The following is a 72,089-nucleotide window of genomic DNA, read 5'->3' as shown; positions in this document are numbered from 1 at the left end:
GATTTATCATGTGTCAGACACTATGTGAGCACTATAGATATAATGTAATGCTCACATCTATAAATTATAATTTAGATATAATATAATGCTCACACCTATAAACTAGATACTATTAGATTATTACACTATTAGATGAGAAAACCTAAGTTCAAAGGGATTTATCTGCCAGACAGTGGAGATAAAGTGGAGAGGTGGTTTATCTGACTCCACAGGACCTTTATTAACCACTAAACTCAAGTAAGCAAGTGCCTGTGTGTTGAGATTAAAGGCAAAGAAAAGCTAATCAGTCCCAAAATACCTTCTTCATTGCTTGTCATAGTCTCCAAATTCCTGCTTTTAAAGGCTTCAAGACAGAACCTGAGAAAGACTGTGAAAATATCTGATGGAAGAAGTGAATCAAAAAGGACTAAACCAGAGAATGAGACACGGAGCAGCCAAGGGCCAATAAATTGAGATGGGAAGTACATAAACCTGAAAGGAGGTGTTAAAAGGAGGAGGCATGAAATGAAAAACACAAAATTCTAATAAATTAGCATTTTTAAGCACTCTCTATTGCCTACTTTACAGTTTTACCAAATTCATCTATGCCTCTTTGGCGACATAAGAAGATATTAGTAAGTATATACAGTACAAAGATAACATGGTAGGCAAGGAACTGCTCCCTCATCCTTCCTTCTAAAAAGACAACCTTCCACAGTACAAATGTGGAAAACAAGGAGAATGAAATCATGAACTATCAAGCAGCCTTTAAATATTATGTTTTACAAAGTATTTTTAATGACATGGACAATGCTTATTCCATAATGTTAAGTCCAAAAACGACTAAAGTTTAAAATTCTATAGACCATATTTTCTAAAATTTGTAAAATATGCATAGAAAAAAACCTTGAAAGAAATACTGAGGGGGCCGGCCCGTGGCTTAGCGGTTAAGTGCACGCGCTCCGCTACTGGCGGCCCGGGTTTGGATCCCGGGCGCACACCGACGCACCGCTTGTCGGGAATGCTGAGGCGGCGTCCCACATACAGAAACTAGAAGGCTGTGCAGCTATGACATACAACTATCTACTTGGGCTTTGGGGAGAAAAAGGGAAAAAAAGGAGGAGGATTGGCAATAGATGTTAGCTCAGTGCGGGTCTTCCTCAGCAAAAAGAGGAGGATTGGCATGGATGCTAGCTCAGGGCTGATCTTCCTCACAAAAAAAAAGAAATATTGAAGAAGGATAATTGTCAAAAACAAAAAAAATTCTTTCATTTTCATCTTTATATCAGGATTTGTAGGCCAAGCCCAGAAATTTGTCAAATGCAATTTTAGCAATAACACTAGAGGGCGCTCTATCAGGGCGTAACACGGTGGTTCTCCAAACTTGAAGGCAGGTCCTGCGTCAGACCACCTGGAGAGGGCTAGTTAAAACAGATTGCAGGACCCCACCCCTGGAGTTTCTAATTCAGTAGATACTGCATTTCTAACAAGTTCCCAGGTGATGCCAATGCTGCTGGTCTGGGAACCACACTTTGAGAACCACTGGTCTAAATAATTACACTTAATTATTATGTATATGTATGTATTCATATACATACATTTAATTAACATGTAACAATTTATTTCCATTTATTTATTTTATGTTATTTTATTTATTTTCAATTTAATTTACTACCTGTAATTATTAGTAATTACAGTTGTGTGCTAATTATAAGACTCCATAGTTACCTAGATTTATCAGGTCTACCTGTTGTTATGTATTTTATTCTACACTAAAAAATAAGACAAAATAAGCCTTCTGTATATTTGACTATAGAATGAAACAACAAATCTGGCTTAACCACTATCCATGGCTAACCAAAGCTAGCGAGAGTCTGCTCTCCAGAGAGAATGTTGCTTCCTCTGAAGCTTCCTTATTTCTAAATCTCACTTACGAAATAAAGAAAGAGCAATTAATAAGAAACACAGGAATTTGATGGCAATTTTAAAAATAGAGCGTTAGGGTAAAATGAAAAGATAAAAGCAGTCTCTGTCCTTTTTCCTACTCCCTTTTCTCACGAACTCCTAAAGGTACCAGAAATTATTCTCCATGAAATTCCACCCACTTGAAGCCCCGTTCAAAGGAGAATCTCCATCACAGAACGACAATGATGATCATTGTACAGCATGTGACAAATGGCAGCATAATGTGCTGGTGAAAAAAAGCAGAAACATTTACAGATCTATTAACTTATTTCTTAAATAAACCATTTCTTGATCAGATTTGCCTACTCTCTTGCCTGCATTTTCAAAGTTCTGTAGCAGTACATTTCCAAATATCCTAAAACAAAATAATAATGTTAATCTAATTATTTGAATACTGTGTTTGTTCTAATGTAATTGCTACATTGCTAGTTGAAAGAACATGATACACAGGAAGGACAGTAATATCCTTTTGTGATTTTCTGATAAGAAAACTATAAACTGTGTACAACATAATTTTGAATGAATTGAATGGTCAGAACATAATAATCTGGCTTATTTCCAGAGTAACTGACATATTAAGATCAAATTTTGAAGCCAAGGTACAAGTTTATGTTCTAAAAAAAGAATCAGTATCAACATTTAGCAATCCTTTTGGGGTGATAAAAATGTTCTAGAACTACACAGAGGCGGTAGTTGCACAACATTGTAAATGTGCTAAATGCTGCTGAATTGCTCACTTTAAAATGGTTCATTTCATGTTATGTCAATTAAAAAAATACAGAAAAGCAAAACACAAAATTGGCAAGACAACTTTCACAATTTTCGAGTCCTTTTAAGTTTCTTGCTCCTGACATTTTACAAGAGGAAAAAAATTTTAAAGGAAAATATTGTATTTCTTATGTATAAACCAAATGGGCAAATAATCTTGAATGCTAATCTCCCAAAAGCCTTTAATTTGATTGGTATCCCCCACCCACCAGGTTCTTCATTTACTCTCCTTTCTCTCTTGGAGGGATAGTCCCAGTCTGACTTCAGGAAGTCAGGAAAATCTCTAAAATTTCTGAGGAAAACTTTACACATATTAAAGTCAAAAAACAGAGCTATAAGCAGGCTACTTTTAACTAGCTCAGATTCAGATGGCTTGCATCTTTCAAAAATAAATACAAAGTTAAGCCCTCATCGGTCTTTTTCTTGGGAATTTTTTAAAAGAATGTTAAGACTTTTTGTTAAACTTCGATTAAACGTACAATTTTTTAACCAGCCACACTATCAAACATATGCAAGAATAAAGATATTTTCAGATGTGCAAAGTTGAAAAACATATTTTCCCTCTCGTTCACCCTTTCTGAGGAAGCTACTAGAGTACATGCTCCCCTAAACCGAGAAAGTAAACCATGAAAGAGGAAGATGTGATCCAGGAAACAACAGAATACATTACAGGAGAGAACGGAAGGGAGATCCCAGGATGACAGGTGAGCAGCAGGCTTAAGAGCACCTGGTCAGATTGCAGCAGAGGATAGAAGGCTCCAGAAGGGATACCTGGATGAAAGAAAGGAAGGAGGAAAGGAGGGAGACAGAGGGAAAGAAGGAAGGAAGGGAGGAAAAAGGGAGAGAGAGAGGGAGAGAAATCTAATAGAACACTTGATGTGTTTAAATATGAGAGATTTACAGTTCTGTCAGAATTTAGGGATGAATTAGTGATAATCATACAGAAAATTAAGCAAAGAAGAACAACATAATCATTAATGCCTGGGAAAACAACGGTTCCAGTAGAAGGGAAATTTAATCATAGCATAATATGTGGCTCAGCTATGAATAATAATTACTTAATCATAATAATATAAACACTGAATACTGTTTTAACCAAATATCATCATATAATTTGAAGGTAAGATATGGAAAAAGGAGGAATGTATAAAAAAAGCTGAAGGCTTATATTTTATAGTAAAAAGTCAAGAGATAAAATCTGAAACTAAAAATTCAAGAAACAGCAGTATAAGAATATTGCTTAGAAAGACGGAAGTAAATACCAGAATAAACAACTATAAGGGCCGGCTCCGTGGCTTGGCGGTTAAGTGCGCGCGCTCTGATGCTGGTGGCCCAGGTTCGGATCCCGGGTGTGCCCCAGGGCACCGCTTCTCTGTCCAACGCGGGGCCGGGTCCCACGTGCAGCAACTAGAAGGATGTGAACCTGTGACATACAGCTATCTACTGGGGCTTTGGGGGGAAAAAAATGAATAAATAAAATCTTTAAAAAAAAAAAACAACTATAAGAGTTAAAGGTGGTTATTGTATCTGGAGAGTGAGACACAAGAACAGGGAGCATGGGGTAGGGAATGCTGTTTTTTTCATTAAAAAAAGCACCAGTTAGCTTTTAACAAGTGTTTTTACCATTAGATAAAAAGTAAAGCTTAATTGACAAAACAATATTTATAGATTTCTGTAACACTAACTGTTGGGCTTGTGTTTTAAAAATCAAACAAAAGTATAATGCTACATAAAACAATTATTTAAATGTGCTTAAATTAAAAAATGTTTATGAGTAAATAGATATTGATTCACTTAAGTTAAAATCTTATTTGACCATCTCAATGGGATATAGTCTTAGGAAAAAAGTGTCATAAAAATCTCAAAAATTATAATTTTTACAACCATTGTTGACTTTATCTTCTTGATCATAAAAACCACATTACTAATTTCACCCAAGCTGGGAAGCCCCTTTTATATGTTCTAAGCACTTTTTATTATTGATATAACTTTCTATTTAAAAGTACACTCTGTTTAGGATTAAAAAATATAACTTTTCATTTCAGAGCTCATCAGTAATAGAATGGCCCTAAATCTTAATACATATTTACTTGAATAATGAGCCAATAACCCAAAAATGGGCAGCCGTTTTGTAATCAAGATATTCTTCTGAGTATGAACTTAGATAAAATTCTTCTAACTTTCTCTCTCACAACAAATTAGTTTCTCATTATTTTTTCATTTGTCCATGTAACTCTACAAGACCTGAGTATTAAAACTGTGCAATATAACTTATCAAGAAAATATTAAGAATTAGGTTAAAGACGACAAATTGAGCACACCCTTATCTTCTCTCCCTCTCAAGACTCCATTAAAATTGTAGAGTTGAGCAAACAAGTCGAGCTCTTAAATGATCAGAGAGCAAACACACCAAACCTGGAACAGTGTTTATGGGGGACGTGCACAGAGATGGGAACAATAGCAGGTTCACAGTCTCCTGCCCGTTACATAGCTAAAAATATAACTGGTTAGCTATGTAATATATATACTTCCCCTCCCTCCCCACAAAAAAAATCAAATAATGTGGAAGGAATTGTAATGAGTCACCCATGAACCTGTATTGTTAGTGCCATCCAGTGGATTCCAACTCCCAGCGACCCTGGGTAGAGCAGAGCGGAACCCTGCCCAGTCTTGTTGCACCATCTTCTCATCTTCCAGCACTGTATTAGACAATGTTCCACTACTATTCATAGAGTTTTCATGGCCAATTTCTTCTTTTTCTAAAGTGGGTGGCCAGGTACTTCTTCCTAGTCTGTCTAGTCTGGAAACTCCAATGAAACCTGTCTACCATGGGTAATTCTGCTGCTGTTTGAAATACTGGTGGCATAGCTTTCAGAATCACAGCAACAAGCAGCTGCCACAGTATAACTGACAGACGGGTGGTGTGGTTCCCTGACCAGGAAACAAACCCCGGGCAATGGTGGTGAGACCACTAGACCATCAACGTACTTGTATTACACAGGTTTACTTAAATTTTTAATTTAAAAAAATATTGAAGTTCAGTTTTGGTAAAGGTGAGATTATAAAACGAAACAGCCCACACAAATTTTCTTTGAAAAGTTGCCACTATACTTCCAGTTCATAAGATTTGATTGTTCCCAAAAGGGTACCAAGTCAAATCACAATAAATATGTTTGAATGTGTCAAAGGCATTTCAAATATAATACATGTACAATGGAATTCTGGATTCCTCAATCCTCGCCGTCTACCTACTCTTCCTTCCTGGATCATACTCATTCCTCACCTCGGTGCCTTTATTCAACATTTAGGGAAGGGGCTGCTCTCTGCTTGGAGAAGGGTGACAAGGAGGACTTCTGGTGGTATGCAGTCTCTTCTACTGCTCAAAATAATTCAGTTCTGCCTTAAACGTGTACTTGCCACTCAACAAAGTAAGAGCTGGACTCACCTTCCGTGGAAAGTATACAATTAGATACACCTTTCTCAGAAAATAATTTAGCAACACCTGTTGTTACTGGAGCATGTCCGCCACAAACACCCCATTACCGGCCCCTCCACCACTCCAAGTACCTTATTCCTTCCTACCATATTTACTTTCCTTCCTGAGACGCATTCTGGAAAACACAACTTTCTACATCCCACTATATTGCCATTAACGTTTTAGTAACACTTATAAGTAAACAATTCTGGGAAGCTCCCTGGTGGCCAGAACCTAAATTTGGCTCTGGCCTTAAGAGATTAAATAAAAGAAGCAGCCACAGCCCCTATCCTTCAGAACTTAGAGTTTTGCTTTCTAAGAAAAGCCAGCACCTGGACCATTCAGAGGGAGACAGATTTTCAGAAAACACTTATCCTCCACCAGGGAATTTATTCTAATGTCTCATAACAACCACACGGGGATTTTGTTACTATGTCTAGCCTAACCCCTTCCAGGTGTAGTTTCAGTTCCTCCCATCATCTATGCAATACCCACTTACAGACTTGACACCTTATTACATAACCTTTCCCTTTCTCTTCTTCTGGCCAATCAATTAAAATTCCCCTAAACTTCGTTCAAATATTAACTCTACATTTTAAATAATTCAAATTAATGGTCCTATTTTTCTTAATATGAAGTGATACTTGTACACCCATGTTGACAGCAGCATTATTCACAATAATCAAAAGATAGAAACAACCCAATTGTCCATCATTAGATGAATGGATAAACAAAATGTGGTGTGTATATATATATATATATATATATATATATATATATATATATATACACACACACAATGGAATATTATTCAGCCAAAAAAGAAATCAAATTCTGATACATGCTACAACATGGATAAACCTTGGAAACATTATGCTAAATGAAATAAGCCAGATACAAAGGGATAAATATTGTGTGATTCTACTTATATGAGGTACCTATAGAGACAGAAAGTAGAATAGAGATTACCAGGAGCCGAGGGGAGGGAGGAATGGGGAGTTATTGTATAACGGGTAGAGAGTTTCTGTTTGGGATGATGAAAAAGTTCTGGAAATGGATAGTAGTGATAGTTGTACAACATTGTAAACGTACTGAATGCCCTTGAATTGTACACTTGAAAATAGTTAAAGTGATAGGTTTTATGTTACATATACTGTATTACAATTTTTTAAAGGGAAGTAACAGTGAAATATTGTCAAAACACATATACACAAAAATAAAGAAATGAAGTAGTAATACATGCTATAACATGGATTAACCTGGAAAACATTATGCTACGTGAAGGAAACTGGACATGAAAATCCACATACCATATGATTCCATTTATATGAAACGTACAGAACACCCAAATTTATAGAGACAGAAAGCAGATTAGTGATTGCCAGGGATTGGGGGGAGTGGGGAGTGATTGCTTAATGGGTACAGGGTTTCCTTTTGGAATGATGAAAATGTTCTCTAATAGATAGTGGTGATGGCTGCACATCATGAATATTTTGGAAGCCCCTAAAGTGTACAGTTTAATGATTAAAATGGTGAATTTTATGTTATGTGATTTATCTCAATAAAACAAAAGCAGAAAAATTGTCACATACACAATTAAGACTATGTAAAAAAATATGTAAGTATAAGGGGAAAGACAAAGTAAATACCAAAAAAATGCCTTACGTGGGTTGAGTTGTTTTTTTTTATTTTTTCAAACTTTTCATTAACATTATTATATTGTTTCATAACAAAAAGAGAATTATCACGTATCAAGTACCTGGTATATATTAAGCACTGTGCTAGAAATTTTCATGAATCATGAGTACTTTCCCACATGCTAGATGAACAGGAAATATTTGATAGAAACATGGAAGTGAGCAAAGGAATCTGATTATGGGGGGAAAAAACTGAATGCATTAGTTCTGTATTTCTGTTTAACAAACTACTCCAAACCATGGGAGCTTTAAACAACAAATCTTTAGGAGACGTCTTTGTATATTTAAGGCACGAGCATAAAAGAGACCTCTAAGATCAAGACTTGATTTTCATATATAATTTAATAGCCGCAAAGAGAAATCAGAATTAGCAGGAGACAGCATTCTTTTGTAAAGAAGTAGGACAGTGTTAAAGTTATAATTTCTTAAAGTTATAAAAAGACTAGTCTCTGGATCTAGTTGTCTTCCAGTCAGTTATAGCCATAATACATTGGTCATAGCTGTATTTTGATGTAATCCTTAAAATTATTTTTATGATCTCTGTTCTTAATTTCAGTTGCCTTTGGAAATCCCACTACCATAATTCTATATAGAGAGCCAATCCAGAGAGTTTTATATGGCATCAATTCAATTCTTAAAAATAAGTTGGGTATAAAATTTCATTCTTTTTTTTTTTTTAAGTGTTGATTTTTTTTTTTTTTGTGAGGAAGATCAGCCCTGAGCTAACATCCACGCTAATCCTCCTCTTTTTGCTGAGGAAGACTGTCTCTCAGCTAACATCTATTGCCAATCCTCCTCCTTTTTTTTTCCCCCCCAAAGCCCCAGTAGATAGTCGTATGTCATAGTTGCACGTCCTTCTAGTTGCTGTATGTGGGACGCGGCCTCAGCATGGCCAGAGAAGCAGTGCCTCGGTGCGCGCCTGGGATCCGAACCCCGGCCGCCAGTAGCGGAGCACGCGCACTTAACCACTAAGCCACGGGGCCGGCCCTAAAATTTCATTCTTAATAAATTTATTCTGTCCTTTGATAATTAATTGGGCTTAAAAGTAGATTAAGATGTCAGTAGGTCCAGATCGCTGCTATTCCAAAGTTGACAGGTACTACTTTGAGAACCCAAGGTTGAATATCACACTGGCATCACATCCTTGAAGAAGAGAAGGTTCCATCCTTCTTGATTCTATTTCTTAATTCTTAATTGGTCATGGCATTAGGGGACCAATTAGGTAGGAAAATCCTATAAATATGTTACTCTAGTGCTGACTAGGAAATATCTCCAGTCCTCTTCAAATATATATGCATAAGTAATATAATGACTAAAAAGCAACCCGCAATTAATTGCTTAGGCTTCAAAGGTATCGTCATTTGCAATGCAGCAATTCCATGATAATTATTTCCATCACTTTTCACTATGCCCGTAACTTACCAACTAAATCTTCATGAGAGTTTTGCTGCCAATAACTTAGTAATTTTTTTTGGCCAACCTGAACTAAGTCCCCTTATATATATTGTCCAAAATGTACAGCTAGAGTTATTCTCCCATCAATATACAATTAAATTCAAGAATCTTGAATGGTGGCTAAGCCTCTAAAACTCTGTAGTTGTTGCCAACTCTATTCCTTTCAAATGAAGAACAAAAGCCCACAAGGCAGCTAAGTTAAAATTTCCAGACTCTGATCACCTCTCATTGGTTACTATGTGTGTGTTTTGTGTGGGATGCCCATAAAAATACAATTATGTAACGGAAAGAACAGGGATTTTGAGAGGGTCTGATTGGCCCAGCTTGAGCTGTGCGGTAAGCAAGATTCTAAGATTAACTCCCAAGATTCCTGCCCCTGCTGTACACATCATATATAGTTCCCCTCACTTGAGCAGGATTTGTCAATATGATACAATAGTCACTTCTGTGATTACATTATATTGTATAAAACTCCATTGTAGTAGACTAGAGAACAACTCTCCTGATGGCCTTAAAGAAGCCAACTACCATGCTGTAGAGAGGGCCACATGGCAAGGTACAGTGGGCAGCCCCTAGGAGCTAAGAATGGTCCTCCACTGACAGTCAACAAGTCATACAACCACAAGAGCTGAAATCGGCCAACAACTAGTGATCTTGGAAGAAAACACCAAGACTGAGATGAGACCGAAGTCCCAGTCACCGCCTTGACCTGTCACCATCTGGTGAGACCCTGAGGGGAGGACCCACAACCATACCCATGACCAAACTCCTGACCCACACAAACTGTGAGATAATAAATTCATGTTGTTTTAAGCCACTAAATTTGTGGTAACCTGTTACATGGCAACAGAAAACCAATGTAAGTCACATGCTCACCCTTGGCCAGAGGAGAGTGGGATACCTTGATTAACAGCTGAAGCAAGGTTGTATCCAACGGGGAAGGGAAGGTCTTCCTTAAGGGCAACTGAAGTGCCATTATCAGTTGGGAGGATGGATACTGGAATAAGGAAAAACAAAAATTATCCACCACAATATATTCAGTATCTGACATCTCATAGGCCTTCAACATTGAACTCACAACTCTCCTCTACCGTTGGCTCTAGCTTCTGCCATATACACACATCTTGATCTACATGCCACTGAGCCAGAGACTTACAGAGAATACATGAGGGCAACAAAATCTAGTAAGAACACTGGGCTAGTATAACAAATTATAGTCTTGCATCTGCCACTAATTAGCTATGTGACCTTAGGCAAGCCACACATGGACCACAGTTTCCTGTCTGTAAATATTGAGATTGGCCTAGCTTTAATGTGTTCCAGCATTAAAATTCTATGATTTTTTTAAATTCCAAAAAAAAATCCCCACCAAAATAATTCAAAATAAATTTTGATTTGCTATAAAAGAACAAAGAAACGCCATACTGCTCCCAAACACATCCCCCACCCCTCTCAGTATTCTGCCTCTGAAAGTGGCATCAAGAAAGGTTTTTAGAGAAAGCCACAAGATAGGTGCCTTCCAGACCCAATATTATCTTAATAAAATTACCACATAAAGGAACAGAATCTGGGGGTGGCATGGAGGAGGAGGCAATCAGAATCACCAGGTGACCGATACACAGTAAAATGTCCATGGTTACAAATCTATATTGTATTGTGTTATTGTCATGAATCATAATATGTTTACACAATAATTGTTTGGGAACATAAGTATTTTACTTCTTTCTCCCTTACCTGCCACTCACTGCATTAAATGGCAATGCTAAAGACCTAAGGTTGGATCTAAAAGAACTCATTTGGAAATTCACACTTTTTGAAAACATGTAATACTTTTGATCTCTTGGCTCATTTTAGCAGTATGATAAACTAGCAAAAAGACGATTCCATTTTTTGAAAAGCCTACATTAACTCAAGCTGAAAATTAAATATTAAATGTAGGTATTTCACTTTTGAAATGCTGCAAACAAATTTTAATCACAATTGTTCTCACCAAATACACATCCTAACTTTGTAATAGATTCTTTTCCTTTGCATTCTTCCTTTCCCCTCAAAAAAAAAAAAAAAACCTCATAGAATTTTTGGTTGAACTATTTTAACTATAATCATTTCCCATTATTGTCAAGCTTTTAAGCAAGTGATGACAATTCTCAAAAGGGGAAGGGGAGGTCAAAGAAGAGAAAGAGCTTTCAGTAAATATTACCACCATTCAATTGCACAGAAGAAAAGAATAAAAAAAGACTTCAAAATCAAGATACAACTAATAAAACAGTAAGATTAAACCATAGGTTATCTCAGAACACACGTAGAATCCAACAGAATAAAAAGACAAAAATTTACTTCTTCTTGGACAGTAACTATCGGAAAAGTGCAACTAAAGTTCATATACATGATAAAATTTATGCTTGGGAATTTGGGACTAACTTTCTTCCCCTATAGTATTCATAGAGAAATTGGGACCACTCCTGCAGCTTTATCAAATTAAAAGAGAGATAAAATTTCTAAAAGCAACAACCTCAAATTAGATAAAACTGATTCTAACAATTCCCAAGTATTTTGCTCCCCTTCCACAATTAAATCGGTTTAGACACTTGGCATCATAATTTAGTTAAGAAAAATGGTACTGAAAGCTCTCAAGAAAATTCACACAACTATCAAATGAGGTAACTTAACATCAACTTCCAAAGGGCAAGGATTTGCTTTCCTGCCTTAATATGAAATGTAACATTAAGAGAAAGATAGCGATGTTTCCATGAACACTTTTAGAATTTTAAACTAGCAAAAGGGCTCCTATTATTTTTCCCAAATCGTTCATGAACAGAAGCTCCGGCTTGCGTGGCGCCACGTGCACCAGATAGGAGCTGCGCATGCGCTCTGGAATGAGCCGCGCCAACCCAAGGGCCCCGTTCCCAGGCTTAGTTCTCTGAGGTGGGCGATAATACCTACCCGGTTCTGCAAGCTTTAACGAAATAACGCAAATAAAACACCTAGTGCAGTAGCTACACTTAATAAGGGAGGAAATTAATGGCATTTAAAGGTAGAATGCAGACCTAATGCGCAGAACTTGGTTTTCAAACCACCTCCAAGTCTCCCCATCACTTGAGAGCTGAGACCAAACTTGGGGCCCAAGTTCTTCCAAGCGGCCTCAGCAATGAAGGGATTATTGGGAGAGGAGAATGAGAGATGACTGCATGGGTAGGAGCCCGGAAAAGGCGAGCCCACTGCTCGACTCCTCAAGCCTCCCTCACATTCCGCAGAAAGAGGAAGGCTCAAGGCGACCGGGCCACCGCGGGAAACTCAGCCGGAGAAGCATCCTCTCAAAGAAACGCAGAAATTTTCCAGAGCGCGGGCCCGCAGCACTGAACGGGACAGATCTTTGTTTCACAGCTCCCTCAATGACCTAATGAAGAAGCGGGAGGGCAAAAACCAGATCAACTACCAGAAGCCAAGCAAGGTTGCGATTTTCGGAGCGCAGCGAAGGAAGAAGGTTTCTAAGGCCTTCTACTTAAAGGAGTTTACTTAAAGTAAACTACTTAACGGAGTTGCTATTATTTCTTCGCGTCGACGATGTACTCGCTGCAATTTGAGCGGTCAACCCCGGCCGCCTCTCACCAAGAAGAGCACCAAAGGGTTGTAGGCCCCGCCCACTCGTGAGTCTGGCGCGCGTGCGCGCAGTTTTTATTACACTAAAGTGTCGCCGCCTCCATCCTCCTTCCGTGGCAGCGATGGCCGAGTGGTTAAGGCGTTGGACTTGAAATCCAATGGGGTCTCCCCGCGCAGGTTCGAACCCTGCTCGCTGCGGAAGCAGGCGGCTTCTCTTTTTCCACTTTTAAAATTTGACGCCCTCAAATGATACGCTTCATGCTTCCTGCTGTATTTCCTATACCTGCCCGCTAAACAGCTCATCTACAGAGAAGTTTACTGTCCCAAAGAAAAGGCAGTAAATGTCAGTGCTGCAAACATACGCTGTATACGCTGAAAGGAGAGGTCTTCTTTTGTCCTAAACGGTAAGCTAACAGTTCTTGATTCTTGTTCCTCAGTGTTTGGAGCAAGTTCGCAAAATAAAAATAAAATGAATATAAATACTGGGGGAAGTTTTGAAGCTATCACAGCGCAAACAAGCTATCATCTCATTAAAACTGAGGCAAGGCTAATGCTACCTCTCCTTCCATCCCAGAATCACCGCCGACGGTTCCCCCACCACATCCAAAAGTGATGTGAAGTGGGAGATAACAAAAACCTTTACAAGTTCAACTTCTAAAGCATGATAGATACATCCACATAATGGAACACTATGCATGTCGCCACTAAAATGATATTAATGACATGGAAGGACTTCCCTATGCATTCCCAAATGAAAAAAGTTGGACAGGTTGGAAAACAACATATATTATGATCACATTTTTGTTAAACAATTCATTCATATAATCATTTATGTGGCAAGAATGGGAGAGTGAGAAGGAATGAATGGGGGCTGCAAAGAAATAACCAAACTGTTGGCAGTAGTTATTATCTCTGGGTGGTGGGATTGGGGAGTGGTTAATTTTCTTAACATAGTTTTTTGCTTAACTGCATTTTCTAAAATTTTTATATTGACCCAGTGTTTTCCTTTTTTTTTTTTTTTTTGTGAGGAAGATCAGCCCTGAGCTAACATCGATGCTAATCCTCCTCTTTTTTTGCTGAGGAAGACCGGCTCTGAGCTAACATCTATTGCCAATCCTCCTCCTTTTTCTCCCCAAAGCCCCAGTAGATAGTTGTATGTCATAGTTGCACATCCTTCTAGTTGCTGTATGTGGGACGGGGCCTCAGCATGGCGGGAGAAGCAGTGTGTCGGTGCCCGCCCGGGATCCGAACCCCGGGCCGCCAGTAGCAGAGCACGCACACTTCGCTAAGCCACAGGGCCGGCCTGACCCAGTATTTTCTTAATAATAAAAGACAATTGTGAGGTTAGTCTTTGAGACCCAGCGCTTCCCCTTTCTGCTCACTTTTGCCCAGTTTCACCATCTCTCTTCCACCCCATGCTTTCCAGGTGCTCTTATGGATTCCCTAACACCTCAAGGCTGAGGATAGTTTTCTGTGGTACCCAAGGTAGATTCCACTCACACAGCCCCCATCCCGAGTGAGACTTGGCTGAACATGTACATTCACCACATTCACATCTTCAATCCATCCTCTCTGCCCAATCCCCACCTCTTCTGCCCCCATTCAAGTCGCTTATAAATGACTATATTAGTTTCGTAGCTGGTCTCCTTCCCTCTTTCACTCGGGATCACATTCAGCGGCAAATAACAGAACACCCAACTCTAGTGACTTAAACACATATGGGTTTGTCTCAAGAAATCTGGGAGTAGCCAATTCTCAGATGAAACAGAACAGGGCTCTTTCCATGTTTCTGCTCTGCCATTTGTTATGCATAGGCCTCATCCCCTGCTTGCTGTCTCGTCGTCCTAGGATGGGTGCTCTACCTCCAGACCTCACATCTGTATTTAGCTAGGAAGGGGAGAGACAAGAACCCTAAGTTTATGTCTCATTTACTTGTAAATGGCTACCTCTGGCTACAAGGAATTCTAGGGCAGTAAGTGTTTTTAGCTGGGTGTATTGCTACCCAAATGAAAATCAGAATTCCATTGGTCAGGAAGAAAGATGGATGGAGACTGAGTGGGCAACTAACTGTAACTGCCACACTCTAACAGTAAAGTCGAAACTTGTAGGCAAAGGCCTTCAAAACAAGTCCCCTGTCTGCCTCCCCAGCCTTCCTTCCCTTCTCTCTCATCTCTTTCTGGGTTAGTAGAAGGACTCCCAGCACTGCATGCTGGCTCATGCCTTTGAACCTTTTTACATGTTCACAGACGATTACCTGGAATATCGTTCTCTTGCCTTCATCCTTCTCCCCTCATTAGGAGAAGAAGGCTGCCCATCATTTGAACTCCCTTCCTATTTAGGGGTCTTGCTTTCTTTTTGAATCAAAGTGTGAGGCTGAAATCCATCCCCCCCCCCATCTCTATCAAAGAAGCTGAAAAAGCCACATATTTGCTTTTCTAGACTCCCTAGGGAGACAGCATGTGACCTAGGCCTAGCCAATCAGATGTGCCCATCCCCAACTTTCAATATGAGCTATTAATGCAAAGAAGCAGGGTGGGTAAGGATCCATTCCGGTGGTGAGCAGAGGCCAAAAAGACAGCTGCACGGATTGCTAAGGGCGGCAGCACCAGGGCTACAATTGGAGTTTATAGTTGTTCAGCAGCAGTGACAGTAGTATCTACACCAGACTGGTTTTGTGGTATCATTCTGCCATGATCTTGGACTTTGCCTAGCCAAACCTACTCCTGTCCCGTTTTCCAAAAGTGGCTTTGCAGCATTCTTGGCAATTCTACGAACTAGTCAATATTCTTCCAGTAAGTTACATTTTCTGCTTAAATCAGCCCCAATTTTTTTTTCTTTTTTTTTTTTTGCTTCAATACCAGAAATAGCTTCCCTCTTCACCCCACCATCATCTGCTGGGAAAATTCTTTCAAGTTTCACCTTCTGGATAAAGCATTCCTGCAGTCCTCCAGGCTGACTCAGAAGCCCCTTTTTTATTCTCCTATTCCCTATTACAGCAAGGATCGTATTGAATTATTTCTGCCTGTTTGCTTCTCTTCCGCTAAATGGTAAATTCCCTGCGAATGAATAAAAACATCATGTCTTTCATCTTTGTACCTCTGCCTAACACAGAAAAGGTACTCGATAAAATTTTGATGAAGAATGAATAAATATATGAGTCAGCACACAGATCCACACTCCACCACTACAATGCCTAAAAAGGGGGAGGGGGGAGGTCAACATGCCATCCTCCTTTTGAAGGTCACTAACTTTTGCCTTAGTATGAGTTAATTTAATATACAGTGTCCTACTCCTAGAATATTTTCAATTTAAAAGAGGACAGAGAACAGCAATCTAATAATGTACCCCTCCTTCCCTTTGCATGGCTTTCCATTTCCTCATTTTTTCCTTGCTTTCTTTTTCTTTTTCTTCCATTCCCTTGTCTTCAATCACTGAAAGGGTAGATTGAACCAGGAGGCAAGCACGTGCAGACCTTCCTCTCTGCAGGTCAACCCCAACCCAGTCACCCTGAGAGTGGTTCAGTTTCACCCTGGCCTCCATGTAACCCGGCTGTCAGCTCTCTCCATGGTGCGCAAAGGAAAATCCACGGATGAGTTCAGAGGGGAGATGTGGAAGAGGTTCTGCGGTGCACCCCTCAGAGGACACTGCTTCCACTCCTCTTTCCACATTTCTCTTCTCCGGAGCCCCTCTGCCCCCTCACCCTCCTGGCATTCCTTGGAACCTGCTTTTTTCAACCCCACTTCACATGGTGCATGATGATCTTGAGGATTTTCCCTCAAGACCTCAACTTTTTCCCTCTTTGATGGCACAGAGCAATTCAGCCTCGTCTCTATGCATTGGTATCAGTGTGCCCAGCAATCAAAGAGACCCCCTTAGAAAGCAGAAGAGATTATAATTATGATATCGAAGTCTCCTTCCCCCACAACATTTCTCTGCTCACTTCTATTAATAGAAGATAAATCCTGCAACTTCCCAATCAGAGTTCAAAGATTTTAAATGTAAATAGACTGAGGTGAATTTTTTGCAAATTGTAATCAGTTATCTGTAAGCAAATAATGCTGATCATCCCTTCCATTCCAAATCCAGGTCCTTCTCCATGTTCCTCATCCCAGTTTGTGGCATCTCCGGCCATGGAGCAAGACACACCTACTTGGAATCATCCTGATACTTCCTGCCCCTCACAGCATTTCCTATCAGACCCAAGTGCCACTGAGTTTACCCCTATACGCTCAGAATCCACATTGTTCTAAATCTACCACTGCCACCCAGTCTGTCAGCATCACCTCTCATCTCCACTACTTCTCAGCCTCCTGTCTCCCCCATCCACTCTTTCTTCCCTCCAATCTGTTGTCTATAAATAAAATTTTCTTTAAAATGCAAATTTGATCTCATAACCCCTCTTCTGAAAACTCTTCTGGGGATCACCATGTGCTCTTACAATAAAGACTAAAATCCCTAGCATGACCCCATGACTTGCGTGATCCTGCCAGCATACCTATTGGGCTTCTGCCACTCATTCTCTGGGCAGATGTACTTTCCTTTCTTTTAGTTCCTTGAAGAGACCAAACTCTTTCCCACCTTAGGAATTTTACACATGTTCCAATGCCATTCTCCCCTTCAAATTGGTCAGATTCCCTTCTAATGTGATTTCATACCATTTTATTCTTTTTCTTCACAACCTGTATCATATTTTGTGATACATTAGTGTGAATGTTTGCTTAATTTCTACCTGCATGTAAATGCGGGGAGTGTGTGTGTGTGTGTGTGTGTCTGTGTGTGTCTGTGTGTGTTTAATCACTAAATCCCCTTATCTGGTACTTAGTGGGCCCTCAATAAATAATTTTGTTGTATGAATTTCATGGTTCGGAGGGTCAGAGAGCAAGAGGTCTCAGAATACCTGAAGGAGGGGAGATAGAGACTCCCATGAGAGAGGGTAGATTCTGTTTTCCTTCAACTTTGGGGAATGAATCAAAACTGTGCCTGAAGAGATTTGTGTCCTGACTGCATAGATCAGCAGGAATATTGCAGCTGAACCACTAATATATTGCAGCACAGTTTACTGTGATTTATGAAGCTGTTTTTTGTTTTAACACACCATATTCATTGTAAAGGAGTTTCATCCCCAGAGCTTTCATTAATGAAGGCATTGTTGTGTAGTGAGGCAGTGGAAAAAGGGAATGTGAGATAGGGCTGGCCTAGGACATGTGTAAAGCTTGTATTCTAAGTCCCCTCTGGCCTTGACAAGCCTCTCGTGCCCACCTTTGAAGGCCTTGCTCCCCAGTGTGCCCATGTCCCCAAGAACATCTGGTCTTAGGCCCTCTCAACATACTAGAGTGCAAATGACTAATAATGATACCCAAGTCTTAGCCCCTGCAGAGGTTAGAGAAACAGAAGCTCTGACACTGGAATTTTCAGGTAAACCAGATGACTTGTTCTATGTGAAGCACTGATAGAGAAAACTTAGAACTTTCAGCTCTTATTCTAATGACTAATTTCCTTCCCAACCTACGTGAAGTTGATCAGTCACGCTTACCCAAGCTTGTAGAGTGGATGCCATGGGAAATGAGTTATTTCTATTTCCTTCCCACTCTCCCCCACGTCTATGCGTCAAGTCTAGGTCTGAGGACACTCTTTCCTGGATTGGACTCTGAGGCTTAAAGAGCGGATATGATGGACTTAGATTTACCTTAGCTGCTTTGTCTGTCAGGAGAGGCATGAGTGAGCAAGGCCAGGTGTCCATTGGCATCTCTAGGCCATTCAGAAGACTACAGTGACAGAAAATGTGGCCCATGGGCTTTATGCTCTTGATGTTCTCTGCTGCTTGAGGTCAGGGTTGGAGAAGAGTTAGGGATTGGCAAGCTTCTCACTCAGGTGCTAAGGTAGGGCACAGCTCCAGCCTGGTCAGCCCATAAATCCCCTGGTCCCACCCCAGGGATCTCAGAGCCCTTTTTCTTCCACATCACATTTGTCCAAAAAGACTTTTGGGGAATATATTTTTCTCCCAAACATATTCATTTGAGACAAGATTCTCAGAGTATTTGTCCAGCAAGGGAAATTTAAACACGTTTTACCCAACAGCATAAGTCATTCCAAGAGATCAGTATACACAGTATCCATATAAAAGGTACTTATTTTCCAGATGTTAAGACACATACAGCAGTGGAGACAGACAGTTAGTGTTTTGAAATAATGTGTGTTAGGATGTTGGAGCACAAAAATGCTCCACTTAGTTTTTGTACATGCCTCTAGTGCAGAGGCTGGCAAACTTTTTCTATAAAAGGTCAGCTAGTAAATATTTTAGGCGTTGCAGGCCATGTGGTTTCTGTTGCAACTACTCAAGTCTGCCTTTGCAGCATGAAAGAAGCCATAAATGAATGAGTGTGGCCGTGTTCCTATAAAACTTTATTTACAAAAGCAGTCCCCAGGCTGGATTTGGCCCAGAGGCTGTGGTTTACCAATCCCTGCTCCAGAAGACTCTCCCCAGTATGGTAAAAAAGGTCTTTTCAAATTGCAATTGTTAAGATATGATTAATTAGGACACTGTTAAGAGACTAGTTAACATTTCACTAGTTCTTCCTAAAACTATGAAATCTGTGATTTCCATTATGAAATCTTCTGATTTCCATTAACATAAAGATACCAAGAAAGGACATCAGTAATATACATATGAGGCAAAATTGGGATTGAATTTTTCTAAGATCATTTTATCTCAACACATCAGAATGGTTCAGAATCTTCCGGAATCCTTTCCTGTACATTTTGCTTGTCTGCTCCACTCACCAGTGAGACTGGATGGGTTGGAGGCCCTGGAAATGTTTGCCTGTTTTCTCCTCTTTCTGTAGTTTGCCACGTGGGCTACTACTGAAAATAGGAAGCACTGTATCTACTGTTGTAAACAAAGCCCTTCAACCCTCAAGCATCTTAAGGTGTGATTTGAATCCAGGTTTCAAGTTTATTTGTGAAGTAGCCTGAGGGCGTGGGAAGAACAGGGGCTTTGAATTCAAAGCAACCAAGCTTCTAATCCAGGCTCCTTCCCTTTCTTGCCAGTAACTTTGAGCAAGTTACTTAACCTCTCTGAGCCTTAGTTTCCTTATCTACTAAGTGGTAATAATTATTACCTCTACTTCATGGCTTTGTCAGTAGTAACTGCCATTTTCTGAGATTCAACCACAGGCCAGGCACTGTGGTAAGTGCTTGACACACATTGTCTCATTTAACCCTCAAAACAGACCACCTCTCATCAAGGTGTCTGGAACCAACCTGAGGGCACCAATGGACAGGGATGAAAGAGGCTGTTGGATTTGTGCTACTGGAGTGGAATTTCCTTTGCTCTGCTGTCTCTCTGAGCTGGATGAAGTGGTGAACAAGTTCCCTGGGAGTTGATGTACAAAGCTGTGCTGAGTTGGCTCTGGCTGAGGACGTGTTGAGGACTGTGTGGGGCCTTCTCTGAGAGGCTTGTAGCTACTCTGACCTCTCTTGTCTGAGCTTTTTTTTTCTCTGATGCCTCTTACAGCTCATTATTGGTTTTACAAATATAATTTCCCAGTCTACCTCAATGTTTAAAATATATATATATATAAACTGCATGGTATGTGTCAGTGACCCTTGGATGTGAGATATTCTATCCTTGGGAAGGAAAACCTGAACTGGAGGAACCTTCCCTCCTGGGTCCTCTGGACTGGCTAGGTCTGTCCAGACTTCACCACCATTGCCTCTTTCTAGACACTGATCTAACTACCTCTCTCCCCTGCTCGCAGATCCCCAGTGGATCTCCTTGGCCAGCAGAGTAAAGACCAAACTCCCTAGTTTGGGAGTCCTAGCAACATGCAAAGCCCTTCATAATTTGGCCCCAACATTTTTTCAGTCTTCTCTCATACTACTCCCCAACATGACTCTGTAAGAGCAGGCAGACTGGCTTATACACCCCCTCAGAACAGATTTAGCAATTTCCGGCCCTTTTACACATTGGCACCTTTGGCTGTCAATGGTTGATTTGGAATATACAGACCCAACAACAAGCACACACATACTATACATAGAGATTTGAAGACATACATATAAATAAGTTTAAAATATGTCATATAAGCAAAATTCAATTTATGCTCCTCTCTATCTGTCCCATGTTCAAGAAATATTCCAGAAAAGCTAACAGGAACATCAGATATACTAGAGAGATGGCCGAGAATGGAAACACCAGGAATCCTATTTTATAGCAAGATAAATAAAGCAGAGATTTTTTAAATTAAATCCTATTAATTTGCTTATTGAGTAGGTAATATATTCTCATGGTTCAACATCACAGTGGCTCCTTCCCACCGCTGTCCTCCTGCCACCAAAGTCCCCTTCCTGGACCACCAGTTATCAGTTTCTCATTTTTTTCTTTCAGTGCCTTCTTTTTGCACATACAAGGATATACATATTTTTTACACAAATGTTAGCATACTATACAAAATGTTCTGAATCTTCTTTTGCTATTTAAAATTATATTCTGAACATCTTTCCATATAAAGAGCATTCCTCATTAAAAATGGCCTCTGATAACTCAAATGCCCTCTGCATCAGAGCTCACTGTCTCAGAATGAATGGACCATAATTTATTTAACCAAATCCCTATTAATGACCATTAAAGTTGTTTCCAATCTTTTGATTTTACAAAAAAAAAAAAAAAAAAGTGCTTCAAAGAAAATCTTGTATATACGACATTTTCTAAAGCAGGATCTTAATCCCAGGCATCCATTTTCACGTAGAATTGGGAGAAAGGTGTCAGCCATTTGTGCAGGTATCAGGAATTGGGCACAAGAAACACAGTGGTCAAAGAGTTCTAAAAGCATAGTCTAACCTCAATAAAGCTGAAAAAAATAGATAAAATAAAATAAAAGTAGTCTATACCAATACCCTAGAGAGAAATGGAAAGCTCTCCCCTCTGCTAATCTATTCCATTTCCAGGGAAAAGGAAGGGCCAGAAGGAAAAGTACTCATTTACCCTCTGACATTTCAAATGAGTCAGTTCTTGGAAATTGTCCCTTCCCTTCCTCCTTCTGTTTCCTTTCCCTCTCCTTAACTCCATATTCTACCCAGAAACTATGGGCTTCCTGGAGTTTTTATTAACAATTCAAGATGCTCCAGTAATAATTTCTGTGACCATAGCCTCTGCTAACTCAAATGCTCTCTGGGTGTAGTGCTCACTGCCTCTGGCTCATAAAAGGGACAGCAAAGACTGGAGTGACAAAGGATGCAGGTCTGGAACCTTACCTGCAGAATGACAAAGGTTATTCATAAGGCAAGGGGGTGATGGGAGGTACATGAGACCCACTGTCTTACTGCTTCTGCTTGCAGAACATTTCAGGAGTGAGATGTATGACCTGATGAATTTTTTTCAGTACCTACATTAATATCATGGCACAGTCCCAACTCCTTTGCAAGACTGACTTGAGGGTGGATTCGTTTTAGAAACAAATTTATTTCTAAAATGCAGGCAAAGAGGCTCAGAGACGCTCTTATCTATTGTTTTTCCTGTTCCTGCTTTTGCCATGAAAATTAGCCAATATATCGTTCGGATCTACTTGTGACAATTTGCTTTTGGTTTACATTTATCCAGGCTTGAAAAATGACCACTTCTCAGGCAGATTGATGCTTCCCAAGCCACTCATTTCTAACATGTATTAATATATCAACACCACCTTCAAGTAGTATGCCTTTCCAAATTATTCTTTGCTTTTTCCCCCACTGCCTTTTAAGCTTCTTTAAAAAAATAACCCTCTAACCATTTTTCTCAAGATCGTCTCCATAAAACATCTAGTCTGCCGCTGACTAGGCTGAATCTTCATATTTCAATTTTTCAGTTGCTCTTTTTTATTATCTATTATTATTACTACAGCATTTGAGAATTTCTCATTGGGGGGACTGTCTGGCTGTTGGGGAAATAAAGAGAGATTTTCATCTTTCCAGCTAAAACCTACCACACAACTGTAGCATTTCCCAGTTAGGACTTTTCTGCAAAGTCACAGGTTCTGGGGGGCGCTGTCCATTTTTTAAAAATGATAAAAATATCAAACCACTTGTGTCTGTTTTTAAATGTAGGTTTTATTATTATTCAAATATGGTGAAGACAACAGATCGGGACACTGCCGTAGAAAAAAATAATTTGTTATTCACAGTTCCCAAGGGGAGGGGGCATGCCAGGCCATGGCGGGCAGTGCAGGGAAGCACCTGGTCTGTCCAGAGGCAGAGGGAGCAAGGGGAAATGTGAGCTAGAGGACTGGCTAGTTTGCATGATTTCAGCAGGCTATGGGGCATAAGGGTTGTCTCTAGTTGTCTGTGCCCGGCCCTGGGACAATTAGGGCAGGGGAATAGTGGCCCTGAGTGTAAGAGCTTGAGAAAGGTGGTGGAGGGGGTGTGGGCCCAGGATCCGTTCATCTGCGTATGAAAGGCACACTTGCAGGTGAGTTGTTTACTGTCTCCAGGAATTGGCTAGCCCTGGGAGGGGCAGTCTCTCCAGGTTTAGTAAGGCCTCATCTGTCAAAGCATTAGAAATACAGAAAATAAAAAGGCATGACTAATACAGTGTCAGTCAGTATCTCAGCAGGAAATGGAAGGCACAGTCAATTTAGGACAATTCTATATGGATTTAATAAAGAGACAATTTACAAAGGTATGGAGAGGGTGTAGAGAAACCTCAAGGGAGAGCAAAGCTGTCACCACCCCTAAGAGGGGAGGGAGCAGCCGCCCTAACCCGGAAGAAGAAAGTTCTGAGGAGAGGCTGCCCTAGAGGAGCATCGACCTCCCTTTAGGGGTCACTGGCAGTGCAAGGTGCTCCTGCAGGGAGTGAGATGTCCCCCCCCCCCCCGCCGCCCCGCCCTCCCTCTGCTCCCTGGCTGGGCCTCCCCATCCACCAGACTCTACTGGTCAGCTCTGCAGCTGAGGACAGGGCAGAGAGTGGGTCTGAATGGGCAAAAGGAGATAACTTGGGAAACAGAGAAAATAAAAAAAATTATCTATAATCCAGCACCTTAACACACCAACTTTATTATTGTGATGCATTTCCTTTCTGTTCCATATTTATATAGTTTAATTCATAGTTACATTAAAAGTTAAGTCATTGGGGCCAGCCCAGTGGTGTAGTGGTTAATGTCAAGTGCTCAGCTTCAGCAGCACGGGGTTCACAGGTTCGGAACCCAGACACGGACCTGCATGCTGCTCAACAAGCCATGCTGTGGCAGCATCCCACATACAAAATAAAGGAAGATTGGCATGGATGTTAGCTCAGGAAAATCTTCCTCAAGCAAAAAGAGGAAGATTGGCAACAGATGTTAGCTCAGGGCCAATCTTCCTCACCAAAAAAACAAAAAACAAACAAAAAAGTTAAATCATTAACAATTTAAAAATACAGAGATGCACAGAAAATAATATAGTATATATTATATTTTTCATTAAAATTATTTCATAAGCTTTTTGCTGCTCCTTTGTCTTCATAATTATGATTTTTAGTGGCTCTAAAAAGACTACACAGTAGCTGCATCACATTTAATGAAGCAATTGTTGCACACATGGGCTACTTCCTTTTTTTTTGCTAAATAATGTTAAATAATATTGTGATGTACATCTCTGAGATATAAGCTTTTTTCCATATTTTATGTTATTTCTCTAGGATCTATGTCTCCAAAAATGGGAATATTGAATCAAGATATGAACATTTCCATGGCTCTAAATACATATTCCTAAATTGCATTGCTAAAGGGTTGTACCAATGTATAGTGCCACCAGTAATGCATAAGAAAGCTGAGACCATGGAACCCTCATCTATATTGTGTATTATCACTTGCAACTTTTTTTTTTTTTTTTTTGGCTAATGTAACAGGTAAGCACTCTCTTCATTTTTATTTAATTTGCTTTTCTTTGATTACTAGTAAAGTTTCTATGTTTTACCATACATTTGTTTCCTAGTTGTATTTGCTGTTCAGTCTCTGACTTTCTACTGAACCAGCCATTGGTCCCCAAAGCCGCTGCTGAAATTGACCCTTGGAGGAATCCTTACTGAAAACAATTGTCATGGTGGCAAGATAGCAATTTCAAAGGAAAGAGGCTAATGAATTTCAAGCTGAGGGTTCATGGTCTTAATATGTACATTTTTTGGAAAGTTTATAAGTCTATTAGATTACAAGATTGATCCACCCCCCCCCCCAAGTACCCTACTTTCCCCGTTTCAGCATTTAAAATAACGGCTGCAAAATTAAATGCAGCCTGATTGCAGTAACTAATTTGTGTTACTTTCAGTTCTTTGTTGGCAACATGATGGTTCAGCATCCACTTTGGGAGATACTGGAGACAGCTGGCCTTGACCGACAGATTCTGAGATACATGTGGGTCTATTATGGTCTAGATATCATCATCATCATCGTTATTATCATTATAATCATTATCTTCTCTCTCTTTCCTTACCTCACAGACTATTTGAGAAAGTATCTTCCTTGACCCACCAGGATCCAAACCTATGGGAGGTTCTTTTTATATCAGAGATTCTCAAACATTAGAAGAATCACCTAACAGAACTTATTAAAAACACAATCCGTGGGGGGAGAGGGGAGATCGAAAGAAATAAAAGGGCACAGGTGTCTGGTGACACATGGTAATTAGTCTTGCGGTGGTGAACATGATGTAGTTTACACAGAAATTGGAATATAATGATATACACCTGAAATTTATATAATGTTATAAACCAATGTTATCAGTAAAAATAAATAAATACACACACACACACAAACACAACCCTTGGATCTCGCTGTTGAAGATTCTGATTAAATAAACATGAGGTGAGTGCAGGAATCTACACTTTTTTAAATGATTGATATGCAGGGGTGTCTACTGACCACACTTTTCAAAACACAGGTGTAGATCCTTGGCGTATGAAGTATATCTGTGCTGAAAATATTCAAGGTAGGGGCAGAAAAGAGGCTGGGAGCAGGGAGGAGGGGAGTATAGTCCAGCAATGGCTCCTTCTGGGCCCATTCTCCAAAAGTGTCATTGTGGAGGAAACTGCAAATAAGACCAGAATTGAGTGGAGAAGGTAGTGAATGTGTGGCAACTTTTTTCTATGCAAGGAATACAGTGGTCAACAAAACAACCTGTCCCTACCCTATTGAAGGCTACCATCAGTGACACGATTCATTATAACATCATTTAGTGATATTTAATTACATTTTCAGTGTTCTAACACCTCTCTACATCCTATTTCCTAACATTCTAAAATGTACCTCTAATGGGCCAGCCCTGTGGCTTAGCCGTTAAGTGCGCCCGCTCCGCTGCTGGCGGCCCTGGCCCGGATTCCCGGCGCGCACCAACGCACCACTTGTCAGGCCATGCTGTGGTGGTGTCCCACATAAAAAGAAAGTGGAGGAAGGTTGGCACGGATGTTAGCTCAGGGCCAGTCTTCCTCAGCAAGGAGAGGAGGATTGGCATGGATGTTAGCGCAGGGCTGATCTTCCTCACACACACACAAAAATAATAAAAAATAAATAAATAAAATAAAAATCTGTCTTTAAAAAAATAAATAAAATAAAATAAAATGTACCTCTAAGCTTCTGCATCAATCCTATCTCGGACCCAAAGTGTCAGATAACAAATGGTCCTTGGCACACACATATTTTCTTTGTGAACAAAAGTATTTCTTCCACACAGCATTGACATCAGCAAACTAACCTGAGCAACTTGCAGAATTGCTGGATTGTTTAAGATTTCTCCAGGCCCCTCTAAGCTTTATTCATGAAATGTCTGTGGTGGACAAGGATACTAGCTGACCACACTGTACAGGTGCAGAGGCAAAGAAACAACCAGATCTGGAGTCTACACCATCACAGCAAACTAGCTAATGCTTTTTGGGTGGACTCTTCTCCTCCTATTAGCCCAAGGCTACCATCTTGTGGCCATCTGGGGAATGTTGACTCCAGCTTATAGATTTGAAGAACTTTCTTTTAGGGGGACCATGTGAATATATTGATGGGGGAAAATATCTTTATATTTCCTTGTCATATTTTCCATCAATTTTTAGTCTAAGTAGAACCTACTTTGGATAATTTTGAAAGTAGAATAGTAAAAATTCTACTCAGAGAAGCATAGAAGTTTAGAATAGAAAAGGTCTTAGAGATCACATTACAAAGATATAGCCAGGCTTTTTGTAAGACTAGTTCACCAAAATGCCAAAGTCTTGATGTATCACTCTGCTAAAATCACTAAATATCAGCTTAAACATTTTTCACGTGGTAACTTTGCATCGTGAAATTCTCCTTTTTCCTGAAATGGAATCACTCCTAAGACCTCATTGGATACTCACTGGGGAAACCAACCTGCACATATTTGAAGTGCTTTCCCTGGCTCATTTTTCTTCAGGGCTTCAACTGGACATGCATATCTACAGTTCTGATGTCTTCCCTAAAGCAAAGAAAAACCCTTATTCCAAGTCCTTGTTAAACACCCATAGTACTGTGTCACTTTCTCGCTTCCTCTCTGAAACTAGTTGTAAGGCTTAACTGTCATCACTAAAAAGCACAAAACTTTTAACACAAAAAAATCTACCCAGGGCAAGCACTTCTGCTGTCCTAGCACAGTTTTGGGCATTGTACCAAAAGCATAACCAGTGTTGGAGCACAGTGAGGTGGGAAGCCCTGGGTGGGGAGGAGGGGTGCTCACAGAGACTGATCCCCAAATAGGAAAGAGCAGTACATGGCAGAGCCCAGAGTAAAGAGTTACTACAGTTATATGTAGACAAATGGCTTCTTCTCTAGCTCTCTGAAAGAGAATTTTTACCATGCATTTGTATAGATTTACCATAAATACAGTGTTGTGGCAGGCTACTTTTATTGAGCATCTACTATGTGTGAGACCAGGGGCTCAGCGAGGGTGATGAACCTGAACACCACTTGTACAGTGGTGAGCAAGACAGTCTCTGCCCCAAGGAGCCCACAATCTTGTGGTCACAATACATGGTAGCCAATGACAAGACGGTATGATGCATGCTACCACAGGTGCAGGTTGGCTCAGGTGCCTCAGCACCTGAGCCAGCATAAGGTGAGCAAGGAAGGCTTCCTGGTGTAACCCAACACTCTCACTTTACTGGGGAGAAAATAAGACTTTTGTATTTAACAGCTTGCCCAACATCTCCAATTTAGAAAATGGCTGCGGGGCCACCCAGTGGCATAGTGGTTAAGTTCTGGCGCTCCACTTCAGTGGCCCAGGGTTCACAAGCTCGGATCCCAGTTGCGGACGTACACACTGCTCATCAAGCCGTGCTCTGGCGGCCACCCACATACAAAATAGAGGAAGCCGGGCACAGATGTTAGCTCAGGGCCCATCTTCCTCACCAAAAAAAAGAAAAGAAAATGGCTGAGCCAAGACCAACATCCAGGTCTTGCGACCCCGAGAAGGAATTAACGACAGCGGAGAGGAGCATGGCTTATTCAGGGCACGCGAGGGGCCTGGTGAAGCTGCGTAGCTTTGTGAGGTGGTTTATGCATTTGTCTAGTTTTCTGCCTCCCTCCTTGCTTACTTCCACCTCAAACTCTCACTCTTAGATTTTCAGTTCCCTGTTACTCTCCTTACTCAAAGTAACAGAGTCTTGCGACCAAGACGGACACATGATGAAGGTATTTAGGTTATGATGTGGTAGAAGAGGAAGCAGAGAAAAAAAGAAGAAAAAGGGTTTAAAGGAGGGAAGTAGTTATATATTTATTATTTTAATTTCTTACTATGGAGTGCATTAGTTTCCCAGGGCTGCCGTAACAACGAACCACAAACTGGGTGACTTGAACCAAAACAAATTTATTGTCCCACAGTTCCTGAGGCTGGAAAATCTAGGTGTCAGCAGGGTCATGCTCCCTCTGAAGGCTGGAGAGGAGAATCCTTCCTTGCCTCTTCCTAGCTTCTGGTGACAGCCATCAATCCTTGGCGTTCCTTGTCTTGCAACTGCCCCACTCCAGTCTCTGCCTCTGCCAGTCACATTGCATTCCCCCATGTGTCTCTGTCCAAATTTCTCCCTTCTTTTTTTCCCCATCTTTACTGAGGTGTAATTGACATATATTGTGTAAGTTTAAGGTGTACAACATGTTGATTTGACACACTTATATACTGCAAAATGATTACCAGAATAGTGTTAGCTAACACCTCCATCATGTACATAATTGCCACTTCTTTTTGTGGTGAGAACATTTAAGATCTACTATCTTAGCAATTTTCAAGTATATAATACAGTATTATTAACTATAATCACCATGCTCTACATTAGATCCCCAGAACTTATCTGTCTTATAACTAAAAGTTTGTACACTTTGACCAATATCTTCCCATTTCCCCTACCCCCCAGTCCTTGGTAAACACCATTTTATTCTCTGTTTCTATGAGTCAAGCTTTTTTGGATTATATATAGAAATGATATCATACAGCATTTGTCTTACTCTGTCTGACTTATTTCACTTAGCATAATGCCCACAAGGTTCATCCATGTTGTTGCAAATGGCAGGATTTCTTTCACTTTTATAGCTAAACAATATTCCATTTGTATATATATATACCACAACTTCTTTATCCATTCATTTATTGATGGACGCTTAGGTTGTTTCCATATCTTGGCTGTTGTGAATAATGCTGCAATGTAGCATTATTGCAATGCTGCAATAAGGCTGTATTGTAGATATCTCAAGATCTTGTTCTCATTTCTTTAGGATATATACCCAGAAGTGGGATTGCTGGATCATATGGTAGTTCTATTTTTAGTTTCTTGAGGAACCCCTGTACTGTTTTCCATAGTGGCTGTACCTATTTACATTCTCACCAACAGTGCACAAGAGTTCCCTTTTCTCCACATCCTTGCCAATACTTGTTATTTCTTTCTTTTTTGATGACAGCCATTCTAACAGGTGTGAGGTGATATCTTATTGTGGTTTTGAATAGCATTTCCTTGATGATTAGTGATGTTGAGCACCTTATCATGTACCTGTTGGCCATTTGTATGTCTTATTTGGAAAAATGTCTATTCAGTTCCTCTGCCCATTTTTAATTGGATTATTTGGATTTTTGTTATTGAGTTGTATGAGTCCTTTATATATTTTGGATACTAACTTCCTATCAGGAGTTGATTTGCAAATATTTTCTCCCGTTCCATAGGTTGTGTTCTCATTTTCTTGATTGTTTCTTTTGCTGAGCAAAAAGCTTTTTAGGTTGATATAGTCTCACTTATAAATTTTTGTTTTTGTTGCTTGTGCTTTTGGTGTCATATCCAAAAAATCATTGCCAAAACCAATGTCAAGGAGATTTTCCCCTATATTTGCTTCTAGGAGTTTTACAGTTTCAAGTCTTATGTTTAAGTCTTTAATCCATTTAGAGTTAATTTTTGTGAGTGGTATAAGTTAGGAGTCCAATTCCATTCTTCTGCATGTGCTTATCAAGTTTTCCCAAAACCATTTATTGAAGCAACCATCCTTTCCCCATTGAACATTCTTGGCCCCCTTATCAAATATTAGTTGACCATATCAATTTCCCCGTTCTTATAAAGACACCAGTCATATTGGATTAGAATCCACCCTAATGACCTCATCATAACTTGATTTCATCTGAAAAGACCTTATTTCCAAATAATGTCACATTCACAGGCACCAGGAGTTAGGACTTCAACATATCTTTTTGAAGGACACAATTCAACCAATAACATGGAGTATTTCAAACATAACACATATGCAAACATATACAGAAATAGAGTCTAGTATAATGAACCCTTAGGTACCCGTCTCCCAGCTTCAACAATCATCAATGCCCAGCCAGTCTTGTTTCATGTATACCTGGTCCACTTGCCCTCCCCTCCTATATTATTGTGAAGCAAATCTTGGACTTCAGGTCATTTTATCCATAAATATCTGATGCATCTTTAAAGATAAAGACTTGTTTTAACATGACCACAATATTGTTATCATATCTAAAAATGTTAATCATTAATATCCAGTTAGTGTTCAAATTTCCAATCATCTCATAAATTGCCTCATTCTTTTAACACTTTGTTTAAATCAAGATCCAAATAAGGTCCTCAGAGTCAGTGACATTTAAACCACCTTCCTAGGAGGAGGGTTAACAATTTCAACATCTTTATTCTTCCACTGGTTGTTTGAGCACCAGATGGTTTTGAATACATAAAGAGGACTCTGAATTTTAAGTGGATGGAGGGAGATCTAGGCAGGAGAGATGAGGGAGTAAAAAGACAGGAGGGGATGGGGGGGATTCAACAGGAAGGGTTAGATCTAGAGGCCACAAGTCTGTGCTGGGTGGAGCCTGGGGGTAGGGAGAAGTGGCTCAAATAGTGCTGTGGAGTGGCTAGCAGACAGACTTTTAAGAACAAGGAGGTCTGGTATATGACTGTTACGTAACTTTATACCTTATATATCAGTCACTCGGAAATTTTCTCTTTCCAAACACACTAAACACTGTCAAGTCTCCAGACTATTCCTTCCACTAAAAATACCCTCTTCCACTCCTATTCCAGTCCTTCAGGCTGGAGAACTCTTACACATCCTTCAAGACCCAGCTCAGATATCCACACATGTGTGAAGACCTCTCTGACCCCTCACCCTCAAAGTTGGCTTACTCCTTTATTTACCACTTCATAGGGCTTTGGACATACCTCTACTACAGCACTCCAGAAATTGCACTGTCATTATCTGCACTCATATATGACTCTCCCGCTAAACTAAACTGTGGGTTCTCTGAGGGGAGGGGCAATGTTGGTTCATCTTTGTATCCTGAGTCCTTAGCACAGTGCCTGGCACATAGAGAGCATTCAATAAATGATTACTGAATGAAAGAAAAATTAGAAGAGGAGAAAGAAAAGAAAAAAAGGGAAGGGAAAGCAAAGACGAGATGGAAAGAAGAGAAGAAAGAAGATACAGAGGCAAGAAAGGAGGATATACACAAGGCAAACAACTGACCTTGGCAAGGCAGAACCAGACAGCTTGAGTTTCAGGTCACAATGTCAAGGTCAAATCAGGCCTTTGGGAATGTTTCTTGGCCAGCACAGCATTTTTAAAGTTTATAATCAAAATTTAAGAATCACATAAAAATCCAGATTTCTAGCTTCTTAAACAAAAATAGAACTATCTAGCCTAGCCTCTGCCTAGCCTCCTCCATGGTAACCACTGGCTGGATCTGAACATGCTTTTCCCAGGTGACCACAGTCCCCAGCACTCCCTACTGTAGCCCCAGCATGGAGGCTGAGTATCGCTGGCCACTTACCATTATGCTTGTGCTCTTGGTTCTCTTATAATTGGCCTACTTCATTCATTTACTTCACCTACCTGGCTCGTTTAAATATTAGAGTTTGTCACCCTTGTCCCAGGCAATCTGCTCCATCTAGATGCTCTGTAACTACAAAAAAAAAAAAAAAAGATAGTAATAATTGTTCTAGAGCAGCACTGTCCAATAGAACTTTCTGAGATGATGGAAATGTTCTATAATCTACACTGTCCAATACAGTAACCAGTAGCCACACGTGGCTCTTGAGCACTCGAAGTATCGCTGGTGTGACAGAAACTGCACTTCTAATTTTATTTCATTTTAATTAATTTAATTTTAATTTTAATAGCCACATATGGCTAGTGGCTACTGCATTAGAGATGCAGTACTAGGGCAGTGTTTCTCAAGATTTAACGTGCATAGAAATACCTGGGGATCTTGTTAAAACACAGGTTATAATTTAGCAGGTCCAGAGTGGGGCACAAGATTCTGCATGTCTAATAAGTTCCCAGGTGATGCTGATGATTCTGGTCTTCGGACCACCCTTTGAGTAAGATTCTAGAACGGAGCTGCTCAAACTTTAGCATGCATAAGAATCCCCTGGAGATTCAGAGAGATTCCAAACAGATTCCTGGGGCTTACCCCTCACAGACTCTGATTCAGTAGGTCAGGGGTGGGGTCCAATAATCTGCATTTGTAACGAGCTCCCGGGTGATGCTGGAGCACCATTCTAGAGAAGGGAAAGATGTTGGGAAAAAATAGTTTTAGTCACTCTCTGATTGTCTTTCCCGATTCTACTATTAATAGTAAATAGTTGTGTCCTCTATCAAGGTGGTTATCCCATTTTTCTGATGAGGAAACTGAGGCACAGGGAGGTTAATAAGCTTGCCTAAGGTTACACTGATGGTAAGTGCTTTCTCCAGAGCCACGCTCTTCACCACACACCTACACCATGGATGATGTCATCATGAATGTCTGTCAGTGGAGTGTCCCTGTCTGGATGCAAAGACTCCCTAATTCCTTGAATTTAGACCAGAAGAGAAGAATCAAAACTAGAACAGTCTGGTTTAGATTCACAATTTTCCTGGTTTCTTTTCATTTCCTGGTAAAATGAGGTTTGCATGTCCTCATTTTACAAGGGAAGAAACAGGCCAGAGAAGTAAAAGTAAAGGACCTGCCTGAGGCCACAGAGCTAATCATTCCTCTTCAAGTATTTTCTGGTGAACAACCTTCTCGTCGGCTTCTTGTTCTAAACTTTTCAGTGTCACATTTTTATTGTTCGAGCACTGGTGAAATTTCTAAAGCTGAGCATTTTCAGCTAGCTGCTACTGGTGGAGACACATCACCCTCTCTACAGAGACACACCCTCAGAATCTTTTGTCCTTCATCCACCCAGGTGTTCCTTTTTCCGCAGCTGGGGGAGGAAAGGCGTTTGGGTGAGGCCAAGGGAGAGAGGAGAAGGACGGTGGGAGAGAGCTAGGTCTGTGCTCCGCGTCAGGCCAGGCAGTCAAGATCTGTGATCACTTGGTTAGGGAGCGAGTCCCAGCCGCCAGGAAACTTCAAAATAAGCCTAGTGAGAAGGGAAGCTGCAGACAGCACAGGAACCCTTCTGCCCGGCAGGGGCTCAGCGCCCGGCAGCGGCAGCAGGGGGCGCTCCAAGCAGCCTGCTGGGCTGGAGATGAAGACCAGAGAGAGCCCGGCGGAGGCACAGCGGTGGCTGCAGCTCATAGACCTTTTTAGGAGCTCGAATGGAGTGCCCCTAGGGTCATTGGGGACCGCAGAAATAACTGGTGGCACGGAAAGGAGAGCTCTGGTCACCGATATGTGCGTAGAGCCATCAAGATATTAACCATTTCACCTATAACCTCTATTTGTTTAAGCCACTGTGGTCCTCAGCCTTAGCTGCATGTTAGAATTACCCCGGAATTGTCAAAGCCCAAAGCCCAAGGCACACCCAGACCAATTAAATCAGAACCTCTGGGATGGGACCCAGGCATCAGGGTTTTCATGCTCCCCAGGTGATTTCAAGGTTGAGAACACATGGTTTAAGAAAAAAATTAATAAAATAATGCTTTCCATTCTATCGTGGTTTTTAGAATGTCGCCAAAGCTACATATTCCTCAAGAAAATGAGGTTAGTTGTGAGGTTCAAACAGGATTCGTGAGAAAATGCTTTGGAAACTGTTAAAGGTAAGAGTCACTATTATTATTATCATTATTATTAGACCCTGTTTTAGAGCCTCCCCTACTGATCTAACAAGCTGGAAAATGTTTACTATACTTTATTTCTATTTAATATATTAAATATAAGTATATTTAATATACTTTAATCTGAAGACAAATCACCATTGTCTTCAGAAGTGGGATGCTAACAAGAATGGCATCAAATTCAGCTGAATGTGAAAAGATAATTGAGGTGTTTGGAGCTGGTGTATATAGAGATATACCTACTTAACTGTAATCTCTCCCTTTCTATCTCTGCCATTTTACTTAAAAGAACAGTAGGAAGAGTTATTAGAAAGAATGATAGAGAAGGCACATTCTCGTTCTCCGCCCTCCCTGTCCTCACTAATCCTTGACTTCTACTTCTGGACTACACACTCCTCATCAGTTCCCATACTGTCCTGCCTCCCACTAGAAGCCATAAACAGGCCAACTCTGGACCTGGTCCTGAGCCTAGACCCTGTGTTCTACAAAGGAGAGATTCTTATTTCCAGCCACAGGTAGAAGAAACTGGATCACAGAGCTCAAATGATTTTCCCTCAATCCCACAGTAGGTGAGAATCAGAGAAAGATCTAGTTCTCCATAAACCTAACCTAGATTCCACTAGGAAAACATTCACTCTTGGCGGCTAATTAATACAAGAAACCATCAAAGCAAAAACATTGGAAGAAACGGAAGAGCCTAGGTGGGAGGAGAAAGGACGAGAATGAGCTGCCTGATGCATAGTATTCTCCCACAATGAGGGTGAGATGACAGAGAAAACCGAGAAGTAATAATACTGAAGACACAGCCACACTGATGCATATCACAAAACTTGAAATTGAAGGAAATTGAAGCCTTTCATTTTGAGACATTTCATCATTTTCTCAGTAATTGCATCAGTTTTACAATTTCTTCCATCACTGATTCCCCAGTAGTCCTGGCATCTCTTTGTCTGTGATGTGGAGGTGGCGGGTAATGGTGTTTGCCTCCAGGAAATTAAAGACCCCTCTCAATAGCTGCATTAGTCATCGACACTTGCTGCTGTGATTAATCTTGTAACCACCATCAGATCTGGGCACAGAAAGGATATGAAAATTTCTAAGCGGGAAAACAACCTTATCTTCCCCTTCTCCAGCTCTTTCTGTACAAGAAATATCTGCAAAGTCTTTTCACATTTCTAATTTGCTCATCAGATGGCATATTTTTGACAGGCTGGGATATGTCCATTGAAGACTGGAAACTATTTGGGATCAAGGAAATTGTGAATTCTGCCTAGGTTTTCCAGAGTTGCTCTGTTGAATTGCCTGTTGCTCTGTTACTTAAAATAGCAAAAACGTTTCAGAATTGTACTTCAACATTTCAAGACACCCAGAGGGCAGGAAGCCATAACACTGAAAAAACACACCGTTCTCTTCCTGTCTCTGTGGAAGGTACCAGAAGAAAAGTGTACTCTGGTTTTATTGTTGCTTTATATCTTGGGCACTCAGGGTATCAGGGGTTAGGGGAGGTGCTGGGTAAATTGTTCCATAAGCACAGTGCTTCAAACTGAGCCACTCAACAAAGTCTAGCCTAGAGTGAAAAAAAAAATAAAAGCAAGAATCCCAATGAAAAAGCACTATTTTCTGGGTTTTCCAACCCAATGGCCCTAAGATCTCTGCAACTAGCCAAATTGCATCAGTTGTTTGCTTAAGAATATAGTAATCAAATTCTAAATGTACATATATACTCCTTGATCAATTCCAGTGCTACGTATTTATCCTACAGGTATACTTCACATACAAGAAATACTATGTACAAAGCTACTCATTATAGTGGTATTTGTAATTGCAAAAAAAAAAAAACTCTAATAACCTTGAAAGGCATCAATAGAGGACAAGTTAAATAAATTATGATTCATTTATACAATGGAATGCTATGCAGCACATAAATAGAATAAAGTAGCACATACTAAAATGGAAAAATCTGCAAGATATATCAACTGAATAAATAGAAAGTATGCAGCAGTATAAATAGTATGCTACCATTTGTGTAAAGAAAAGAAGAGAAACACATATATGTGTGTAAATGCATAGAATGCCTAAGGAAAGATATGCAAGAAATGGTGCCTCTGAGATGGACAAGTGGGGGAAAGGGATTGAGGGAGGGAGAGCAGGAGGATGGGAGGCCATAATCCTGTTAACTGATGATCACAAGACTTAACATATAATAATATAGTTACCATAGTAAGTAATACGTATAGTGCTTACTTTGTGCCAGACATGTTCTAAACACATTACATGCTTAAACTAATTTGATATATTCCTTTTAAACTGAAAGATATTCTTATATCTTATTTCACTATACCTGTCTTATTTCACTAGATTATCAACTACTCAAGACCATAAACATGATTTAAGAATTTTTATATCCTATACAAATGCTAGTACAATATTTATCACATAATAATGTTCTCAAGAAATATGTGCCTCATTCATTCATTCATTCAATATCAAATATGAAAGAAACAAATTATCTTCACCATTTAGAGCTAACTTAAGAACTTAATAACCTTTATGTAAAATTGTCTTTTCATAATCAGTTTGCTACATCATGAAGTTGAGCCATAATCCAAAAATAAATGGCTTTGAAAATGTGCTATTATGCATACATATGAGTGTGGTTGTGCTTGACACACTGGGGAATTCAAACAAATTATTGAAGAAAAGTTGCCAGTTTTCCCCTTAGTTTTCATTCAAAAAGAAAAAATATTATCAAAGCACAGTCTCCCTCCCTTTTTAAACTTTGAGTTCGGGAGAGTATTTAAATGTTTAAGAATAAAAGGTCTCCTACTAAGTTATATGGGATCAATTATAAACTCCCATTGGAGCTATTTCTCATTTCTTTTTTTTTTTAATAATTTTATTTATTTTTCCCCCCAAAGCCCCAGTAGATAGTTGTATGTCATAGCTGCACGTCCTTCTAGTTGCTGTATGTGGGACGCGGCCTCAGCGTGGCCGGAGAAGCGATGCGTCGGTGCGCGCCCGGGATCCGAACTCGGGCCACCAGCAGCGGAGCGCGCGCACTTAACCGCTAAGCCACAGGGCCGGCCCCTATTTCTCATTTCTTATTTGGAGGTTTCAGGCGTCATGAGAGAGAAAAGCAAACAAGACCTAGTGCTCAATCTTGTCAACAATTGGGAAATGTGTCTGTAACAAAAGCAGAGGGGCCCGTGGGCATGGGAGTGGTTTTCCCCTTGACAAGTCATTAAAAGTCATCAGTGCTATCGTCAGACAGTCTAGGGGGAAACAAGAGAAAAAATTAAAAGCCTGATTCTTAGATTCAAAAACTAGCTTATTCAATCCAGTATTTTTTGAGTGCCCACCTGGGCCAGGCAGGCATTACGACAGGCAGTTGTAATCCAGAAGTTCATTTTATTAATTTAACAAGCCATATTTTTCATCACACGGATGTACCTAGTGAGCTGCTGAGCCTGCAGAGGCCAACCAGCGCCGCTGACCCCAGCTCTGTACTGTGTCCTGGTGCGTGCTGACTGCTCTCTGCTCTCCTGCCGGACCCTGGGGTGCCTCCCACCCAGGCCTCCCCGAGGACTCTGCAGAGAGGAGCTCCATGCCCAGCCTGACTGAACCTAAGATCCATTCTTCCTCATGCCAAAAGGCCTTTGGCCTTTTAATGTTCTTTGAACTTTATTTTATAATAAAATAAACAACAAGCCTTAAAAAATATAATTTTTTTCTATTTATGAAGTAAAATTTGCAGATCTGGTAACAAGGCCAAATCACATTTTACCCAAGTGGTGAAGTATTGATAGAAATAATTCTCTAAATGGCTGGTCCTGTCTTTTGGATTTGACAAAACAGTAAAAATTCAAATAAAACTAAGGGAACCAACACAGGGTTGTATTTGTTGAAAAAAAAACCACCTTTCATCTATGTTATGGACTAAATTGTGTTTCTCTAAAACTCATATGTTGAAGTCCCAAACCCCACTACCTCAGAATGTAACCTTATCTGGAGACAAGGTCTTTAAAGAGGCAATTAAGTTAAAAAGAGGCTGTTAGGGGGGAGTCCTAATCCAATATGACTGGTGTCCTTATAAGAGGAGGTAAAGACACACCAGGGATGCGCGTGCACAGAGAAAGGTCATGTGAGGACACATCCAGAAGGCAGCGAGCCAAGGAAAGAGGCCTTAGAAGAAACCAAACCTGCAGACCCCGTGATCTTGGACTTCTAGCCTCCAGAACTGTGGGAAATGTTGTTTAAGCCACCCAGTCTGTGGTATTTTGTTATGGCAGCCCTAGCAAACTAATACAATCTACTATGATAGTATTTCATAAAAGGAAGCATATTTTAAACCACAAAGGTAGTAAGGACATAATTTCTGAATAATTTAGCTTTTTTAAAAAAACTTTCTATATTGCTATTTTTCTCATTTTGCTGTAGACAATGAAAACTCTGTCAATGACTAAGGAACTCCTGCTCTAAAATCGTTTTTCTTCTTAATTTTTCATTTACTTGTTTGCAAACTAAAAAATATCCATAGATTATACATGACCATTAATAATTCCGAACTAAAAAAGATATGTTACCTAACAGGCCCATTTTCATAGTTAGAACATAATTTATAAATTTTTTATCACTAGCTATAATAACAAAAGAAATCTTGTAAAAACATATTTCCTCAAATAAAAGCCTTTTAGATTTACAATTATTAAAATTAAAGTAGAAATATTCAAATTATTTTCAAAATACAATTGAATTATAAATTCATCATGAACTTTGGGAAAATTGTTTATTTCACTCTATAGGGTTTAGACAAGTAATTTCACATTTCATTTTAAGTCAAGAGTCAGAAAACATTTCTTGTACATCCAGCACTAATAAAGATCATGGTGTATCAATGAAATATTTAAATACAGAGATAGATCTTTTTAGATAGATTTCTATAAATAACATTAACAGGAAAATGCACATAATACAAGCTACTTTGAATCTAAGAGCCTTAGTTTATTTAAATATTAAAAGGAACATCTAAAATTTTTCTCATTTAACTAACACATCCTGAGAATGGGTTCAAGGATGGAGGAAGCAATCAGTACTCAGCGATTCACAAACCTGACACATAAACATAACATCTTTAAGATTTGAACTAGGACTGCTTGTTGGCAGCACAGGAGATGGTCTTGCGCTCTCTCTCTCCTGGAGCAGGGACATTTCATATTTCATAGTTTCTGAATTTCCTCAGGAGTTCTGAGGGAGCATCTGCAGACCAGCGGAAATGAAGGTGCCAGCGGTTCTCATCTGAAGAACCTTTAGAAGAGAGGAGTTTTAAATCAGAGGCAGGAAAAGAAAATGGTTTGGTGATAAGATTTCACTAAAATAAGTAAAGTGTAAAGGTAAGACTTTAGTATGAATTATTAATATCTTACGGAAACTGATTAACTTAAGCAGACTTTTGAATTCTTACAAACAGGAATTCGTTTATATGGATGAGAGGACCTCACATGCGTAAATGATTAATAATAAAAGGGTATTTATAGATTCTTCCAGTGGTGGGAATTTTGACAATTCACCTGCAAAGAAATTGGAAACAACTTTCAAACAACTACCAAGAGTCAAAGGTCAGCAGTAAAGGATCCTTGGAAATACAAATAATTTATTCCATGATAGTAAGATTTTTTTTACACTAATGAACAACTTTGTTGAAAACTAGAGAAAAGGTCATTTTCCTTCTCTACTGGAGGAAGTGTAAATTGGCAAAACTCTTCTGGCAGGCAACTTGGCAATATTTATCCAACTCATTAAAATGTATAAACCTTGGGCCGGCCCCGTGGCTTAGCGGTTAAGTGCTTGAGCTCCACTACTGGCAGCCCAAGTTCGGATCCCGGGTGCGCACCGACACACCACTTCTCCGGCCATGCTGAGGCCACGTCCCACATACAGCAACTAGAAGGATGTGCAGCTATGACATACAACTATCTACTGGGGCTTTGGGGGAAAAATAAATAAATAAAATTATTAAAAAAAATGTATAAACCTTTAACCCAATAATCCTACTTCTAGAAATCTATCCTAAGGAAATAATCATAGATGTGCTCAAGGGTTTAACTATAAAGATGTTTATCATGATACCATTTATAAATGTTTTTTAAAAGTCAGAAGCAATCTAAAACTTCAGCAAGAGAAAGTTGGTTAAAAGGTTTTGATATAGTCATTAATAATTTTTTAATATTTGTGGTCATAGAAAATGCTCATAACATATTGCTAAGTGACAGGTGGTTAGAAAACAGTTTATACATTCCTAAATTCATTATTTACATGAGTATCTATGTAAAATTTTTTTTAAAGTCTACAAGGAATTACCACTAAATGTTAACAGTTATCCCTGGATAGTTGGAATAGACATGATTTTCATTTTTTATACTCTTTTTTTGTTTATCTGTATTTTCTTATTTTTCTACAATGGAAAAGTATGCCTTGTGTCATTTTTTATGTTTATAATATTGATGATGAAAAAGCAGGTTACAGAATAATACATAAAATATGCCTCCACTGATATTTAAAACTATTATCTAAATATCTAGTCAGGAAAAATATAGAATAGTTGACAGCGGTTATCTTAGGAAAACCAGATCTGTCTGCACTTTCTTTGGAATTATCAGAGAAAACAAATCTAAAAGAATTTCCATTTGGGGAAAAAGCAAAAAGGAAATTGTTTCTGACTACCTGTAATTGAAACACACACACAAAATATGTACAGTATGATCTTTTTAGTTTTAGATATACTGACATATATAAAAATACACCAAAAGATCAATAATAGATATGTCTCTAGGTGGTAAGATTACAAGTTGTTGTATTTTCTTCCTTTTGCTTGGCCATATTTTCTCACATTACTACAGTAAATACGTGTTATTTTGTAGTTTGAATAAGGTATATTCTAGTCTGAGTTCCCCTAGAAATAGAGCCCCAGACAAGAACTTGAATGCAAGTAGCTAATTTGGGACGTGATTCCAGGAGGCCCTGGTAGGGAGGTGGGGAAGAGAACCAAGTCTATAAAAGGTACATTATTAGGCAAGTTACTACCCTGGGCAACTGGGGCTTCATCGCTCTGGGGACCCCTGGGAGACACTATAAAAACTCCTCAGAGTTATTCCACTTGAGGGGTGAAGGAGCCTCCCACTCCCATTCATTATTGTCTGATGGCTACACCCAAGGGGTGTTTACTTCCTGGTACTTACTGCCTGCTCCTTTGCTGCCAAGCAGGCTCCACTGCGAGAGGAAGCCCTCTGGTAGAAGCCATAGTGTTGGCAATGCCTGGGAAGGTAGATGTCCAGAGGACGTGGCAGCACACCAACAGCATATGGTACCTTTGAATTTTTTTTTCACTCCAGGATATTACACAAACTATTTGATTCTAGAATTGCATTTATCAGAAGGCATATTTATTGCATATTTAAATGGAAAGAAAGTAAAAGTGAGATTGTCTCCCACACCGGTTTTCAGATGCCGTGCTCCCTATTTTACTGGTTGTAATGAAGAGTTAGAATATGATGGGAACTATTTGATGGCTGCTCATGACAGAAGAGGCATCAAAAGGCGACCTCCAAAGTAAATACCATGCATTACATGAGGAAATTCACAAATATGCTGAAAAGTTATGTGAGAAGCCACTCAGGGCTTGGTAAAGCTGACATGAATAATATTTCTTAAATGCTAATATTATGAAAATTTACACTTCAGTAAAGTGAAATTATAAATAATCGTGCAATTACACTTTGGTTTATCACTCCAACTTTAAGGTACTACTTAGAACAGCCAATCTCTTAAACAACATTAAGAAAATACTGGTAAATGCAGGCTTTGGCAAAATTTCATAGTTCTTATTCTCCAACAGCAACTTCTCAGAACGATGATCCTTCCTCCTCTCACCCCCTTCACTTCATCCCTCAAGCACGGTAAGAGAATATACTTCACAATATGAGGGCATCAAAACTGGCATCACAATTTATTCTGAGTAAATTACATTATATCTACACTGTAGAATATTTATCAGCTGTTAAAAAGAATGAGTTAATTCTAAATGTAAGAGTCTAAGAGTCTAAGCATAATAGTAAATGCTAACACTAAAAAAACGCTTGCCATGTACCTGGTCTAAATATTTTATGTATATTAAGTTATTTACTCCTTAAAAAAACCTTACAAGGTAGACACTAATGTTTTGACCATGATATTTAGATAAGAAAACTCAGCTACAGCTCCCTTGCCTAAGGTCACACAACTAACTCATCAGTGGAAAAGCTGGGATCTGGTTCCAGAGTCTACGCTCTTAGCCACCGTGTAACACAGAGGAATGTGCACAGTATAATGCTGTTCTTTATTTTTAAAGCCCTCATAAGTGAACGTCTGCTTGTATATGCTTGTGTTAGCATAGAGAACAGTGTGGAAGGAGACACACCTGGGCATCTGCATTGGTTACTTCAGGAAGTAGAAGCAGAGAAGGATGAGAGACTGGGCTAGACACTAAGTTATTGTTTATATATGATTCTTTGAATTTTTTAATGACAAGCTCATATTACTTTGGGGTTTTTAAATATCTAAATAAGTATTTTTTAAAATACAGAGAAAATTTCATATACTCTTATGAGAGGGATTCAAATGAGGCCTAGCATTATGCCTGAATCTCTGAAGTGTCCAACTCCATCAGTTCTGGTGAACTCAAACTACATCTGAATCCAAAACAGAAGGTCACAGAGGGGTCCAGTGGTTCAGGAAGCACAGATCTGAGCATTCCAGGGCTGAAAGGATAAACATTTGCGTGTTTGCCTGTGTGTGCATGTGGGTGGGTGTTTGTATGTGTGTGTTAGCTTAAAACACTGTTTTTCTGAAATTCAGGCTTCTGCTTTGATCAGTTTGTTATATTATAACCATTTCCAGTTATGAGGCTGATGTAGTCAATGTGCAGACCCTACAAAAGGATCTCTTGGGTAACCAGCAGAGGCACCTGAATCAAACTCTAAGGATCTTTATTCCCAGAAGGTAGCGAGCATATAAAAGTTCTCCCCAAAGAGAAATCTGAAGTGACTATTTCTACAAAATCTATAATTCTCCACAAACTATCTAATTATCTACTTTATCTAAATAAGTGTTCAAGGATGTTCAAGAATCTTCTGCTTAAAAGCTCAATTCTAATGAAGTGTTGTATCACAACCCTGAGAATCAGATAAGAATTTGGAGGACAGTTGCAGTGTGTGTATATAACACACCTATACAAAATAAACACAGTGGGACGTCCAGATAGACAAAGGAATGATAACATGCCTAACATATATCCAGGACCTGCTATAGGTGAATCACTGCGCTAAGCGTTTGCATGGATCTCCTCATTTAATCCTCATAATAACTTTATGAGAAGGTACCATTATGAACTCTGTTTTATAGATGAGAAAACTGAGGTCTAGAGAAGCTAAGTAACTTACCAAGTAATCCAGATAATCAGTAGTAGAGGTAGGATGTGAACCCAGGTAGTATAGTTTGGGAGCTAGGAGTTTAACCTCCATAATACCCTGCTTCAATGGATCTATACGAGATTCAGAATATCCACAGGGCTCCCTACAGATAAGGTATCTTCTCAGGATAGTGCAGTGCCTTAGAAACAGACTCTGAGGCCAAACTGCCTTAGAACAGACCCCTTCCCTGCCACATACAAGCTGTATAGCCTTCAGAAAATTATTCAACCTCCCTGGGCTTCAGTTTCCTCATGTGTAAAATGAGAATAATATTGGTGCCAACCTCACAAACTTGTAGTGAGAAGTAAAGAAATTAATATGTGTAAAATTAATATCAAACAAGATAATAGATGTAGAGTGATATATGTAAAGAACATTCCTGCACATAATAAACACCTGATAAATGTTAGCTAGTGTTATTTCAGTCAAGCCGAAGACACTCACAGAAACGTCTCAGATTGGCCCCTTGCAAGGAATGTATTGAGGAATATATCTTCCAGTTTGTGTCAATGCTAAGTAAGTATCTTTTGAGGTGCCAAACCAATCCTTAAATTTGGCACTACTGTGCAGTTGGAAAAGATCGAGAATAAATGCAATATAAACCAAGCCCTTTAATTTCAGACCTTCTCTGTCTTGCAAAGCTGCATGACATGACTTACCTGGAGAATCCGGATTTTGTGGGGAGAATGACTTCTCCAGGGACTCAGAATCTTTTTGCTCCATTTTCTCTGTGGTTGAATCCAGCTCCTCTTTCTTTATCTCTCTTTGCTCGTTCCCTTCCTCATTTTCAACCTTGTTGGTATGAGTCTGGTCAGATTCTTCCAGCATCAGATCCTTTTTACTTCTGACAGCCCAGTGCATTGACTACATTAATTTAAGCAAATATATAATATAAAATCAATATTATATAGTTTTCTATATTTAAAGTTCAATATGTGGTAACACCTGACCTACTATTATAGTGCTGATTAACAGAATGTTAGATTTGACCATTAACTAGATATTAATCAATTAATCCAGATATGAATTAATTAATCCCGTCTGATTTGGAAGACTAATGACATAAGGAAAAATCCATATCATGGTACAGAGCAAAGAGACCAGCATCAGAGAGCTTCAAAGAATGAGATGTTTCCTCAGAATGTTAAACACAGAATTACCATATGATCCAGCAAGTCCATTCCTAGGTATATACCCAAAAGAATTGAAAACAGGTGTTCAAAGAAAAACATATACACAAATATTCATAGCAGCACTATTCACAAAAGCCAAAAGATGGAAACAACCCAAATGTCTATTAATTCATGAATGGATAAATAAAAATGTGGTATATGCATACAGTGGAATATTATTTGGACATAGAAAAGGAATGAAGTACTACAATGTGGATAAATCTTGAAAACATTATGCTAAATAAAAGAAGCCAGACACAAAAAGCCACTTATTGTATGATTCCACTTATACAAAATATCCAGAATAGAGAAATCCATACAGAGAGAAAGCAGATTGGTGGTTACCAGGAGCTGGGGGAGATGGGAGTAGGGAGTAATTGCTAACAGCTACAGGGTTTCCTTTTGAGGTGACAAAAAAGTTCTCGAACTACATAGTGATGATTGGTGAACAACATTATGAATGTACTTAACGCCACTGAATTATACACTTTAAAAGTATTATACCACCAAAACACAAACAAACAATGAGGCTATGTGCCCTGAGCCATGCCAGAAATTAAACCTACTACTATTGTAACTATTTTAACTACTGTTCCCACAACTACTATTGTGACCAATAGTGTGACCACAACTACTGGCCATGACCAATGCAGACTTGGCAAATATTAGAATTCTGGATTATACATCTTCTCTTTCAGAAAACTCATGGCACAAAGCAGGTATTAAATCAATATTTACTATGAAATATTTGTCCTAACTTTAAATGGATTCACTTTAGGTGAACTTTTTCAAGTTCAGTTATCCTCAAATAATAAGAACTTTCTAAATATCTTTCCATTTATTTTTTTTTTAAAGGATAATGTGAGTGTGTTTGTGTACATTGTATGAAAGATTTCTAGAAGGAAACACAGGAAATTGCAATGGTGGCTTTCTGAGAGAGGGGAGTATAACTGGAATCTGAAATAAGGATGTATTCATTTTTTATTACATATCTTGTACTACTTTGCTTTTTTTTAACAAAAGCATGTTAGTTTTATTATATTTTTAATTTACAATTTTAAAAAATCAGGGACCATAAATCAACAGTGTTGGGTATTGCCCATTGACTTCTGGTATAACTTATATTTTTAGGCAAACACAAGGTCAAAAACCCTTGAAAACTCTCCCCAGAAACCTGATACCCTAGAACTGTGTCCAATATGCTTGGTGGCAGTCCTTTGCCCAGTGACAACTGTCTAATTTTGCCAACGTAGCTCTGGCTGCTTATGGTGGGGTCGAGAGTGAGGGGAAGATCAAAATGGATCTTCAAAACGAAAGAGTTGGTTAGATCAGGAGGACTGAGGAACAAAGGTAAGAGAGTTACTTTTCCCCGTACATCCTTTTGTACCTTTTTCATTTTGTGCCCGGTATATGTATTACCTATTAAAGTGTTTAAAATTGGATGGACGGTGGATGAATGGAAGGATGAATAGATGAGTACACAGGGAGAAAGAGACTGAGAGTTTGCTCTGTCAAGAATATTTCAAGTAAAATACTTAGCCCTGCATCGACCAAAATAATAAACAACTGTTTCCTGAAACCTCATCTGGATATTAGGGGACGCTATTCCTGAAGCACTACTGAACAGCTGCACACTATTTCTGTTACTCAAAAAACCAAGGAAAACCCACAAGCCACATATTTGGGGACATTTAAAACCCAGAATAAATTATTTTCCTGATATCCGGGATATTGTTTTCCTGTGCTGCAAAAAATAAAGAAAAAGCAAAGCAAAGAAACCAAACCAAACCAAAGCATTGATTTTCTGAAGTCCAAGCTTTATTGAATAAGCTCAGAAGCTGTGACATTTAAAAACTGTGCCATGAGATGTTAGCTCAGAGCTAATCTTCCTCAGCAAAAAAGAGGAAGATTGGCAACGGATGTTAGCTCAGAGCCAATCTTCCTCATGAAACAAAACAAAACAAAACTGTGCCATGGACCACAGAAGGGGCCACTGCCTCTGCTACACCTGTGTCCCATGACACAAGGAACATGTTCCTTTCATCTTCAGTGCACTTCTTTCCAGGAAAATCTGACATATCTTCTAATACTGGGGTTGTCAACTTCTGCCTGAGGGCATCACTGTATTTACCAGTTTAAACAAAGCTATATTGGGAAGCAGCCAAATATTACATGTGTACATGGCCAAGTTGGCTCACCTAAGCAATGGTAGGGGCTAGGGTAGGGAGTGTTCATCAGCATCTTAAAGGGCTTAGAGAGATACCACAATTTCTTGTCATCTGTCTCAGGAGCACTAACACTGGCCTCACAGGCAGGAGCAAGGAGAAGCATCTCACCAAGAAGAAAAGGAAAGTGCAAAGGGGTAAAATGCCTTCTTAGAATCTTTTAAATGTAAATGTTAACAGCATGGTGTTAATGAATAATAACTAAAATGATCATAAATAGCATGATCTCAACTATATTAAAAGGTAGATAGATATATTCAAAATATAAATATATAAATATATATGTCAATACACACATAAAATATAGACATATAGACATACTGGAGGGCAATGTAGCTTGAACACACCCTAAAACCATGAGGATATTCAAGCTCTCTGCCTTAATCCAAGAACTGCCTTCTTCCCACTTTCAACCTCTCTCTCCCCAACTGCAACGAAGCATCATCTTGAATCTCCTTCTCCAAATATCACCAACCCACTCGCCCCAAGATCCAAGAACCATCCTGTAAAGCAGTTACTGCCACCATTCAATGTAATTGGCTCTCACATCAACAAATGAAAGGGACAAAAAATGGAAGAAAACGCACCAAAATGTTAATGTAGTTATCTTTGCGTAACAGGATCATAAAATTATTTTTTCCTTTTCTTTTATTTTTATTTTTTGGTGTTTTTTAAATTTTCTATGACAAGATTATATATATGTACAATAAGAAAACTTATATTTTAAAAATTAGATGCATTCATGATTGCCAAAATATATAAGGGGGGAACTTCTGGTTACAGAGTATATACATCATAACCACTTGCTAGATGCAGGTGTTAAGCTTTTTTCTGTAGGCCTTATTTCAAAATAAAGACGTTAATTTTAAAAGTGGGCAATGGCCTCAGCCGGTGTACAAAATAATCTGGTTTTGGTTTGGTTGGTTTGGGTCTGTTGTTGTTACTGTTGTCATTTGGTTGGTTTGGTTTCTTGGGTTTTTTGCATATGCATGGAATAGAAGAGGCTGGCCAGCAGCTTTCTCTGTGGTGGGAAAAGGATATTGAGAGGGTTAGTAAAAAACAGAGAGTAAGAAATTCAAGAATTCAGGGCCTATGGAGCTGAAAATACGAGCTCAGGTCAGCTATCTCAGGTCAGCTAGGTGGCCTGTACACAATGGATCAACTCTGTGCCTCAGTACTTCTTACCTGGAATAGAAGTGCCTACAATCTGCCTTAGATGGGGGGTGAGGATTCATGACTCATCTACAGTAAATGCTTTGACAGCCCTCAGTGAAAAGATATTCTGAGACAGTAGTCTTACTCATCCATCCCCTTTATAAGTAACTCAGAATAAAGTATTTTATTAACAGACGCCTGTATCTACAGATCCCAATCAAAGAAACACACGGGAAAATTCAAACTGTATCTAAGCTTATATACAGGCACTTCTCATGCTTTGGAGTTCAATCAAAGGACGAACGTCAGAGTGATGCTAAGCATCCTGCTTTGCTGGGACACAATTAGATCACTCATTTCTGTGTTCACAGAGCATATTTCTCAGCTCCACTTAGGTATTAGTTAGGAAGCACAACATTTAACAGAAAGCAAACTACTGTGGAGTGACACAGTACAATAGAATGAGCATCAATAAAAAAATCAAATGGTAGCAGTTGATAGAGACTAAGAAGGAGACTAGGAAGGGAGGAGTCTGTATTGCAAAATAACGAACTGCAGAAGACAGAAAATCACGTGTGCATGGAGTAAACCAACACCAAACAGACATCAAGCCTGGGTGCAAAGGCCACTGTGAAATCCTTATGTTGTTATTCTGCCTTCTCAATTAACTTGTTTACCAGCTTTCCTTAACGAGTTGGGTTTTTTTCTCTAAGTCATTTTCTTAAATTCTGGACCTTGGTCAACACTGAAATATAAAAAATTGTGTCTACATGGCAGTAAACATTGAGACAAATAGAAAAAAAAGTCAGTTGACTCAAATAAGCCATGGATCAGCTAAATAACTATTCAAAATTGACTGGTTATTTTTAGCCTGGATCACTACAAGTGAATATTTTACTTGCCTGGCTGATTTCTGACCTGCTTTCTGATATCATCCAATTAGGACAGGCCCAGAAGGTACTGAACCGCACAGTTTCCCATCTGGCTGGGGAAACTGGCTATACAGGCATAGTAAGAAGGTTCCCTGGTAGTCTGTAGCCAATTGGACTCACCCCAAAGACACATGACCCAGCCTTGGAACCCAGAAGCAATCAGTAGACAAATACCTGCATGTGAGGATGACTGGCAGGCCAGCACCAAGCAATCAATTTGTCAAACAATCAGTTCACCAAAAATGTGTTTCTCTTAACTCTTTATAAAATGTATAGCAATTATAGGGCATAAAACATTTTTAACAGCTCATGAGAACTTTTCTCAGCACTTTATTTTAACTGTGGCTTTGCTGCAACCATTTTCCCACAGCCATTCTGCCATATATTTTGGAGCTAGAGGGAGAGCCACTCAGACTCTGGATGCCTTGGGCTAAAACCACTGGGCATGACATAGATGAATTTCCCTAAGATTCTTTGAGCTAGAAAGGTGTCTATTTTCCTAACAGCATGGTTACTGAAGCCTTCACCCCATATCCAACATTACATATCTAAACTTAAATTTCCAACATATTCATTGACCTGGATGAATTCTTAAAATATTTTTATGAATGACACTATCAAGAGGAAATTCTAAAAGGGAAAAGAAAAATAGCTAGTGAAGTGATAGCGACTTGGTATGAGAAAAAAAATACCAGCTACAATTTCATCACTCTTGGATGATAGAAATGCATCAGCCTTGAAGCTGTGGCTCATTGAGGAATTCTCCCAAAGGAGATTCCCACTATATGAACTTGTGTGTGATGCTGCAAAAGTGCATTGTGATTTGTCCTGCCTTGAAGGTATTGGGACTAATATTGCTCCCAAGTAATGCTTTTCCTTCCAGAAGGATTATATTGCTTAGATGAAAAGTAGAAACACAGGGTTGATGATGTGAAAGGTAGGGATTTTATGAGATTTAACAATCTATAAATGCGTAAGGCAAGCGAACATGCAGATGTGTTTTAGACAAATGTCACGTAAAATTCGAACCCTAAGTTATAACCATTTTATAGCCAGAAAGGCATACATGATACACCTAACCCAAACACCCCAATGGTGATGTTTATCTACAAAAGGATAGACAATGATCTATTAGGTGCTGAACAATACTAAGTATGACAATTGTTATTTATTTCCCTAGCGTAGCGAATGTGACAGGATGAAATGCACACACACAGAAAGCAGCAACTAAAATGTTATAGAGAGAGATGAGGCTTCCACAGGCAAAAGTCACTGTGAGGATTAGAACAGTAAGGCATGAAAGGAAATTTACAGAAAGCCTATCGAATGAGGTACAAAACATGTGAAACTTGGTATAGGGGATTCAAAGTCCACTGAGGAAGAGAAACAAAAGCAAGTCAGAAACAACAAGGTTCAATCCAAACAAAGAAGACTGTGTAAGAAAAAATATCACTGCTGATTTACAGCAGAAAGATATGTATCTCATCATATTTGTACTGCTAATAAAAATAAATCCGAAACCAAATGCTAGCCTGGCGTAGTATTTCAATTTTGCTGACAAGACAAATGATGCAGCCAGTAAGATCTAAAAAGTAGTTATTGTAAGACCTCAAACAGTTCACAGTCAAGCTAAATTCAAAGCAGAAATGATGTGTTTGGAGACAGGAAATTAGTCTTTAATGGAAAGACGTCAGCAATATAAATTAGAGCACGGATTTGGAAAAGAGTTTTTGAAAAATCCAGAGCTAACTTGATATTAGCAGTTAAAATTAAGTAACGTAGTTCAGTGGATCATCAAAAAAAATGAAATATAAATCAAAAAGCATTAGAATAGCAAGGGTCACTAATTCAGTTGCAGTTACAGTGTGTCACACACAGGAGAATGGAAATATGGTTATGCAGAGGCAGTAGAACCATGTTTATTTAGTCAGTGTCAACAAAAATTTTGGATATTCACAACGTAAAAGAAGAAAATCTTATTTTTGAGTATGTGAAGTTAAGTCACTATTTTTTAAAGATTCTCTCCAGTTATTTTGTGCATATATTCAATAATCATATCGTTAGTCCTTCGTAACTAATTAACCCACCTTAAACAAATCATATGAAAATACACTTCATTCCAAAATGAGATGAAGAAAACAGTTCACATTTTACGTAGAGTGGCTTTAACTATACGTTTTGAGAGTTTTGCATTGTTCTTCCTCATTACTTCAAAGACCCTCCCTCACTATTACAAATCTTTTATCAGCGAAAAAACAATTTGTTCAAGTCTTCTTAAAATAAAAACCATTAAGAAGGAAATCTAAATGTAACCCTGAAGGGCTGTAATTTAAGAGATGTGAATCACATTATAGACTAATTCTAACAAGTGTCCCTGAAGACTTGCCTATAAGGTTACTCCTGTATCCTAAGTCTCATGTCATAGAACCGTGTCCCTGTAGGAAAAAAGCTAGATAACAAATCATGCCTAAGAATGTATTTTCTCTATAAATAAGTCAATGTAAGAACAAAATTAACATATAACACAGTATTTATAGTGATTATTTTGATATTTAGTTTTTTTCATGGCATGAAGAAAGATAACAATGGTTTAAAATGTCTCTCTGCATCTATCCAACAATTCTTTCACCAGAATTTATAACAGGAATAATTTACAAATAATTTACAGCTTTCTTTTATTAATCAGACCCTGTTTTTTATGGAATTTATAAGCCTCGAGGAGAGAACAGGCTGATATGAACTAAAATGATAGAGGAGATGAATTTGCAATGGTTCAAAATTTGGCAGTATTAACTGAGCAACTTGAGAAGCACAGTTATCAGAATGTATAAAACACTAAGTGATAATGCAGAGTGTATATGCTTAATCAAACAGCCGAAGAGACTGACAAATGTAGTCATGGGCTCTTCTGGCACTGATCCATTGAATTTCCCTTCACAGGATTTTGTGGACACTGAGTTATATCCAGATTCTACCAGCTTCTTGGTCTTCTCCCTCCTATTGCTTATTGACTCTTTAAGCTACCCCCTGAGTCTAATCCACGGACAGCCTGAGCTTCATAAATTCACTTCATCCCAGAAAGAAACCTACCATTTTTACCGAGTCACTCAAAGCTTCCCACTGCTGGAATGGCATCGACACCTGGCTCCTTCGCCAGTGGTCATAGCGGGCTCGACTCTCTTCATTAGTCAGAATCTCCTTTGCCTTTTGCAGTTTCTGAAAAGTCTCCACTGGAAAACAAATCAAAAGATGAGCACTTCTCTCTTGGAGGAGTTATTTTAAACAATCAAACTGATCTTACTGGAATATGTCTCTGCTACTTACTAGCTATGTGACCTTGGGCCAGTTCACCTCATCAAGCTTTAGTTTCCTCATTTGTAAAGTGTTTCATAAGGACAAGTGAGATCATGTATGTAAAGTACCTTGCTCATAGTTTATTTACTCCCTTTACTGAGCTCCAGTGATGAGCCAGGTGCTGTTCCAGGTGCTGATGACACAGGTGTGAACAATAGACATGATCTATTTAGCAGGATAGACATTTATAAACATTGGAAAAAATTATGATTTTGTCTCCTAGGAAGAAAATTACCTTTTCTAGTGGTAGTTGTAAGGGAGGGCAGTGACCAAGCTAGAGGAACATTGTAAATGAAGACTCCAAGGCAGGAAGGAGCATGTGATTTAGAGAAAGTAGAGGATGCCAATGTGACTGGAGGACACAGGACCAGGGGAAGAACAATGAGGGATGGGGCTGTAGTGTAGACAAGGGCCCAGTCATCCAGGACCTTGGAGGTCATGCTAAGGATTCTAGTCTGTTTTTTGTTGTAAGTAAACAATGGGAAGCTGTTGGGAGGTTTTCAACACAGGAAATAACATGGTAGGTGATTGATAAATTGTAGCTTTGTCACTGATCTATTTGACCAGATGGCATATAACAGAAACCTTTCATGGCCCTATTAGAAACACTTCCAATGTCTCTTCTGCTCCTCACTGAAGTTAAAACTTTCTATGGAGCAGGATACAAGATCAATATATGAAAATCAATTGTGTTTCTACACATTAGCAATGAACATCTGAAAATGAAGTTAAGGAAACAATTCCATTTATGATAGCATCAAAAAGAATAAAATACTTAATAAAATGTTAATAAAAGTAGTGAAAGACTTATACACCGAAAACTATAAAACATTGTTGAAAGAAATTAAATATCTAAGTAAATGGAAAGACATCCATGTTCATGGATCAGAAGACCTAATATTGCTAAGACGGTAATACTCCCCAAACTGACGTACAGATTCAACATAATCAAAATCCTAGCTGCCTTTTTTTGCAGAAATTGACAAGCTGATCCTAAAATCTATATGCAAACTCAAGGGACCCAGAATAGTCAAAACAATCTTGAAAAATAAGAACACAGTGGGAAGAACTCCAACTTGCCAATTTAAAAGTTTGTACAAAACTACAGTAATGAAAACAGTGTGGTACTGGCATAAGGATAAACATAAAGGGGATATTGAGAGTCCAGAAATAAACCCTCACATTTACAGTCAATTGGTTTGCTACAGGAGTATCGAGACAATTCAACTGGGAAAGAATAGTCTTTTCAACAAATGGTGCTGGGACAACTGGATATCCACATATAAAAGAAGGAAATTGGATCCCTACCTCAGTTTGGCAGCTCCTCAAAATGTTAAACATAGAGTTACCATATGACCCAAGAATTCCAACCCTAAGTATATACTCAAGAGAACTGAAAACATATGTCCACACAAAAACTTGTATATGAATGTTCATAGCAGTATTATTCATACTAGCCAAAAAGTGGAAATAACACAGATGTCCATCAACTGATAAATGGATAAATAAAATGTGGTATATCCATATATTGGCATCATCATTGAGCCACAAAAAGAAATGAAGTATTGATACATGCTACAACATGGATGAGCCTTGAAAACATTATGTTATATGAAAGAAGCCACTCACGAAAGGCCACATATTGTATGATTCCATTTATATGAAATATCCAGAATAGACAAATCCATAAAGACAGCAAGTAGATTCGTGGTTGCCAGGGGCTGAGAAGGGGGAAATGGGGAAGCGATTGCTAATGAGTACAGGGTTTCTTTCTTTTTTACAAAAACCTTATGAGGCAGGTATTATTATTATTCCCATTTTATGGAATCTAGGCTGAAGGAGGTTAGTGCAACTTGCCCCGAGTCCCAGAGCTTCAAGTGATGGAGCCATGATTCTAACCAAGCCTGCCAGGTTTCCCAGCTGGTACTCTCCACTTGACTGCCTTCCTGCCCCTGCCATTTTCCTGCAATGCATGTTGCTCTCTAATCCCCACATTCTCCTCCACCTCCAGAGATAATAAAAGCTTCATCATTCATCAATGAGATCCAGGTTGTGCCCTTGAGAAGCTCAGAGTCTAGTAAGGAAGCAAACATATAAACAAATCATTTCAACACAATGTGATACATAGAAATATAGAGGCAAGACTGGTTCTGCTTGGGGAGTCAGGAAATATTTCATTCATTTTCTATACACTTGGAGTCATCCTTGACTCTTCTCTTTCTCTCACATCTCACTTCTAATCCATTAGCCTGTTGGCTCTACCTTTAAAATATACCTAAGATCTGACCTCTCGTCTTCCCCTCCACCACCACTGCTCTGGTCCAAGCCACCATCCTCTCTTGCCTGGATTATGAAGGTAGCTTCTTAACTGATCTTCCTGTCTTTGCCTCAGTCTATTTTCTGCACAGCAGTCAGAGTGATCTTTGGAAAAATAAGTCACATAACATCACTCCTTTGCTCAAAATAACTTGCAATGACTTCCCATTTCTCTTAAAATTGAAAATTCTCACCATGGCTAGTAGGCCTGACATGCTCTGCCTGCCCTCTACCCCTCTTTCCTTCTCTGACCTCATTTCCTTTTACTTTCCCCATCTCCCCTTGCTACAGCCATAGTAGCTTCCCTGATGTTCCTTGAGTACACCAAGCACATGCCAGCCCCAGGACCTTGGCACTTGCTGTCCTTTCTACCAAGAACACTTTTACCCCAGGCACTCACATGGCTTACTCCCTTCAGATGTCAGCTCAGATGCCATCTTGTTGATGAGGTCTTCTCTCACCATCCTATATGAAATGGCTGCCCACCCAGTCAGCCCCATTCCTTTATCTCCCTTGCCCAAATTACTTTTCTTCGCAGTACTTATCCCCTGATAGTACCTAGTTATTTGTTTATGATCTGCCTCCTCTACCAGAATACAAACTCCATGAGGGCAGAGACATTATTTCGTTCTCTGCTGCATCCCTTGCACTGGAGCAGTGTAGCAGGGGCTCAAAAAGTATTGTTGAATGAATGAATGAGTGAATGTTTCCTCTTTCGAGTGTGAATATAAAGATATTCTTATAGTGCTGTTCCCTGAGCTCCAGGCATCAAAGAAATGACACCTACCCTTAAAACATTTTGTGAATTAGAAACATTTTAATTGTTTCACAATTGTATGTACCTCCATACAATTGTGAAAATACTGAAATACCTCTGTACCCCAGTTGGTAAAGAGTTGCTGTTCCTGAGCCTGCATCCCCCAAATACCACCACTTCAAGTGTTCCCCTCGCAACCAGAGACACTGCCCACTACAGCAGGGCACCTCCAGGACCCTGCTCCAAAGCTAGACAGCACAGCTACCCAACAGGCCATTAACTGTTTAATATCACTGCTGGAGGTTGTAGCAATTAATGGGTTAAAGGGAAGACCCTAAAGATGTGGCTATTGAAAGATACAGGAAAACAAAAAAGTAAAAAGCATCTTGCCATAGCAGCTCACTCCAGTGAGCAATCCTTCCTATTGCTGACGACAATGTAAATGTCCTGCTGTATAAATGAGATGTCACTTTTTCCAACAGGAATAAAAATCTCATTAAATTATCACCATGGATGCACATGCCAGTTACTACTAGAGCAGTAGTTGTAAAGATTTACATATTCATCTATGAGTCACCTTCTCTTTGCAAATTACTGTTGGCCTACTTTCCAGAGTTTCCAGAATGAAAGAAGCCTGCTTGGAATTATTCTGATGTCAATCCCTTAACAACAACTGATAAGCAGAAAGCAAAAGAGACCTTCTCTTTCCTGTGAGGTGTTTTTTCCCTTGTTCCATCTTCATCACATTTAATAAAAATGAATTGAGGTTTATATTTGTCCTTTAATACATCATCTAATCAAATGAATCACACAAGATAGACATTTACCAGTTGTGGGAAGAGAGACCTCATTTTATAGGCATATACAAGCAAATGATGCTGGAACCCTCGAGAGATATTCTGATTTAACTTCTATGTCTACTTTGAAAATACAGAGGTTCTTTTAAATTTATATTTCACAATAAATTTTGTATTACTATACCACATTCTAAATGTAGACCACTTACACGATTCCTTGAGAAATAACAAATAATATGAAGTCAGAACCTGCTTTGAAAAAACTCTGGAGGAAAATACACCAACTGTTAACGCTGCTAGTGTTAATGGTTCACTGGCAGGGAACAATAAGAGCAGATCTTCATTTTCAACAATATTTATTACTGTACATTGTTTTTCTTCTAAGGGAAAAAAGCAATAAAGAGTTTTCAAAGTAGGAAAACACTGAGACATGGAAAGATATCAGTTAGCAAGGGACAAAGAGCTCCCCTTCTTCAGATATCCAAATGTCTTTGAAGCCTGAAAATCAATAACAAAAATACCATTTCACAGGTCCTTAATTTAGTCTGAAACTCCTTTCTTTAGGGTCAAAGAGAAATTAATAAAGCATTGGCCTGAAACATTACTGCTCTGCACACACACACAGGTCTAGCATGAGCACTGGCCAGGAACTGTCGGGCTCAGTGACACAAATTCTAAAGCACAACCAATCCTACCTACATCACCCACACCTGGAGAAGAGAAAGGATTTCTAAAAGCCTTAGATTTAGAATTTAAAAAAAAAAAAATGAAAGCAAAAAAGAGCTAATGGTTACTTATAAAAAAGAAAACTATCGCATTTTGTTAAATTTTTATCTTGGAATGCTGCATAAAAACAAGAAAAGAAAGTCCACTGAATCATACTTGTCAACATTCATTGAGCCTTTGCTGCATGCAGGACATCTCATTTAATCTTCATAACAGTAGCATGAAGTAATATACTATAGGGTCTGTAAATGTATATTACTCAGAGGTAATATACATTTTACCTATGAGAATGCTGAGGCTCAGAAAGGTTGCCCAAGGTCAGCTAGCTGGAAACTGGAAGCTAGGAGCAATCCAGACAGACAAGCCTGTGTTCACATCTACTACTCCATTATGCTAACAAATCAGTAATTTCAATGGCAGTGGTTGAGACCACATTTAGTGGACCAAAAAGGCATATATACAAGCTTAATTTCTCCTACCTGCAGTTGCTCTACAGGCTAGCCTTTCACCTTAATGAAATACTTTTCGAAATCTGTCCAATGTATCCTGGATTTCCATCAAGCTAATATTCAGCACCTGGGTGAATTTTTGTTTAACATTTTAAAATGTTTTTAGCAGTAACCTTAATCCTTCTCCAAGTGTGTAAAGAACCACTTACATTTTCAGAAATTCTTTTTAATCCAAATTGAGTATAGGGATGCTTAAACATATTTGAAAACAGTTTCTACTCGAAGGTTGAATCATCTATCAACTGCAAGCTTAACAAGGGAAGATATTGATGTCTGTGTACCTTTTCATTTTAAACAACATTTACACAGTCCAGTGTTTCTCTGAACAAGAAGCCTTGAGGTAGCCTGTACATGAAAAGTCCTGTCACTATGACAACTAGAAATGGCAATGATTGCACAGTGATTCATCATGTGTCCCAAATAGAAATTGTTTGCCAGGGACAGAGAAACAACTCAAAGCCAGGCAACACTGGAAAAGAACCCAGTTAAAGAATAACCTGGGGTGGTAGTTGTTTTTAAGTTTTTATTAAATTTTTATACTTTTATGTTAGGACATCTATCTTAATATTACCTCCAGTTCAGAGAGGCAATTAATATGTCTCCCAAAGAAATGTTCATGAAATCATTCATTCACTCATTCAAGAAATTATTTGCACAAAGTAGATGTCCTCTGAGGCAGGTGCTGTGCTAGTGGGGGGCATACCACTGTGAACAAGATGAGCAGGAGGCCTGCCTCCCTGAAGCTTCCAGTATGACGAATCAGCAAACAGGCAACAAGGAGACGTCGTGATACACAGTTTGCTGCCTGACTACAGGGTGCTCTGGGTAGCTGTGGCACACAGGACTTCCGGGAGGAAGTGATGGCTAAGTGAGATCTGACGCAGGAGCATGACCTAACCAATAAAGCAGGGCAGGGAGGTGTGCAGGCCCTGGGGGTGTTCCAGGCAGAAGAAGCAGCAGGCATAAAGGTCTGGAGAGTAGAAAACAGGGCACATTAAGGAGCCAAGGTAGTTCTGAACAGCTGAAACATGTGGTTGTATGTGTGGTGGTGGAGAGAAAATGAAGAAGGAGAGCTGATAAGTAGGGGGAGCACAAGATAAAGGGGCTTGTACCTAAAGGCCCAGGAATGACAAAGAATGAACTATTGCTACACATACAATATGGGTAAATATCACCGACAAAATGTAAAGCAAAAGAAGCCACACACAAAAGAGTACATACTGTAAGATTCCACTTATAAGAAATTCAAAACTAATCAATGATGATACAGATCCAAAAATGGGAGAGGGTGCTGACTTTGAACAGGACATGAAAAGGCAGTTCTGGGGTGCTAGAAATGTTCTACATCTGCCTCTGGGCAGGGGTTAAACTGGTTATACACAGGCACAAATTTATCAAGTTTACACTTATTATTTGTTCCTGTTGCCCTAAACAAGTTATGTCTTAATAAAAAGGGGAAAAATCAAATGAGCAAAAGTAATAGTTAAGTATCTAACAAAAGATGACTCCATATATTGGAAAATGATCTGTTTATACAAATCAACAGGATCAATGATTTCTAGAGAAAATTAATAAAGAGCTTTAAGATAAGGGAAAAAAATTTTTAATGAAGAGGAGTTTGGGTTTTATCATTTGTGCAATGTAGAGCTATAGATAGGCCTTAATCATTATATTTTCCTCATAGAAAAATCATATATACTATATATGATATAGCTATAGTATACACATATATAGCTATATATATTATATATATATACACACTATATATGATGTAGCTATAGTATACACATATAGCTATAGTATACACATATAGTAAAGATAATCATCAAATTTCAGATAGTGTTACCTACTTGGAGGCTAAAATCAGGGTAAGAATACACAAGAAACTTCAACTGCATTGGTAAAGTTTTAAGCTGGGTGGTACATACATGAGGATTCATTATAGTATTCTTATACCTTTTTATACATAATCTTTTATTTATTTCCATAATTAAAAAGAAAGACCACTATCTGCAGTGTGAAGCAATTAAAGGAGTGCTGTAGGGATCTAGGCATGAAACGATGGTGGCTTACCTACTGTAGTGGCTGTGGTGATGGTAGGAAGAGGACCTACAGGAGAGAGATGTGGAAGGTAAATCGCCAGCATTTGGTAATCAATCAGATGTAGACGTGAGAGAGAGGAGGGACACAAGGTTTCTGCTTGACAAATTGCGTGGATAGTGGTGCCATTTAGTGATATGGGGAAACATAGAAAAATTAGTGAGATTTTTGAGTGGGTGAGAGAAGATGCCCAGTTTTTGACAAGATGACTTTGAAATGTCTCCAAATGGAGACTTCCAAAAAGCAATTGAAACTACAGTCTGAAGATGAGGAATGAAAACTGAGTTAAGAATAGACTTGGGAGCCATCAACAAAGAGCTGATGATTGAAGCCACAGACTTGGACAAGAGTCCAGAGAGAAAGTGGGGAGTAAGATGAGAAGAGAGTTTAGGGGGGAAGATTAGGGCAGCAGAGGAGTCACAAAGGAAACAGAAAGAGTAGCCCAAAAGGTTGGAGGGAAAGCATGAGTGTATACCTTCATAGCTAAGAGAAAAGAGTGTTTCAAGGAGCTTGGTCAATAGTGTCAAATTCTGATGCAAGCTCAGGGAAGATAAGGACCAAAAAGTAACGATTGGATTTGGCAGCCAGGAAGTCCTTGGTCTCTATTACAAGAGCCATTTCTGAGAAAGGTGAGGAGGAAGTCGGCCTGGGATAAATTGAAAACTGAGTGAAAGGAAAGTAGAGATATCAACCTCGGACTTCTTTTTCAGGAAGTTTGGCCCTAAGGAAAGTGATAGGGAAGAAGCAGGAGGGAGACAGGTTCAGGAAGGATAATTTATTTGTTTGTATTTTTTCAAGCTGAGATACACATAAGCAATTATGTCTAAATTTATGACAATGGGATTTAAATTATGATAAAGAAAAAAGTATGAATATATTATATACGAACATATTCAGGCCCCTGAAATGAAGAAAACACAGCAAGGTTCTCATCAAGACAAAACTACCTGGTTACAAACAACCTTAAGTCATGTTAACACTCAAGAACTGGTGAAATAAAGCATAAACTGGACAAATTTCAAACCATGAAGCAACACATAATAGCAGAAAGAAAAATACATATTAAAAACTACTATAAGAGAAAAGACCCTACACAGTTCCCTCCTACCATTCAATAGTGCAAAAACATTCTTTAACATTGAATGAAAGAATACATTTAAGTATAACAGATAAAAGAATATTCAGTTACTATTCAATGGCTTTTTAGTTCTGTACGCTATTCATTTTCATAAGAAATAGCCATTATTAAATACTTACCAGCTTTGGAGTTTTCAGGATGCTTGTCGGGGTGATATTCCAGGGCTCTGACCTTAAATTCTGCCAGGATTTGTTCAACCTAAAACAAAAATCAGTGTTTAAAATAAGGAGTCCTTAGGCCGGCCCTGTGGCTTAGCGGTTAAGCGCGTGCACTCCACTACTGGTGGCCCGGGTTCGGATCCCGGGCGCGCACCAACGCACCGCTTCTCTGGCCATGCTGAGGCCATGTCCCACATACAGCAACTAGAAGTATGTGCACCTATGACATACAACTATCTACTGGGGCTTTGGGGGAAAAAAAGGAGGAGGATTGGCAATAGATGTTAGCTCAGAGCCGGTCTTCCTCAGCAAAAAGAGGAGGATTAGCACGGATGTTAGCTCAGGGCTGATGTTCCTCACAAAAAAATAAAATTAAAATAAAATAAAATAGAATAAAATAAAATAAAATAAAGAGTCCAGCTTAAATGGCATCAAGGAAGAAATTGGACATCAGTCCTTCCCAAAACAGCCATGATCAACCTAACATTTTATTTTGATCCTTATATTTGTATTTTGACTTTTCACTCTAAGAAATAATTTTCTCAATAACGAAATTCAGAAAGCATCTAATAAAAGCTCCTATTCAAATAGTGACGTTTGTGATGACAATTTACCTTGCCACTGTATTTAGATGATGGCCCAAGACACCTATGAGCTCAATATATTTAAATGTCAAAAATGGTCAGATAGGTTTATCCTTAGACTATATAAAAGATATGTTCACACATCTGAGTTCTTCAAAAGATGCTTAGCCACCATTTATTATTAAAGGACGACTGTCCAGTTATAAATTAATCCATTATAAAGTTCCTTCTTCCTGCCTTTTGGTCCTTTTCTTTTTTATTAAGAATTTCACAATTTAAAAAAAGAACATAATTCAAACCTGATCATTTTGTTACCAATTAACAGCTTGGTTAAAGATTTTGATTGAGAAAACAGAAACTTCAGCCCAAACTAAAATGAAATGTGAGAGCCATCTATGATTTGATTTGATTTCACTCACCTTCCTAATCCTTATTATCATGAATTATCAAGACTTGGCTTTATTCATCATAATTACAATGACAGCAGCAGGAGACAACAGTGGTTATGTGGCTCTGGAATCTGCTTTGTTTTAAATCCCAGTTCTGCCCTGAGACTTTAGGAAAGTTATATAACTTCCATGTGCCTAGGTTTCCTCATTTTTACATTACATGAATAATATAAGTAGAGCACTTAACACAAAGCCTGGTCACAGTAAAAACTCAATAATAGTAGCTATTATTAAACGTCAGTGGTTAAGTAACTTGTCTCAAGTCATTTAGCTAGTTATTTTGAAAGGTAAGTTTTTTGTTAACTAAGCAGTTGAACTTCAAATCCAATCATCTTAACCACTATTTTATATGGCCAAATTCTTCAGGCTTAGGGACCTGTTATTAAGTTTCATATTTACTACCCACTAATTAATGAAAGCAAATTATGTCTTGTTTGAGAAATGAATTCTCTCTCTTTTTTTTTTTTGTGAGGGAGATCAGCCCTGAGCTAACATCTGTGCTAATCCTCCTCTTTTTGCTGAGGAAGACCGGCTCTGAGCTAACATCTATTGCCAATCCTCCTCGTTTTTTTCCCCCAAAGCCCCAGTAGATAGCTGTATGTCATAGTTGCACATCCTTCTAGTTGCTGTATGTGGGACCCGGCCTCAGCACGGCCGGAGAAGCGGTGCGTCGGTGCGCGCCCAGGATCCAAACCCGGGCCACCAGTAGCGGAGCGCGCGCGCTTAACCGCTAAGCCACCGGGCCAGCCCAAGAAATGAATTCTCAAGCAGCTCAGTTCAATATTGTCATAAGATTCAGGGGAGAAACATTTTTATCAGCTCCACATTAATCAATTCGCATAGAAAATTTCTTCACTTTTACAATCAAAGTCAGGCTGTGTTAGATACGCATATGTACAAAGCCCAGACTAATAATTCTGTTCTTTTCCTTGTTAAGCATCTACTGAGGACCCCGTGATAGAACAGGAAGAGACAGACTTGCTGTTAAGAACTGTTAATTCATTGTGCTTCCTCTTCCTGGGTGCTCCCTATAGCCATCAGTCACCATAACATGCTTGTATAACAAAGAAAATTGAAGATGATTTACTTTTGAATTTTAAAATATTAAATATTCTACAGAGCCTAGTAGGAAGCATTTTTCAGTTAACAAGTAATTTATGAATACTTACAAACTCTCTTTGAAAACATTTCTATCAATACAGAGTAAAAAGTAAAAGCCCCTTTACCCACCTTTCCCCAAGATAACAGGTTACGTCCTACAAGATAAATTTTTTACACATTTACATACATATTTATGTATCTATCTTGGGGCGTTAATAACATAAATAGATAAAATTATACATATCTATCAAAGGTAGAAAATTTGGGGTTTTATTGTTATGGTTGTTGTTTTATTTTTTAACTCCTATCTTATTAGGAAACATTCTGTTATTAGCCCATGGAAGCAAACATGTCAAAATGGTTAATTCTCAGTAGTGCTAACGTGTGTGATTGGTAGTTTCTTCTTTATATTTTCTGCATTTTGCCAATTCTATATTTTAAAAAATTAACAATAGTCCATAGCTGTCTTTCATTACTTTTCATAGTTTTACTGTCACAAAGTTTATCACTTTGTGGAACTGGTTCTGGGTAAACTAACTGGTAAAGTGGGTTAGTTTGCCTTGAGCACGTTCTGTTTATCTCCTGGTATCCACACCCCAGTGCCCAGTGCCAAGTGCAGCCCTCCAGCAAGTGAGGCCCTCCGTGTCAAGGTCACTGACTCCTGCCTTCCCGAACCAATGTCCAAGGTCTAGAAAACTGCCTATCCTGTTGGTCAATAAACATACAAAAAAGGCCAATTTTACTCATAATCAAATACACCAAAACATCCAAGGGATAATAATGACCAGTGTCATTGAGGGTGCAAAGAAATGAACATTGTCGTGCTCTCCTGGTGAGGGTGTAAATAGGTGCAAATTTTCTGGTAAGCAATGAAAATATATATATATATGAAAAGCCTTTAATTTTTTTCATAATCTTTGATCCAACCATTCCAATTCTAGGAATTTGTCTAAGGAGATAATCAGAAGTGGGAATTTAGTTATAAGAAGGTTCAAATGAATAAAATGTTATAAATTTTAAACTAAAATCTGTGTATCCAGAAAAAAGACATTTGTTAAAGTTAATTGTAATATAGCTATAGGCTGGGATATTTTGCAGTCCTTAAAAAACTCGTCTTGTAGTAGAAGACTTTTAATAATCTGAAAAATTTTATGTAATGTATTTCTAAAAGAAAAAGTAAGCTACAAAGCATCATGTGCAGTATAAACCCATAATGTTTTACCTCGAAAGAGATTATGTAACGTGTGTGTGTGTGTGTGTGTGTGTGTGTATATAAATATATATATTAATGATGATAATAATAATAATAGCTAAGATTTATTGAGACTTACTATGTGCCAGGCACTGTTCTAAGCACTTTATATATAGCATCTCATTTAATTCCCACAACTCTATGAGATGGGTACTATTATTATTCCCATTTTGCAAATTAGGAAACCAAGACACAGAAAAGTTAAGTAATTTTCCCAAGGTCACACAACTAGTAAGTTGCAGAGCCTAGATTTGAACTCAGACAGTCTGACTCCAAACATACATAAAAATACACATGTAAATATATACACATATATGCATGTACTTATTTATATAATATAGATACAGCATATATGCACACATAATTGGCATGCAAATGTCATACTCCCAAATATTAAGCATTTGGGTTAATGTTTTTCTTTGTCCTTTCTTCATACTCCACATTTTCTTATCAAACATATATTAATTTTAGAAATTAAATTTTAAAACTTAAAAACTGATCTTATCCATATCCTATTAGTATAATATTTTGATCTGTGCCAGGAAATACTCTATTGTGCAATAGGGACTAATCTGATTCCCACTTGGATGGATCTCGTCTAGCTTTCCCTGGCCACACAAATGCCCTCTGTCTCTCCCTCCGTGCATCTAAATTTTGACTGAGTAAGATCATTTCAAGCTCCATCTCTTCTCTGAAGTCTTTTCAGATATTCTTTCTTTAATTCCTGTTGCACTTATAGATAGTACCACACAGCATAGTACTTATTTGTTCGCAAATTGCTTTCTGTGTAGTATTAGTTTTGGCTCCTTGACCGAATGCCAAGTTCCTTATACACTCGTACCACGTCTCACCTTTTTGTTTTGCTTTGTTTAGGTTTCCCCCCTCACATCTAGTACTGGCTCTATTCCAAGGGTTGAACAAATACTTGATTACAGATTGACAGATAATTCTTCAAAAAACGTGACTAGTGTAATAGGAGCTTTCTGAAAATTGTGATTTATTCATTAAAAGAATGAACTGATTCCAGGGATGGAAATTTATATGCTGCAGAAAAGAGAATATTCATTTTAATAAGTGGATTAATTAGTATCCATCATATTCACATTAATTAATTTGAAACTAAATTTTTCCCACAAAACTCCAGATATTAGAACTATCCTTGAAATAAATGCCATGAGAGATCATCCTACATCATTCTAATCAAATGATAATTAATTAAAGCACGAGCTATAGAAACAAAATATATAGTGGTAGCATTGGCTTATAATCCATAAAATACAACAACTATTAATCCATAGTGACAAAAATAGCTGAATAAATAAATAAATGTGAGAGAAGGAATAGCTTTTCTTTACAGAAGAATTCCCAGTAATTAATGTAAAATGAATGAGGAAAATAGAAAGTCACCACGAGGCAAACACCATAGTAGTAACTGTTACAGGCAAGATCCACCAGAGGATGCTAAAATCAGTGGGTGAAAGTTTGAGGAGAAACACTATATAGTCTCAAAAAATCTTCACCAAGATGTTTGTTAATTACAAAAGGGAAACTAGTGGGGCCGGCCCCGTGGCTTAGTGGTTAAGTGCGCACGCTCCGCTACTGGCGGCCTGGGTTCAGATCCCAGGCGCACACCAACGCACCGCTTCTCCAGCCGTGCTGAGGCCGGGTCCCACATACAGCAACTAGAAGGATGTGCAACTACGACATATAACTATCTACTGGGGCTTTGGGGGAAAAAAAAAGGGAGGAGGATTGGCAATAGATGTTGGCTCAGAACCGGTCTTCCTCAGCAAAAAGAGGAAGATTAGCATGGATGTTAGCTCAGGGCTGATCTTCCTCACAAAAATAATTAATTAATTAATTAATTAATTTAAAAAGGGAAACTAGTAACCCTACAGTGGAAAAACCTGGCAGGAGGACCCTGACAGATGCCACCTTAACCAAGTGACCAAGGTCAATAAGACATATCAACATCATGTACCCCTGATACGATACACTGATAAGGGCACAACATCACTTCTGCGGTGTTCTTTCCAAAAACTCATAGCCTCAATCTAATCATGAGAAAACATCAGACAAACCAAAATTGAGGGACATTCTACAAAATAACTGACCATTGCCCTTCCAGGTGTCCAGGTCGTGAAAGACAAGGAAGTATGAGAAACTGTCATTTTGGAGGAAAGGAACAGAACAGGACAACTAAGTTTAATAAAGGATCCTGGCTTGGCTCTTGGAAAAGAAACAGGACATTAGCAGAAAATTTGATGAAATTAGAATGAGACCTATCCTTTAGATCAAGGTCGACTAACTCTGGCCCTCCATCTGTTTTTTAAATAAAGTTTTATTGGAAGACAGCCATGGTCATTTATTTACATACTATCTATGGATAGTATCTCACAATGGCAGAGTTGAGTAGTTGTGACAGAGACCATAAGTCCTACAAAGTCTAAAATATTTGCTGTCTCAGGGCCAACACCAGGGTGAGGTAAGCAGGATGCCTAGGTTTAAGGAGGTACGCCCTCTCTTAGGTTTCTGCTCCTGCACAACTCTGAGCATTAGCACCTTGTTACGTTTTGTGTCCTAAGCACCCTGCTTGCCTCACCCTAGTCCTGACCCTGTCCTGATCTGGTCCTTTACAAAAAATGCTTGCTGGAGCCTGATTGAGTGAATACTATTGTACCGACGTTAATTTTCTGATTTTGATTAATTTTACTACCGTTAGAAACAATGTTAACATTAAGGGAAACGGAGTGAAGTGTATACAGGAACTCTCTGCATTATTTTTGCAACTTTTCTGTAAGTCAAAAATTATTCCAATAGGTGGAGCACAGAGGATTTTTAGAGCAATGAAACTATTCTGTATGATACTATTATGGTGGATAAATGTCATTGTACATTTGTCCAAACCCATAGAATGTACAAACCCAAGAGTAAAGCATAATGTAAACTATAGGCTTTGGGTGATTATGATGTGTCAACGTAGGTTCATCAGTTGTAACAAGTGTACCACTCTGGTGGGGATGATGATAATGGGGGAGGCTATGCATGAGTGGGGGGAGGAGGTATATGGGAAATCTCTGTACCTTCTGCTCAATTTTGCCATGAACGTAAAACTGCCCTAAAAAGTCTGTCAAAAAATCATTTCAAAATAGAACATTTAAAAAAATAATGTGAATTATAGGATAGCATAAATTTACAAAGTTCCAAGAGCACAGTATTGCTGTGAGGCCAAAACAACACCTACAACCACCACAACAACTTACTATGTGCTAGGCACTATTCTAAGTACTTTATATATCATGTCTCATTTAATCCCCACAACAACTCTATGAGGTGGATACTATTATTATCCCCATTTGCAGATTAGAAAACCAAGACATATATTATTCACTATAGCCAAGACATGGAAGCAACCCAAGTGTCCCTCGACTGATTATTGAATAAAGAAGATGTGGTATATATATATACCATGGAATACTACTCAGCCATAAAGAAAGACAAAATCGTCCCATTTGCAACAACATGGATGGACCTGGAGGATATTATGTTAAGTGAAATAAGCCAGAAAGAGAAAGACAAACAGGGCATGATTTCACTCATATGTGGAAGATAAACCAACACATGCACAGATAGAACTGTTTGGTGGTTACCAGGGGCTAGGGTGGTGGGGGGTGGGCACAAGGGATGGAAGGATGCACTTATATGGTGACTGATAAACAATAATGTACAACAAAAATTTCACAATAAAAAAAAAAAAGAAAACCGAGGCATAGAAAAGTTAAGTAATTTTCCCAAATCACACAGCTAGTAATGGTAAAATTTAAACCCAGGTAGTCTGAAATCAATAAGAAGAGAACTAGAAAAAAAAATAGGTGTTTCCATTTATCGAGTTTATGATCAATTTTAAAGTCTATGAAATCTTGACATCAGAAAGTCTTATATTGCTGCTGAAATGGTGAGCAAATATGAAAATATCAAATAAGATCTACCACAGAGAAGATGCCTTACACCACTAGTGTAAGAAGATTTGATAGCATGTCCTTTGTGTAAAATCCCATATAGGGAGAGCAAAGTGACTGACTTGGAATGAAACTTTGGTAAATGTATTTGAAATGGGGGGCATGTTGTTTTCTACTCAACAGCATGGAAATCCTCCCATGGTCTATATATGTTATGTAATTCATTTCCAACACAAGCTTTAAATTGTAAGAACTGTATACTAAAAAGAATTATGTGTGTCTCAACTCAGTTGTTACAACTAGAATGAAAATATCAAGTTGCTTTGAAATTATAACTGCTAAATTGCTTTTGAGTATGAACAATTATGGTCAATTTTAGAGCAAATCAAGCGAATATTTGAAGTAAAGGAAATCTATCCAATACAAATCAAGTAAAGGAAATGTTACACTAAATACTCAAAAAATGGCATTAAAATATTTTTAAATGAGAAGGATACACATAAAAAGAAGAGGGCAACGACATCTATAAAAAGAATTGACAAAATTGTGACAGGTCATTTCATTTTAAATAAATGATTGTTATCTACACATGCTATGCCATGGACAGAATCAGTAAAATACATCCAGAAAAAGGAATGTCAAGACAATGCTTTTATTCTTTTAATATATGCCACAGTATATACAAAGTATGATTATAACTGATAACCACGAAATGAAACCATTATAAACATTATAAATAAACATTTTTTTTAGTCTATTCAAAATTAATCCTCCTTTGTAGACTGAAAAGACAGCAACAACTACAAAGGACTGACTAAACGGGTCCAGAGATTTATTATGGGCATATAAAAATGTTTACTTTATAACCTAGCATGACAACATTTTTTAAAAATCTAAATTGTGAAACTTATCAAGCTAAATAATGTTCCTTTGATTTTAAATAGTTCCTTCAAAAATTATTTGGCAATAGTGTAATCCAAAGTGTGAATAACACATATGGTAAAAATGGTAATAAGCTTTCTAAATTGCTACAGCAAATCACCACCAAAGTAAACAAGAGTAACATATTATCCCTAAGGAGAAATATGCAACTAAAGGAGCATTATAACTTGTGTGTGTGTAACTACCAGGTACCTAAGACAACTTCTTCAGCGTGATGAAGTTAGAGATTTTAATCCTTTGTGTCCAGTATCATATTCTATTCTCCAAACAAAACTAAGTACATTTTATTACTAAACTTCAGTCTTATGAAACAAAGATAAACAGAAAAATATTTTACTTTAAAATATTTTAATATTAATAGTTATATTTTAGGAATAAAATAAATATTTTAATAATTATTATATAAAATATAAAATAATATGAATATATTTAATAATGTAATTGAAATATATTTCATATTGATCTCAACAGTATTTAAAATATTGAAAAACTGGAAATAAATGAAATATTTAACAATAAGAAAATAATCAATTGCAGTACAACAATAAAATGAAATTTGCAATTATTAAAATATGTATGAAGAGTGTTTAATAGCATGGAGAAATCCTTGTTATAATGTTAGTGGGTAAGCAGGAATCAACTATATATATAATATCCTCCAAAACATGTCTTTAAAAAGTATATATAGAAAAAAGACTGGAGATTAATATACCAAACATTAATAGTGTTACCCTTGGGAGGTAGAATTATAAACGAGTTTTCCATAATTTAAAAAACTTTTACAACCTTTATAATTGTCTATGGGGACCTTTAAAAACATTATTCCATTATGGATCAAGTAAACTACAGAGTATTCACACATTTTGTTTCAGAAGCCACCCTTTTTTAAGAAGTAATTTCTCTCACACAATTTGACATATTAACATAAAAGGATGTTCCTTGGTTTATATAATTTAACTGCTCACATAAAATTACATATTTTAATAAAATATTTTAAAATCACTAATTACTAGAAAATTACACTTCATCTCAATTATAGTGTAAATTACCATGATAAAGATATAGTTTATGTATACTATGAAACACTGCCAACAGCAATTACAATAAAATTTCAAATATGTATTTTTAGTATATTTGAAATAGAGTCTATGATGATGTGCCAGAATACACATATTCAATCAGAAGTGTCCATAAAATTGCAATAGGACACTATTCAAGTAAAGACCCAACACACATTTAAATCCTTAACTTTCCCTGAGCAAAAAATGCTTTCAAGTAATACAAGATTAGATTTTTGGGCAATGTGACTAAAAATTCAAAGCTAAAACCTTAAATACAAGCTTGAAATATTGTTGTGAAAAAGAACAGCACTATCACTGTCTTACCGAAGACAGTTCATCACATCCCAGGAGCGTGTAGTAATCTTCAGTATCTTCTGACCTGTAATTCAGTATTGCGTCCATTGAGATTACTAACTCAGCTTTTCTTCCCTCTGAAACAAGAGGCACAATGAGCCGTGAATTAACAGGAAAAGCCTTTTTAAAACTGGTTTACAGCGGCACGTTCCAAACGGCAGTAACCAGATTTAAGGCTGGTCATAGTGAATACACCAGATGTCATCCTAGACCTTTGAATACTCCACCTTTCATTGGCTGTCGGCAGCAGAGAAAAGAAAGGCCACATGCCTCGCTGCTGCAGTGCTGCCTGGGATCTGTAGTCTGAGTTTATGTAAGTGATGCAGATGAACCATTCATCTTATGGGTTAACAAAGACTGTCCATTTTTACATGCTCTCCAAATTAGCCATCTCTCCATTTCCTCCATATTTTTATCTTTTTCCTTTTTTTTTTAAAGAGATAGAAGAAAATTTGAAGCAATATGGTAAAATCTCAGGATTTGTTAAATATGAATAGCAGGTGCTTTTCTGATGTTTCATAATTTTTTAAATAGTTTAAAAGTGGAAGGAAATAGACTAGGAGAGCAGATTCATAAATCTGATAATTTATTCATTCAACAAATATTTATTCAGGACCTTATTTTGTGACCAGCACAACTGTAGGAAAAGGCTTGGTAAACAAGTCTTGGTTCTTATGGAGCTTACATTCAGATAGAGGGAGACACACAATAAACACATAAATAAACAATATCATTTAAAATAGTGATTTGTGCTGCGAAGGAAATGAAATAGGTCAGTGAGAAGGAGAACTGTATGATGACCAGAGCCTATGGCTGTGCCATATCTCCTAGGCTGGCTCTCCAGACTCAGGAGTGCGGCTGGCCTAGGGCAGGTCCAGAGAGTCTTTGTTTCAGCTGGCTGTGGCTCTAGTAAATGCAAGTCAGGTCTAGGATTTAAAGAAGGTGAGTGGTCAGGGATACAACAAATTTCACATCGCTTGAGGTATTTGGAGGTCTACTTGGTTATCACAAAATCCTGACCAGAATAACTGACACACAGCTTTAAAATGATGTGAAGTTGCTGCTGTGGAAAACAAGGTGGCGATTCCTCAAAAATTTAAACATAGAATTACCATATGATGCAGCAGTTCCACTTC

At 38.5% G+C, this 72,089-nt stretch overlaps 1 protein-coding gene and 1 non-coding gene across 3 annotated transcripts; one reads left to right on the top strand and one right to left on the bottom strand.

Annotated features, from left to right (window-relative positions):
- The first annotated feature begins 13,055 nt into the window (after window positions 1-13,055).
- TRNAS-UGA (transfer RNA serine (anticodon UGA)) lies at window positions 13,056-13,137 on the top strand. Its single transcript has one exon. It is a non-coding gene; the product is annotated as a tRNA-Ser (tRNA).
- A 26,048-nt stretch (window positions 13,138-39,185) lies between these two features.
- DNAJC12 (DnaJ heat shock protein family (Hsp40) member C12) lies at window positions 39,186-71,123 on the bottom strand. 2 transcript variants are annotated; one of them, XM_058542667.1, is made up of 6 exons: window positions 70,924-71,123; window positions 61,213-61,291; window positions 59,929-59,964; window positions 52,487-52,626; window positions 44,572-44,776; window positions 39,186-39,713 (listed from the first exon to the last, which is right to left on the bottom strand). In XM_058542667.1, the coding sequence occupies exons 1-6, from the start codon at window positions 70,999-71,001 to the stop codon at window positions 39,619-39,621; spliced, it is 633 nt and encodes a 210-aa protein (XP_058398650.1). In that variant the 5' UTR covers window positions 71,002-71,123; the 3' UTR covers window positions 39,186-39,618. The 2 variants fall into 2 exon arrangements, with proteins under 2 accessions (XP_058398650.1, XP_058398651.1); XM_058542668.1 differs by lacking the exon at window positions 59,929-59,964.
- Between the last annotated feature and the right edge of the window lie 966 nt (window positions 71,124-72,089).

Source organism: Diceros bicornis, chromosome 6, assembly GCF_020826845.1.
Source record: "Diceros bicornis minor isolate mBicDic1 chromosome 6, mDicBic1.mat.cur, whole genome shotgun sequence".
In the NCBI taxonomy this organism is placed as follows: Eukaryota; Metazoa; Chordata; class Mammalia; order Perissodactyla; family Rhinocerotidae; genus Diceros; species Diceros bicornis.
This window is presented reverse-complemented; position numbering and strand designations above follow the sequence as displayed.

What these genes read in the sequence shown, in the direction of transcription:
- DNAJC12 (XM_058542667.1), bottom strand. Translation starts at nt 71,001, where the DNA reads ATGGACGCAATACTGAATTACAGGTCAGAAGATACTGAAGATTACTAC. An exon ending in TCCTGAAAACTCCAAAGCTG is followed by an intron (nt 59,965 to 61,212) that starts GTAAGTATTTAA and finishes TCTCTCCTGTAG; the next exon opens with GTCCTCTTCCTACCATCACC. An exon ending in ACAAAATCCGGATTCTCCAG is followed by an intron (nt 39,714 to 44,571) that starts GTAAGTCATGTC and finishes TCTCTTCTAAAG; the next exon opens with GTTCTTCAGATGAGAACCGC.